Here is a 72,089-nt window from a genome sequence, read left to right on the forward strand (position 1 = left end):
TCTTCCTTAATGTTGGAGTTTATATTATGCAAACATTAGGACAAGATAGCATGTAAATTCCAAAGAGTAATTATTACTCATGATGCCCTAATTAATTCCTGAGGAACTTTCAGTCTCATTAATGATCTCTCATTAGGGCTTATATTTCCAATTTTGAAAGAAAACTGCACATGTAAAATTGATATGCAGCAGCTTCCAATGGATTTCTTGACAGTAAACTGTGATAATTATTCAGTTCTGTGCAGTATAACATTTCAAACAGAACAGGGGAGCCTTATTTTTTAAGCGAGTGCTGAGAAATACCTTCATCCCTTCTCCCCCTATGCAGTCTGATCTCTTGAAACCTGGGCTGAATGTGGTGAATCAAAGTGTATAGAGCAAAGCATGCTGGGTAAAGAGCCCGAGAGCACATAGCAGCTATGACAAATGCAGCTTTGGTGGATACAAATTGAATTATTCAGGCTCAGAGGCTTTGGGCTGGATGGGAAAAAGATCATTGGTTTGTGTTCTCATGTCCATCCTTCAAGCTGTGGGACAATGACAACAGCAAAGGCGAAACAGAGGTCACAGTCTATCATCCACTACAATGTGCAATTAATCAGCATTTTTGTTTACTTGTGTGTATGTGTGTGCGAACATGAGCATGGGGGTGAAAGTTAAAGAGTGATGGGGGTGGGAGAGGGAGTTTTGATTTCCATCCTGACTTGATCAATGCACCACATTAAATTTGTCAGAGTCGGTATGAGTAGTGAAAATCGAAGACGCAGCAGCAAGGTCAAAAGAGCTTTATACAGTATAAACTACTGTACAAACAACACTACACAAACACACAAAGGCAGACACACACTGCTGTAATCAAACAGTAGGTTGTACATGTGCTGATATAATACACACTCTGACCTTACATTAGACACATGTCCTGGACTATTTCAGCTGGAATACAACAGAAAGTGGACACGTTAGCGCTGCAGATATTCAGATTTTCAGTAGAAAAGTCCTAAATATTTAACCCTTTAACACCTGAAACGTTATTTCAGGTAAATGTGCTGCCGTGAGTTTGCATCTGTTTCAGTGTCATAAAACCCGTTTGTGTTCCTTTTCTTCAGTGGTTTTGTTTTTCTGTGTGTTTTAGGTCAAAACAGGGTGGAATAACAGAAAAAGACAAAGAAAGGAATTAAAGTTTGACAGGTTTTTACTAAATAAGGCACTCAGAATGTACATCAGTAAGAGATTTAGGATGTTGAACATGAACTGTAAAAGTATTTGAATTTTGGTCCAGTTGTTTTTGTTTCGGGGCTAATTTTTCTAAATCAGTCCAGCTGCTTTTTGGCACCTGGTTGAATTTCAAAAAGCATTTACATGGTCAAAAAACACAGTAAAAAATAAAGGAAAATCACCACATCACAGCAAACAACAGTAAAATAAAAAAAAAAACAGACCCTCTTTGACCACAGCAATGGCTGGATATTATAGAAGAAATATATACCACGGAAAAATTTACTTTTCATCTGAGGATTAAGGTGGGAGCTTTTAATCGAAGATGGGAGAAATGGACCATATTCAAGGACACTTCTTTTTGTTACCAGATCTGATGAGGAAAAGCAGATGAGTGCATATGGAACAGCAACCCCCCCCCTTGTTTTGTGCTCTGTTATTGTTGTTACTGTGCTGTAAAAGTGTTTTGAAAAAGTTAAAATTAAAAGTAAAAAAAAAAAAAAAGCCCAAAACATCTATTTTTATAGCAAACTGGTCTCCCTCATTATAAAGGCAGCAGGGGGTTTACTGAGCATGCTCAGATGTCTACAGAAAGTGTAAAGTATATTCTATCAGTACGTTATGAATTTTTTCCTATTGAGCCAATGATTGAATTTTTATGAATATTTAAAATAAATCATACATTCAGAACAGTCACCACAGACACATCAGGGGTTACAATTACATCAGTGCAGAATATTCTTGTTAATAGACCTAAATAATTATCCTTATGTTCAAGTTAATGCATGATACTTTTGCAGACTAAAACAGACCATAATATATTTGCCTCTTCTACCTTGTGGTGAATTTAATTATATAATTGTTGCTCTACTAAATGACGCGTATAGGATCAGATGTCTATCTAATATTTAAAGAAACATAGTGTAAATTCATCCAAGAAGCATTAGGCAGATTGAAATCGGAGATCATAGAAATGTATAAAAGTATTTGTGACACTGAGATGCATATTTAATCATTACTCACCTGTAACTATAACCCAGTATCACATGATACATTTTTGGGAAATATGATTCAATGTCATCCATCTATTAAGTCTAGTATTCACTTTAATTAATGATAATGGGGTTTATTTACCTTCAACAGTTGGCAATAGGGATTTCTGTACATTTGGTGCTTCTTAGGTTTTTTTTTTTAAAGTTTAGGTAAGTCAGGAAATTAGTGCTCAGGTGCTCAAAGTTACAATTCAATAGCAATGACTTGAATGCATTTGCATGATTGCTGCTTCAGTGGCTTCTCTGTTCAGTTTCCCAAACACAATGTTCTCTCTCTTGCTAAATTGATTAAACCAGCCTATGGAAACTTTAAAGTAGTTCTCTCCAAGGCTCACTGCCAACTCCTCTGCCTTTCTGTTGTCCTTCCACCACTATCAGCCACGACTGTGTCTCCTTGAATAAGCTGAACATAAGGACAACAGGAACAGGAAGTTTTACTGTTGAAACTCAAAGGACTGTTTTTGGCAATTTGTCATTAGGTTTAACCCATAAAGACCCCAACATCCACCACCGACCGGGACTAGATGCATATATATATATATATATATATATATATATATATATATATATATATATATATATATATATAATAGTGTTATATAACAGAGTTATGAAACACCTCCACAGTCAATTATTGAGAAAAATATGTCATTAAATAATAGTTGGAATCTAAATATTTGGAATTATGAATGTGTAGTGTTTGGATGTAAAAGGTTTATGTGTAGAATATAAGAGCCAATCAGAACAAGTCACTGAATACCACATGCATTATTGTAAAGTATTGGTTTAGACATCCAACATACACCAATCAAGAAGAGCCAAATGTCTGTCGTTGACCAAAACCATCTACTGATCTCAACTGTTTAATACCTGTTGATCCACTAATCCTATCAATCCATATAAATAATTGGTGTAAGATACAGTTTGTCATCTTTTCATGATCATCAGATATGACCCACTTGGACATTCAGAGGCTCCATAGTTGCCGTGGAAACACCGTCATCTTCCACAACATTGATTCACTAGTAAATCCCATGGAGCTGGATCAATGACAGTGCATGGACACACTGGGTTTATGTTCAGTTTATGATATCTTTGCTGAAAAAGTCAGTTTTTCTTCAGTTTTTTCTGTTTTGATATAATAACCTTTGAATTAATTATAAGTTTTCATCAACATCTAGGAATTAAATATAGGAAAATACATGATTTACAGCGAAAAATGCAAAATACAGAGGATAGTATTATAATAAATGGTGATAAATCACTCAAGAAAGGTTAAATAGAGAGAAAAATTCATCTGGCAGCTGCCACAAAAGTAGCACTGGGTCTTTATGGGTTAAGGGATCTAGAATTTTCATAAAGAAAAAATGTGAGTCTGTTTGTAACCTTTCTAATGATTTCATATTTTCTCATGTGTACCAGAAGACAGAAAATGCACATTCTAAGTATGTTGAACAGGTCGGTGTAACTCTCATCTCTACATGTACAGTCCACAGTGGTGGGCTGTGTATTTCACACCTAAGCCTTCAGTGTTGTTCTACCTGACATAATCCACCTTGAAATATCAATACAGTACAAAACCCACAATATAACAGGGCATTGCATCACATAGTGAGAGTGAATGTTATTACCAAGGCAAGAACCAGTGAAAACAACTCAGCAGGTCTCCTTCCACTACAGCCACAGCTGCACTATATATACCGTCTCAAGCACAATCATCAGTATTTACTAAATAAAATGACAAAAACATAAAAATGTTCAATAAATTATAATCAAAAAGTTACTTATTTTTAGTCTGTCTGTGACTAAATCCATCTCTTTTCCGCTGTCAGACTCTGTGGGTTGAAAACAGCTGTTAAATCTAAACTGATATATTGTAGTTTATTTAAGTCACTACAGATGTGGTTTTGTAGCTGAATTTATTCTAACCGCTCTGACTGTCCAATCAAATGACGTGAAAATGTAGATTGTATGCCCTCTAGGACCACCCCCCATCCCCCCATGTGGCTAACATTAAATCTAATTGGGTAAAGAAACAGGTTCATTATCATTTATTTAAAGCCCCAAAGTCTGCACTGTTGATTCTGAAGGCCTCGGGTCAGATCTATTTTACCCGGCAACACATGATGGCTGAAATATGATTGGATAAACACTTTAAAATACACAAACACAAGTGGAAATAGTGAAACCAATAGAAAAGCTACAAAGCAAAGAGAATAGACTATTGGGAGTGATTTAATACATCTTCATGGAACAAATATATGAATATAGGTTGTAAATGTAGGTCAGGGAAGTTCTTGCTGGCCCTGATGGACCATCACTGGTTAAACCGTCTCTTGAGGTGGAAGCATCGGGTGCTTGAAACATGCTTGTATTTTTTTTTTTGCAGTGTAAACATATAATATTTACAGCACTCCACTCAAGTAGTGTAACTGCAAGCTCAGTGGCAAAAACACTGACAGAATGTGTTATCTGTGATACTGAGAGGTTTAGACTGATATTATATTAAAGAGAAAATGCAATACCTGCAGTTATTTTTGTTTCATTAAAAAAAAGTACACGCTTTCATCTGATTCTTAATATTTGTGCAATTATTTACTCGTGTAGGTGATGGAAGGGTTTGTATTTGTCTTCATCGTCATATCTTTTGTGGATTCAATCAAATTCTTTATCCTGCTAATTTTACAACATATTAAAATCCACTTGCTGAAGACCAAAACTATCCAGACCTTTCTCTTTTTTGTAATTTTTGCAGACACTGAAGGGACTTTCTTTTGTAATTTATTTTCTCCACTACACTGTCAACTGTCTACTGCAGTGAAAAGCATGTCTTCTTTTGATTTTAAAAATTAATGTTTGACGGATACAGCCCTTGCCTGAATCTGTATCAGTCCAATCTGTAGCCTTGTACAGTTTTCTTTTTATTTAATATGCATTCTAAAATATTTTGTTTTGATATGAATTGATTCATATGTTCCTTTGTTGGATGCTTATTTATGTTAGTTTCCCCCTGGTTGTTGCTTTCCATTAAAGCACAATTTGCTACAACAACCACCTTTGTTTCAGAAATACTCTACCCAATTATTAATCACATCATATCTTATCCTCCCCAGGACACAGACTAAATGCTGTTGGGAAAATAAACAGAAAGCTGGTATCTGTTGTCAGAAGCTTCTCTCTGTAGCACACAGGCGATCATTGTGCCTTTGGTGCACGAGGTTACACATTTCTCCAGGGGCCAAAATATATGAAAGTATCCATTTGTATTCTGTTGGCCGCCCAGTCAGCAATACGCCCAGTGTCTGTCTGTCTTTTTTTTTTTTTTCTTTCTTTCTTTGGTTGCCTCTGTAGAGTCCATATCACTACGGAGGTGGAAATCAAACCACCATTTGAAAGGCTCCTCATATCCCAGAATCATTTGCTAGATTGGTTCGGCATTGTGAAGTCCGAAAGCTTTTGTATGGATTTTGCCTGTGAGAAGCCGGTGCCGTTTCAGGGAGATCAAAGCAGCCGAGGACCAGATGATCTGTGCAGTGTTTAAGACAGCTCTGAGGGCCTGCAGACGTGACTGGACTGCCTAGACCAGGTCAGAGGCCTCCGAAGAGGTGATGGATTCCATCAGCCCCGAGGTGAGATGGATGAAATGCGAAGAAATAGAAGCCTTTTTGCCTGCCAAGGTGTTCAGACGTGAAAGAGCTCTGAATCGTGTTGGGAGAAGTGGAATTTTACTTGGGAATAAAGATTATAGGTGGAAGACTACCTTTCCATGCTCTAACACTGTCCACCGCTGCATACAAGCTTTAAGGAATGACTATTTATACTGTGTGTGCTGCACCTGTCTGCTTCAGATCCAACGTCTAGAATACTCACTTATTTATATCACATTTAACCCATAAAGACCCAGTGCTACTTTTGTGGCAGTTCCCAAATAAGTTTTTCCTCTGCGTTTCACCTTTTTTAAGTGATTTATCACTGTTTATTGTAAGATTATCTTCTTTATTTTGCATTTTTTTCAGCAAAAATCATGTATTTTCCTATATTTAATTCACTAATCATGTAGATGTTCATAAAAATTCAGATTAAAGTTGAGGGTTGTTATATCAGAAACAGAGGAAACTGAAGAAAAAATGGCTTTTTCATGAAACTATATCATTATCTGAACAAAGGCAATAGTCCAAGTATGGCCTTGTAAATAAAGGTGTACCCATGTCCCAGCCTCCTAGTGGACAGGGCAGGCCAACGCACTCGGGAATACAACTCACAATGATGTGTCGTGGCTTTAGAATTAGTAATAAACCTCAGAAGAATGATAAACTGTGTCAACCATCTGAAGACATTTGGATGATGCATTCATATAAAGTGTTATCCTATGTATTTTGTGAATTTTCGGTGAAAATCAAGTATTTTCTTAGATTTAATTTATTGATCATGTAGATGTTCATGAAAGCTCAGATTAAAGTTGGGGGTTATTTATATCAAAAATAGAGAAAACTGATGGAAAACTGACTTTTTCAGCAAATCTGTCTTTAACTGAATATAAACCAAGTATCCCCTTTCACTGTCATTGATTAAACTCCATGGGTTTTACTGGTCAATCAATGTTGTAGAAGATGACAGTGTTTCCATGGTAACTACAGAGCATCTGAATGTCTAAATGGGTCATATCTGTTGACCATGAAAGGTTGTCAATTATTTACATGTATTGGTAGGATTAGTGGATCAATAGGTATTAAACAGTTTACTTCAGTAGATGGTTTAGGTTGATGGTGGATGTTTGGGTCTTTATGGGTTAATGTTAGTCTTATAAAAGGCCAGAGAACAGCTAATGACCCATGGTTCATTTGCAAAAAAATATCATAAAAATGTGAATATAGACCCCTCATGCCCACTACCATCACAGTCTACAACACCTCAGTCTGATGACTCATAGATAACTTGGTCATTAACCCATATAGACCCAAACATCCACTGGTGACCAAAATCATTTACTGATATAAAAAGTTAAACAACTGTTGATCCATTAATCCTATACATATGACTTTTTCAGTAAAGTATATCATTAACTGAACATAAACCAAGTATCTCCATCCACTGCCATTGATCCAACTCCATGGGTTTTACTGGTGAATCAATGTTGTAGAAGATGACGGCGGTTCTACGTTCACTACAAAGCCTCTGAACATCCAAATGGGTCATATCTGATGATCATGAAAAGATGACAAACTGTATTTTACACCAATTATTTACATGTATTGATGGGATTAATGGATCAACAATTATTAAACAGTTTAAATCGGTCACTTGTGACTGTTTGGGTCTTTATGGGTTAATACGCTCATCCGCATTCATCTTACAAAAATGGTTCTGTACTAATATAATTCCCTTTGTAGGACGAATATTACATTGTTACTATTACTGTCAAAGAGGATATGTTCATTCAGTACTGTGTGCAAAGACCTTCAGACTCACTGCTGCTCAAAAAAATATATTAAAACGCCATACACTAGCATTATTTACAGCATACCTGTTATTGATTAGCAATCCAATTGAGTCCTGAAGAAGGCAACAGGGTCAAATAAATACAGCCTTGTGCTAATGTTTTCCATCTAAAGTGGCTCCAGTGAAGATTTTCCCAAATGAGACTTAGGACTAATACAGTCATATTGGTCCAATCAACCTGTTGCTACCAGCAGCTGTGTTGTAGCACATTATGGGACTCCGGGAAAACAGTTAATTAATTACTATGTATTCAATTAAAGCACATTCATCTCCCATTGAAAGGCAAACACCACCTGAACGGAGCTTAAACCTCATCTCAAATGTATTAACTATTTCCACAAATGTTTTCCAGCGTAATAGATCTGGCATGTGCACCAGTGGCCTGTTTTCAGCTGGAACGAACAGCCGCCATGTTTGAGTCCAGTTCAATTCACTTCAATTCAACTTTATTCTGGACAGAGAAACACAATAAAAACAGGGAAAAAAGAAAAAAGAACCAATTAAAGAGTCACTTTAACAAGACAGCTATACCAGTGCCTCCACATCCTGGACTGGTAACAAACAGCACTATATCTGATATCAACCAGTAACACAACTACTTCAACAACTACTACTAGTTCAAGTCATACATCTACACTACCAGGCAAAAGTTTGGACTCACCTTCTTATTTAAATGACATGATATGGACCACAGATGGCCAACAAGTGCTCAGCATCATTTGGAACTCCTTCTAGACTTTTGGGAAACATTTCAGGTGATTACCTCATGAAGCTCATCGAGAGAATGCCAAGAATGCACAAACCAGTAATAAAAGCAAAATGTGGCTATTTTGAAGAATCTAAAATATAAAACATGCTTTGAGTTTTGTCACATCTTTTTAAACTACATAATTCCATATGTGTTTATTCATAGTTTTGATGCCTTCAGTGAGAATCTACAATGGAAATAGCCATAAAAATAAAGAAAAACCAGGTGAGTCCAAACTTTTGCCTGGTAGTGTATATGTGGCACCAATTTACAAATACATTTCTGAAAAATGATTAAATCCATGAAACCATAAGCTCAGAATTCAACTGCAACAATAGGATTCTGTAAGCTTTAAATGGAGAGAAAACAAAGAGAAAAATGTAAATTAATTCATTGGGTAGATTTTCACGTCCTAAGACACTTGATGTAATTTTAGCAAATGGATACACTTTTAGGTCACTATTACAAGTAAGCTTTAGTTCTGGGATTTTACTGGTCCAGTGAGTAGAGTTTAAACGTTAACCCACTTTATTACCCCACAGAGAAATGTTATCACTGTGTCTATTAGCATTAGCACTTGGCTACCGTTGAACACACATAGGGACCAGCTCCAGATCTACATCAGCACCTTGGTCAAGGGCACTGACAGGGTGGGGGAAACAGAAAGACCCAATGGAAACCTGAGAAGAGGCAAACTGAAAAAAGAAAGCCCCAGTCCGATATGGGATTGAACACAGAACCTAGCAGAAGTGCTAACCAGTATACCACAGTGCTGCACATATATTTTATATACTTAGTGCCATTAAAAACACACGGGTCAGAATAATATGTATATTTGGAGATATATTAAATTAATTGGTTTAGGGTTACCTTCATATTAAAGAGGGAAGCATTGGTCATCAGAGAATGAATTGTGGACAAATTGTGATCAACTTAACACGTTAATTTAGTCACTGAATACAGGTACTCAGAAATTGAAAGTGTCATCATTCAATATCAGGTGTGTTCACCTCTGGCTTCCAAACAAGCAGTGCAGCAACGACGCATGGAACTGACAAGTATTATGATCCTGTCCTGAGGGATCTGATCACTCAGACTACTGATTGTACTGTGATGACAGCGCAGTGAGTGACTTCACCACGGCTCAGAGCTGCTTGTAACATGCCAATGGCACGTTCTCTATGTTGTATCGTAAGTCATGGCATTTTGAGCTGGCAACAAAATTTTGGCGTTTCTTTTGCTGCCTTTATATCAGCTATTGATCACACCTAAAGTTACCAGTCAACCATAACTCTGTACAAGAGATTCGACTCAATGTCTGACATTAAGGGATTAGTCCATACGCCGACTTCACATGCCGGGAATGAAAAAAATACAGCTCCTTAACTGCGTTAGTCATGTCATGAGCAACATACACAAAATAGGCACCTAAGCAAATCATTTTCTGGAAATTACACCACATGTTTGGCCCGTGTGTTTTCAGTGGCATATATATATATATTCATAACCTGGCTCTAGTTGTGACAAAAGAACGCTGACAACAAAGTATGTATCAAAGAATAAGGTGATTTATTTACAATAAAATAAAGAAAAATGTGCAAAACAACAATAACAGTATAGGATGTGGTAGTCTGTGATATCAGTAATGGGGTGAGTGTTGAGGTGAGTGAATAAAATGAGTTTGGGTGTTGTTTGGTGTAAAACAAAAGACAAAGGTAATGAAAAGTTACGGGTGGTCTGGCGCTGGTGTCGGCCTGAGCCTAAGGGAGAGACAGAGACCAGCACCTTGCCACAGGTATAAATAGGTGTGGCGCGTCGGGCCCAGACATGCCACGCATGTACGCTGGTCTGCCCCCAACTCCACCTGCACACAAACGTAAGGGACAGACAAGCAGCCCACATGACCAAGAGGGAGGGGTCATGACAATATTCTTATGGATGGAAAGAAAGTGAAATATGACATAGATAATAATGATAATAATGATTATCCCCATACTAAAATGTAAAAATATAGATCATGTTTTCATTAGCTAACAATAGGATGTTTTCATCTCCAGACAGTGGCCACAGTTACTGTCATTTGTGGTGGTATATACCATTATAAACTGGTGTCTTCTTCTCCCTCTTTTTCTGTTTTATAGCAGCTAGTGTCCAGTATAAAGGTGCATCACTGTCACCTTTGTGGAAATATTACCCCCTTAACTAAAAACACTTCACCTCTAGATGTCACTAAATACCTCACATTGAAACTTCAACAGGCCGGCATTAGCAATAAGCTCAAGGCCCAGCTGCTGTTAGTGCTGGTAATAAAAATAAACCCACCAGTAAAAACTAGCTGCTGTGAAGTCTGTTGCTAGTGTGAATCATGGCATTAGTTACATCATGGCACCTTTACCTTTAAGTTTTACAATAACTGCATGTACAGAAAATATGCCATTATGTTTTGTTTTGTTTTTTTCTTCTGTGGATTGGGAGCTGAGAGGATATTGCGTTAGCTGGTTTATTCATGAAACCAGAGCAGCTCAGTCAAAGGTTCATGTAGGCAGATTAACCTGAAGAAGACCTGAACCAGAGTCAGGACGGCAGCTCAGCATGTAAATGGGACCCACTTGAAAAAAATTCAAAGCTTAGTTGAGCTGCAAAAAACATTATGAGATGCTTGTATGCATCAACAGCACGAGCACTAACAACAGCAATCACCAAGCTGTGGTTATTACCATTTACAACCATTACTGGTGATTATTCCTTGATGTGTTTCATGTTCACTGTATCCCAGCATGCCTCTGAGCAACCAGACAAATCAGATCTATAACACTGTCTCTCTTTTTACATTGACTGCATCAGCTTAAAAATAGATTTTCTGTCGTCTGTCAGACACGTCAAATGCACATCATTTTTACACGATCTGGAAGAATAACAGAGCAGAGTCCTGCATGCCTGACAAAAGACAGACAAGTTTATTCTAAAAATGAGCAGGAATGTGAAGAATGTCTTCCCAGGGGCAGAAATGTGTATTTACAGAGAGTGAAATGGCTCGATATAATTAACATTCCAATTCGCTGGTAGTGATCACACTTTACACTCAACTGAATATCTAACTAAATCTGATTTTGGCAGAAAATGCGATCTTAATGATGCTCATGTGGAATTATTTGGCATCATAATCACATTGCAAGTGCATGATAATTATCAAATCAGCCTCATATAATAAGCAGAGTTTCAAAGTGGAAAACAACACAAACCTCTGGCATTGCGAACAGTGACATTCTATATTTCATTAACTCTTACAAGGTAATATATGCAAGAAATATTTGAGATTAAATTGATACTGGCAGTATTCTCTCAATCATTACACCTATACTGTGCATTAGATTAGACCAGCGTGTTTTTTTCCCTTTTGCTCTGAGCAAAATAGCAGAATATTCCAACATATGATATTAGAAAATGTCAATTTAAACAACACTAAAAGATGAAGAAGTAGGGACATTGTGTGAGCAGTGTGGAATCATGGGAGTTAGTTAAATCATGCAGAAGACATGTTTACAAATGAGATCATGTTTTATTCACATTATATTTAGTTTCAATTATTAACACAGTAAAATTTAATTATAATATGAAACCAAAAGGAATGAATGTTTGAAATAGCTGCAACTACAGGTATACATTTATAATGGTAAAGGGAGTATGACACCAACACTAAGGGCCAAAGAAAATTATAGATTTTCCTGAAATCAAAGAAGGAATCAATCCATTGCATTGGTCTAAAAGCAAAATGATTGTTGAATAAAAGCAGTGAAATTTTACTAAATTTTTGTCACTTATAAAGAAATTAATAAATCCAAAGTGCTCATTGGCTGCAGTTTTCAAAATACAGTACTGGTTACAGTTAAATAATCAGTGATAGAATGGGTCCATCCATCCATCCATCCATCCAGTATGCAATACTATATTCACGTTTTTCTGATCATTTTTTGCAAATGAAGCATATGTCATTAGCTGTTCTCTGGCGTTTTATAAGACTAACATTAACCCATAAAGACCCAAACACCCACCATCGACCAAAACCATCTACTGATCTAAACTGTTTAATACCTATTGATCCACTAATCCTATCAGTACATGTAAATAATAGTCATCTTGTCATGGTTGTTAGATATGACCCATTTGGATGTTCAGAGGCTCCGTAGTTACCGTGGAAACACCATAATCTTCTACAACATTGATTCACCAGTGACACCCATGGAGTTGGATCAATGACAGTGAATGGAGTCTTTTGTTTTTATGTTTAGTTAAAGATATTTTTGCTTAAAAGGCCACTTTTTCCCCATTTTTTTCCCTATTTGTTCTAACAACCTTTGAATTTACACTAAACTTTGATAAATATATGTGATCAGTGAATAAAATGTAGGAAAATACATGATTTCCACTGAAAGAATGTAAAAATGAAGAAGATAATATTTCAATAAATGGTGTCTCTATGGGTCAAATCAGTTAAATTAATTGATAGATGAGTCAGTAATCATGAGTTGCATTAACTACAGTTCTAGTAGACATGAGTGAACTGAGTAAATGTCCACCATCGTGCACTGAGGCAGGAGTGAAGCTAGTCTTCATTCAGTTCCGTGTCATGCTGTGAGCCTGGCGTTTGACAGCAGAGTGGATGCACAAACTTTACAGGCCCGAATAACTGACAAGGGCGTGACCCCGCCCACTGTGTCCCGACAGGAAGAAGACGGAGGCAAGGCGAGCAGGAAGGAGAAGCTCGAGGAGGACAGGGTGGAGTACAGAGCTGTGTCCTTGCTTTGAACCACTTTCACTTTTTCCTAACTTCCCAGAAATAACCTCTGGAATTCTGCACATGTGGGGCACAAATAAACCTGACTGACAGTTGGTTACCAAGGCGATGGTCACTGATAGAGCTGATCAGTACCCGAGCTTGTCTTCACAGAGAAGATTTTAGAATAGAATAGAATAGAATAGAATAGAATAGAATTAGAGTAGAGTAGAGAAGAATACAATACAATAGAACAAAATAGAATAGAACAGACTAGAGTAGAGTAGAATACAATACAATAGAACAAAATAGAATAGAATAGACTACAACAGAGAAGAATAGAATAGAATAGAATAGAATAGAATAGAATAGAATAGAATAGAATAGAATAGAATAGAAAAGAATAGAATAGAATAGGAGTAGAGAAGAAAAGAATACAATACAATACAATAGAACAAAATAGAATAGAACAGATTAGAATAGAATAGAATAGAAAAGAAAAGAACAGAATAGAGTAGAATACAATAGAATAGAACAAAATAGAGTAGAATAGACTAGAACAGAGTAGAGCAGAATAGAATAGGAGTAGAGTAGAGAAGAAAAGAATACAATACAATACAATAGAACAAATAGAATAGAACAGATTAGAATACAATAGAATAGACGGAACAGAGTAGAATAGACTAGAACAGAGTAGAGTAGAATAGAATGGAATAGAATAGAATAGAAAAGAACAGAATAGAGTAGAATACAATAGAATAGAACAAAATAGAGTAGAATAGACTAGAACAGAGTAGAGTAGAATAGAATAGAATAGAATAGAATAGAATAGGAGTAGAGTAGAGTAGAGTAGAGAAGAATACAATACAATACAATACAATAGAACAAAATAGAATAGAACAGATTAAAACAGAATAGAATAGAATGGAATGGAACAGAGTAGAGTAGAGTAGAGTAGAGAAGAATACAATACAATACAATACAATAGAACAAAATAGAATAGACTACAACAGAGAAGAGTAGAACAGAATAGAATAGAATAGGAGTAGAGTAGAGAAGAATACAATACAATACAATAGAACAAAATAGAATAGAACAGATTAGAACAGAATAGAATAGAACGGAACGGAACGGAACAGAGTAGAATAGAAAAGAACAGAATAGAGTACTATACAACAGAATAGAACAAAATAGAATAGAATAGAATAGAATAGAATAGAATAGAATAGAATAGAATAGAATAGAACGGAACGGAGTAGAATAGAAAAGAACGGAATAGAGTAGAATACAATAGAATATAACAAAATAGAGTAGAATAGACTAGAACAGAGTGGAGTAGAGTAGAACAGAACAGAATAGAATAGGAGTAGAGTAGAGAAGAAAAGAAAAGAATACAATACAATAGAACAAAATAGAATAGAACAGATTAGAGTAGAATAGAATAGAATAGAATAGAATAGAATAGAATAGAATAGAATAGAATAGAATAGAAAAGAACGGAATAGAGTAGAATACAATAGAATAGAACAAAATAGAGTAGAATAGACTAGAACAGAGTAGAGTAGAATAGAATAGGAGTAGAGTAGAGAAGAATACAATACAATACAATAGAACAAAATAGAATAGAATAGACTACAACAGAGAAGAGTAGAATAGAATAGAATAGAATAGAATAGAGAAGAAAAGAATACAATACAATACAATAGAACAAAATAGAATAGAACAGATTAGAACAGAATAGAATAGAATAGAATAGAATAGAATAGAATAGAATAGAATAGAATAGAATAGAATGGAATGGAACAGAGTAGAATAGAAAAGAACAGAACAGAGTAGAATACAATAGAATAGAACAAAATAGAATAGAATAGAATGGAACGGAGTAGAATAGAAAAGAACGGAATAGAGTAGAATACAATAGAATAGAACAAAATAGAGTAGAATAGACTAGAACAGAGTAGAGTAGAATAGAATAGGAGTAGAGTAGGAGTAGAGTAGAGAAGAATACAATACAATACAATAGAACAAAATAGAATAGAATAGACTACAACAGAGAAGAATAGAATAGAATAGAATAGAATAGAATAGAATAGAATAGAATAGAATAGAATAGAATAGAATAGAATAGAATAGAATAGAATAGGAGTAGAGTAGAGAAGAAAAGAATACAATACAATACAATAGAACAAAATAGAATAGAACAGATTAGAACAGATTAGAACAGAATAGAATAGAATAGAATGGAATGGAATGGAATGGAATGGAATGGAATGGAACAGAGTAGAATAGAAAAGAACAGAATAGAGTAGAATACAATAGAACAGAACAAAATACAAAAGAATAGAATGGAACAGAGTAGAATAGAAAAGAACGGAATAGAGTAGAATACAATAGAATAGAACAAAATAGAGTAGAATAGACTAGAACAGAGTAGAGTAGAACAGAACAGAATAGGAGTAGGGTAGAGAAGAAAAGAATACAATACAATACAATACAATACAATACAATACAATAGAACAAAATAGAATAGAATAGACTAGAACAGAGAAGAGTAGAATAGAATAGAATAGAATAGAATAGAATAGAATAGAATAGAATAGAATAGAATAGAATAGAATAGAATGGTACGGAACGGAACAGAATAGAATAGAAAAGAACAAAATAGAGCAGAATAGACTAGAACAGAGTAGAATAGAATAGAATAGAATAGAATAGAATAGAATAGAATAGAATAGAATAGAATAGAATAGAATAGAATAGAATAGACCTTTATTGTCACTGTTACAGGATCACTGAAAATCAGTTCAGGAGCAAAAATGCTTAGTGCAAAAAAGACTGTATAAAAAAAATCTCACAAAATCCTGAAAATGTAGGCATGTGCAAAAAGCTACAGGATAAAATATTAAATATACATACACTACTGAAGTACTACTAAAACTATTGAAGTATATAACAGCTAACTCTATACTACAGATGGGAAATATGTACAACAAATAAGGATATATACAGACAATATATGATATATACAAGGTTTAAAATACAGGTGCATGGGTTGTGACTATTGCACTGGATTTTGAAGAGCATATAGAAGATATAGTGGATTTTCACTCTTCAGCCTCACCCTTCCTTCCCCTCCCGTCATCATCATCATCATCGTCGTCGTATTTGATGAGTGGGAGTGGGGAGTTGGGGAGGGGCCACATGCCAGGGAGAACCCTCCTCACCAGACACAGCAGAGGGGTACAAACGCTTGGCAGAGCGTGACAGAGAATTTGCCAACAGCCACTCTGGCAACCATCTCCTCCGAAGGTTCAGTGAGAGGTGAATCATCGCTCAGTAGCAGCAAACACAAAACCACGCTGCGTACAGTAGAGTACGAACCGCCACAAGCTCCCACTCCTGATATCATCATCTGGAGATTAAAGGCCAAAATACAGGAATTTACATTAAGTACTACAAGCTAATAATCTGATTTGTAAGTATCTGCGCGTCGATGCTGCCAAAACGTAGCATGAATCCAAGCCATCTCATATTTTGTAAGTGTTATCTGATTTTCAAATAAGCATGTGTTTTCTTACAGGAAACACATGCTGGTATTAGTACTGGATCCCATTAATCACAGAATGTTCAGTCATTTATTTGTTTTCAGGACACACGGATACAAGATCTCCCAAAACATAGCAACAAAACATAGCAACATACAGAACACACTAAATACACTGTGGCCCATAAAGTTGGAATAATGTTGTTTTCAGGCCTGTTTTCTTATTAATTTCCTATTTATACACATCAGTAATCACCTTTGATTGACAGTTACACTTTATCAAGAATAAATCCCATTGTCACAATATTTTCATGAGAAGAGGTCATACAAATGATATATTTTATTTCAACTTTATGGGTAACAGTGTATATAAAAGCAACATAGAAAGATGGTATAAAGAAGAATGAATAGAAGCAAAGGAAATAATGAAAAAACAAATAGATTATACCAGCTATATACATAAGAGCAGAGGTTCATACAAAGCTGATGACAGTGGGTATAATTTATTTAGCAATATTTAAATGGAGTGTTTCAAGTGAAATTATGCTAAATTAACCCTTATTTGTATTTATTTATTTTTCTTACTTACATTAAAGAACTGACTATTTCTACTAGGCCTACCATTCACAAAAAAAATGCCTATTTCTTATTTGGAGTGGCGGTATACTGCATAGGAATAATATGCTATGCAAATTAATTTTCCTAATTAAAACAGAAGACAAGTGTTCTTCATATGACTTTGTAAATGTTGACCTCAGTAAAGCAGTATGAAAGGCAAATGACAGGCTCCACTTGCACAGACAGATGATGGGGGAAAAAAGACTTACAATGACATAAAAAGGAGACTTTTAGAGACAGTTTTTTGACACTGGAAGAGTCCATATATGGTGTATATTTTATAAGTTTGCATTCCAAGGAGACACCAGACCTGTCTTTTGGGTCTTGAGTTGAGAAAGACACAGCTTTACAGTGTTAAATCTAAACTTTCTGGCAAAAAAAAACTCTTCTAGAGGTTAAACCACACTAAGAAATAAGACGCCTGATGGAGGAGTATCTCCTTATCACCAACAATATGGTCAGGTTTTGGAAATTATATGTTATAAATACATTCATGACAAGTAGTGACGTTTCGGACCACAGCCCTTCATCAGACATGAGACAGATCATGACACACAGCTGTTTACGAAGGGTAGTAATTGCAAAATCATATGACAGGGGGTGCAAATCATGTTATCAGTAACTTTTAAATTAGGATAAATGTCTTTAAATACATAACTCATACAAGCATACAAGCATTAATTTAAAGAAATTTGATTATCACGCTTGTATGAATTATGTATTTAAAGACATTTATCCTCATTTAAAAGTTACTGATAACATGATTTGCATTACTTTGATTGATTGATTGATGTATTTATTTCGAATATGAATGTCAAAACAGAAGAAAATAAATAAACAAAACACTTGAACAAAAGACATATAATATTTATTTGAAAAGGAGTGAAAATAAGTATAACTTATAAACTGCCACCCCTTCTCCTTATGTAATTAATAACAATATAACAGCATATAACATTATAACAGCACCTGGACCTACCTTTTCTACTACAGTCTACTCTCGTTAAACCGCCCGCTGTTATACCACCATTTCCGCCTATCGCCATCCGCCAGCCCAGTTCCATGCACAAACAACACTTATACCATTGATTTCCCGCCAGCGTGATTGCCATCGAGTACACATAAATTTTAACAATGCACTGAAATAAACACGCCAGACGCTGATCGCGACAAGCTACGAGTAGGTCTACGGAACGGCCACCGTTCATTTATCGCAGAACACTCAGTAGGTCAGGATGTCGAGAAGAGGACGTGGGATTAAGCCAAAGCCTCAAGATGATGGGGTGTCATTTCCCGACACGGTATAATAATGCTTAAAATGTTTCCCCACTTTAAATGATCCCTTACAACATAACAGAATCAAGATTTATTTAGAAACGCAATTAGAACGGGTTAACGGAGGCAGCATAGACATCATATAGTAAAGACATGCACATTATGGGCACAACCCGTTGTAACGCCATTTTCGCTATACCGCCAATTTGGCCGTGAACGGAAGTTAGCAGTATAACGAGAGTAGACTGTGGAACCAGTGCTCTGAAACTGGCTGAGGCTGACTGGAGGAAGGTGCCAACATTATGCCTTGATTGGTGCTGAATATAGAGACTTTATTTAGCATTAAATGTGCACTTTCTACAGCTAATATGTTTAATTTGTATATCTAGTCATAAATATGTATAAAAATGTATACATTTTTACCAAGTGGTTGAATAAACTATTGAAACTGTATACCTGTCTTTTCTTTCCCTACATAACCGAAATTCCTAATTCCCTACATAACCATTCCATTCTTCAAAACTCTTGCTATAAGTCATAGTTATATTTAAAAAATAAAAAATGCATTCATGGTTTATCAAAATAGACACCTTAAAGAACATCTCAGCAAATTTTCATAGTTAGGAGACACTTGCAACCACACATTTAAAACGTTTAGAAAAAAAGGAAAATTTAGATGTTAATTTTTGTTCACTACATAACCATGCAGTTTTTCTAATTTTTGTGGCAAAAGATGGCACTATATCTTTTGTTTCTTTTTATGAGCTTCAAGTACTAGTCAATACCTTTAAAATGATGTATTATTCATGTCTCTATATTAAATATTTTTTGAATTACAGTATAAAATGTAGTCGGGTACTCCCTACATAATCGCGTGACTTGACCCAATAATAACCTTCCTAGTCTAAGCATATCTACACTATATACAATAATATGACTGATACTTATTATTAAATAATTTGGTTTCTGGCTTTATATTATTTTGAACAAATATAATATGATTTACATAAACACATAATTCAATAACATGTATGGAAATACATATTCATACACAGATCTATACACACACATATACACATGCATACACATATACCTACATATATATACATACACACCTATACATACATACACATACATCACTTGTCACGTGATTTTGCAGTTAGTACCCTATATAAACAGCTGTGTGTCATGTCATTGTGGTGAATACAATTTTTTGGGAGCTGACAGGTTGTATGGACCTTGTTTGATTCTTTCATCCACTGTTTCTTTCACCATTTAGTGACTGGATGTGCATGTCTTCACCACTTTTCATAAATATACAGGGTGGGGAAGCAAAATGTACAATGAGCATTTAGTTGTTTTTTCTCAGCAGGCACTACGTCAATTGTTTTGAAACCAAACATATATTGATGTCATAATCATACCTAACACTATTATCCATACCTTTTCAGAAACTTTTGCCCATATGAGTAATCAGGAAAGCAAACGTCAAAGAGTGTGTGATTTGCTGAATGCACTCGTCACACCAAAGGAGATTTCAAAAATAGTTGGAGTGTCCATAAAGACTGTTTATAATGGAAAGAAGAGAATGACTATGAGCAAAACTATTACGAGAAAGTCTGGAAGATACTATTAAAGAAGAATGGGAGAAGTTGTCACCCGAATATTTCAGGAACACTTGTGCAAGTTTCAGGAAGCGTGTGAAGGCAGTTATTGAAAAAGAAGGAGGACACATAGAATAAAAACATTTTCTATTATGTCAATTTTCTTGTGGCAAATAAATTCTCATGACTTTCAATAAACTAATTGGTCATACACTGTCTTTCAATCCCTGCCTCAAAATATTGTAAATTTTGCTTCCCCACCCTGTATTCATGGGAAAGGGTCATCAAAATCAAAAGCTTGATTTTAACCTTTTGACCAGGTCTGGACATTAATTTTACAAGAAAAAAAAAAAAAAAGAAAATTCACAAATACTTTCAATATTGGTCAGTAAAAGTTCAGTTCAGTTGTCGACCTCTCTACCTCTACAAACCATGAAATTCAAAGCACTTTCTCTAAAACTACCGGAAAACATTACAACCACATAATTCATCAGTCATAGACATTTTCAGCTGTTCATGTCAAAGTGCTTTTATTATTGTGCGATAATTGCGAGGAACACACTTAAAGAAAAAAACATTTGTTTGTACTCTGACACAGCCATGACTACAGCTTGTCCATGTGATGCTTTTTGCACATAGGTATGAATTACTGTGCAGATCTAAATAAAGCTGCACATATTTCTGTGTATTCAGACTTCTGCCTATTTGTGCTCATGGTCTGTGCTGTTATTACTTCCTTTCTGTTACTGGATGCAGGTTGAAGTGCAGCCCTCATCATTTAGACGACTGTAAACAAGGCCATAAGAACTGACGTTAGTGTATTCATCTGTTAACATGTAAAGATATAACAAGGTATGTACTCGGACTACTTTAACTTTAGTTTCTGCATGTCGTATTCGGACACGACTTTCCTACGAAGTCGCTTTAATTAGCCTCAGAAAAACTTAAAATAAGAGGGGAGAAAATGTAGAGAAGTAGAAAGGGGAGATGAGGGTGAGAAAAGCTTCTGCCGTTATTATATTCACCATTACAAGTACTGCAATGCTCATCCCAACCATTATGTCAAATATAAATCCACATTTCAAGCAGCCTGACAGCAATTTTGCTTCTATGGAGAAAGAACCTCCACCTGCAATCTTCCATGTGGAGACAGCGAGAGAAAGTTCACAGCCGATGAGATGATCCAACATACAGAAATGCAAAAAGTTTACAGCGGATTGTCTCAAATGACAGTTATAATATAGTGAATGAGCTAATAACAAGGTGAAATAAGGGTCTGGAGGTCACCAGTGTGCATCAGGAACACATCAAGACAATTACAACAGTGAAACTACACATGGTACAATGTGTTGTTGTAGTTTTCTAACAACAGGGTGTTCTCACCTCTGAGTGGCAATGCAATGAAGCAAAAACCTGTATCTGTTTTTACCATTTTGTTTGGTATTTGCTGTGACTTTACTTTTTACAACAAAGAAATAGCCCTAATCAGAGCCGTCGTATATCAAAATAGCGACCCTTCCATAGACTCTTTCTTTGTTTGTTTGTAGTGCTGTCAAATGATTAAAATGTTTAATCAGATTAATCACAGGGTTGCTGTAGATTAATTTTGATTATTCATTCATTCATTCATTTTCTGAACCCCCTATGTTGTCCATAGGTTTGAATGTGAGAGGGATGGTTCTTCCTTTGCCCATAAGCCGGGATAGGCTCCAAGCGACCCCCGTGACCCTAGTGAGGATAAAGCGGGTAATTTTGATTAATCACGATTAAATATCATTCATGTTTAATCTATATTAATCGCGTTTCATTTTGCATGAACAAACAGACTCAAGTACGACGGGAATATATATGAATGTAATGTGTTTGTCACAAGCTGGGCAATAGGTTAGCCTAAGTGCTAGCAGAATCCTGTATTCTTCATGTTAATGTGGTATTTGAAGCTGGAAGTGCTTCGGTGAAAAGAAAACTCCTTCCTTCAGCGTGTGCATAATACTTTATGTCGGTCGACTGTTCCGTCTTGGTTTTTTTGTCCTCATATTTCCATCCAGAGGGTCAACGTGCTGTTTACCATCTTCCATCTTTACAGGTTGGTTCTGCTGCCTGTCACTACCAGATCAACTGTCCATTTGTTCATGCGTGACGCTAACTCTACTTGGACAAACTGACCTAAATGTGTTAGCAGAGACGTTCAGAGTCATTCTGTGCTACAGATGGGTTACTTGTGTTAAAATTTTTAATCAGATTAATCATAATAATGGATTAAACTGTATTAATGTGTTAATTTTGACAGCCCTAGTTGTTTGTTAACACTTTAGCAGCAAAACTGTTGGTTCAGTTCATACCAAACTGGGTTTACAGATTACCAGTGACCCAGAATAGATGTGGTTACATTTTGGGAAACGCAGGTCGAAGTTCAAATTTTTTATGATTCTTAAAAAAATCTTCCCATTTCCTTATAATGGGAAAAATGCATGCGAGGGGTGGGGTTTGTGGTGCCTCACACCACTTGTTTATTCTGCACATATGCATATTTTTGTACATATTGTAGATTTTATTCTGTGTGTATTTTGTTCTGTTTTTATTGTTGCGTGCTTTCTCTTTTGCACTGTACAGGGCAGTGCTCCAATTTCATCTTATCTTATCTTATCTCATCTTATCTTACGTTATTTATTGTTATTATTATTATATTATTATTTTTATTTTATTTTTTTATCTTATGTTATTTTATTTTATCTGATCTTATTTCATCTTATTTTATCTTTTTTTTTTATCTTATCTTATTTTATCTTTTTTATCTTATCTTATTTTATCTTTTTTATCTTATCTTATCTTATCTTATCTTATCTTACCTTACCTTACCTTACCTTGTGTATGGCTCTGGAAATAAAATGCCCATTTGTTTTCCAAAAATCAGTTTTATGAAAGTTAAAGTTGTGTGGGTTCTGTGTCTAGAATCACCACGAAACTGTCAGTGTTGAGTCAACAACCCCAATATAAACCTGCATCACAAAATGACTGGTTCCTAGACAGAATGTTGACTGTGCAAACCCACATAAAGACTTAAGGGAGGGTAAAAACAAAGTGCTTTTCAGCAAGATACATCCATCGAGGGAGCTTAAAATTCAGTTATATGTATATAAACAGTGGGCAGAAGTTTTACATGATGACGCAGAGAAAAGTGGAAACACACACTGCAGTTTACGTCGATTCACTTTGAAATTCTGGGTTAGTTTGAGATGACTTTGGAAACTAGGGCAAGGTTTTCTCAACAACAAAGCATCTTAAATTTGTTGCCTCACACCTCCTCTCCATGGCAACAACAACAGATCCTCATGTAGTTATGCATTCTGACCGGTCCACAACACTGAGATGATGGAAACACACAACTTTGCAGAACATTAGAAGATTATCTGATCCCTCTTAGCTTCCACCGACCAAAAGCATCTACTGATGTAAACTGTTTAATACCTGTTGATCCACTAATCCTATCAATACATGACAATAATTGTTTTCATGGTCATCAGATATGACCCATTTGGACGTTCAGAGGCTCCGTAGTGAACGTGGAAACACCGTCACCTTCTACAACATTGACTCACCAGTAAAACCCATGGAGTTGGATCAACGGCGGATGGAGACACTCGGTTTATGTTCAGTTAATGATAGATTTGCTAAAAAAAGTCATTTTTCCATCAGTTTTCTTTATTTTTAATCTGAGCTTTCGTGAACATCTACATGATCAGAGAATGAAATTTACAAAAAATACTTGGTTTTCACTGAAAATTCATAAAATACATAGGATAACACTTTACATGAATGCATCATCCAAATGTCTTCAGATGGTTGACACAGTTTATCATGCTTCTCTGAGGTTTATTACTAATTCTAAAGCCATGACACATTATTGTGAGTTGTATTCCCAAGTGGGTTGGCCTGCCCTTTCCACTGGGAGGCTGGGACACTGGTACACCTTTATTTACAAGGCCATACTTGGAATATTGCCTTCCTATATCTGTAGTTTAATAACAAGAAGAAGTGTTGATTCTTACTGTCTGCGATCAGATGATCATTTGTTCCTGTTTGTGCCATTCCCCCTTACAGAACTGGGTAAAAGGACATTTGTCTACTCTGCTCCTTGCACATGGAATATGTTGTTAAAAGACTAGAAACTGAATTGATCTCCTTGAATGCTTTTAAATCCAAACTCAAAGTGCTAGAGACTAACTCAATGACTTGCACTTGTTTTTCATAGTTTGGCTTGTCCTGTAAATTACTGTATGTTGTAACTGTGTGTTGTATTTCATGCTGCCTCTTAGCCGGGACTCCTTTGGAAAAGAGGTCCTTAATCTCAATGGGATCTTTTTTCCTGGTTAAATGAAAGTCAAATAAAAAAACAATAGTAATGATAACTAGAAAAGCACTCAGAGAGCACAGACCTCCACCAAGGCAGATCAGCCCCCCCCCCCCCCCCCCCCCCCCCCATACACACACACACACACACACGATCACCACCAAAATGTATTCATTTGTTCCTTGTGCCAGTATCAACATTTCATCCAAATCAGTCCATAACTTTTTGACTTATCTTGCTAACAGACAAACCCTGATGAAAACATAACCTCTGCCATTCCTTGGCAGAGGTAATAATATTACTCTAAATGGTGATAAATCACTTAAGAAAGGTTAAATAGAGAGAAAACTTCATTTTAGAACTACCACTACAGTCACACTGGGTCTTTATGGGTTAAAATCCATAACAGTCCAGCAGAGTTTACAATGACACCATCAGCGACACTTGGAAACCCAACACAGAACTGTGACAAGGTGTAAAACATCAAATTAAAAAAAATACAGCCTGACCTTTGAGCTCAGGCTGCACTGAACGAGCAACAAAAACACACAACAGCGAACCTCCGACACACACATTACAGAGCATAACGATGCCAGAGTATTAGGTAACCAAGAGGATTATTCAGATGAGAATGGGAGACATTTGCATTGCAAATTCAAACAGTATTTAAAGCAGAGTAACATGCCCTTCAAATAACTTCTGCTGCGGAGGAATCCCACTTCTCCTCCCTGTTAAAATATATGTTAAAAGTGCAGCACTTGAAAGAGTCGGCACTTCCACAAAGAACATCACCATCACACTGAATTATCGTTAGCTCAGCCTACTCTCTCAGATACGCCAGACTGTGTCATCATCATTTCATGGATAGTTTTGCAAGGGAATTGAACATGTGATTAATTCATTAAAATCGCTGTGTTCCTCCCGTAGGTTAAACGGCTTAAAAAATCAATAAGATCCTGGAAGGAACCATGCAGCGATGGAACTGTTTGGGGAAGTAGCGTGGAGAAGCACGGTGATACGGTGTCTGTGCTGAGCATGTGCAGAGTGGGTTTTACAGTGTTTGTGATGGTGGGGGTGTCAGAGTAGATGATGAGGTGATGAAGGAAGGATGACGGATCGGGGGGGTTAGTGGATTCAGTTCAGACCACAGCGCCCTGTGGACCGCCTTCAAATGTTTAGGGTCAACTTCAACTGTCTTCACCCAGTGATGCAGACAGAAAAAGTGAAAAAGGACCAAAAGGATCTAACAGCACTGAAAGCACATATAAACCATCAACCTTGACTAAATGTTAAACATCTTCAACTCTTCAGGATATTTTAGCATCATCACCACCTTCTATTTTTTAGTTCACAGTGAACTAAAAACATAAATAAATAAATAAATACATACATACATACATAAATAAATAAAAGGATCAAATACTAAAGCGCAAACATAGAATTTGTTCTGCTTACTTGTACTTAGAGATGGAGGTCATGGGCAAAAAATGTAATGTTCATTTTTTTCAGTGTGTTTATAATAATGATGATGATGATAATAATATTCCTGTATTACTTTTGAGTTAAAGACTCTTGTCAAAAATGGCACGTGCGCTGTAGAATACCCCCCCTCCCCTCCAGTACAAGAGGCAGTAGAGCCTTAGGACGCATAAATTTGTGCCCTGAAGTACATGTGGACAGATAGCTCAGTAAGTAACGCTACGGTTTACGATGTGCGAATCCCAGCAGGAGCACTTGCATTTTTTTCAACATTTTACATGTTCAAACAAGGGGAGTGGCTCCGAGGACGCCGGTAGTCATAGAAACATTAGCTTATTTGTCATTGCAGATCACAGGGATCATGCTAACTAGCTTCTTAAAGCAGGGTTAGGATTAATAATGAGCATATGCCCATGTGGACAATGGACTGTATTCTGCCGTCTTCACCCATTGGCTGAACACCAACAGGAAATAGAACTGTCCTGTGCATTTTTGATTCCTGAAGATCTCATCGTGTTGCTGGTTTTTGTTTTCTTTTTTTTTTTCATTTGAGCGATTAAATTATGGGTGAAAAGTGTGTTATAACATAAACGCTATTGAACCTGCACCAAGTACAACATTACTGAAAATGAACTAGTAATGCCTTACATTAATGTGTTAATGCAAAAAGTAATCTGTTACTGTAATGCATTACTTTTGTAACATGTTATTCCCAGCAGTAACTGTTCCAAGTCATCATGCCAGTTCTCCAGCTTGGCTTCACTAATTTATGGGAAAGAAACATACAGTAGCCATAATCAGCAGAAACCACTGCACCATCTGCCAGCCACCCATTGGCTGAACACCAACAGGAAATAGAACTTTCCTGCTGCATTTTTAATTCCTTAAGGTCTCTCGGTCTTGCTGTTTTTTTGTAACTGAGTGAATTAAATGCTACTGAACATGTACTGAATAAAATATTACTGAAAATTCGTTAATAATGCCTGACATGCAAGCTTAAGTGACAGTATGTATGGGCCACATATACCCCCCCCCACCCAGCTCCGACTGATCGACAAGATATAGCATTTTATGAAGGGTCCACAACCTTTACTTTTCATGGGGTCCACAATTGGTAGCGGCACCCCTGCTACTGCATAACAGCAAAAAGTAATCCATTACTGTAATGCATTACTTTTGTCACACGTTACTCCCAACACTGGTCATATGTGTGCAATTTAAAGGCAGTCTTGTACAGTGTGTTCTACACTCCAACAGTGCTGCTGCGGCAGAGTACAACACCTGTTTCATTTTAATTCCAGTGCCGTCCCAGACTATAAAAAACACTTTCCAGTGAAATATGCCCAACATATATCATGGACAATGTCATAATGCCTTCTCTGCCTTGGAGAGAAATCCAGTCAGAAACAATTCAAAACAAATTCCCAGACAGACAGACTTTTGGATAATAAGATGCACAAACTCTTCCATTTTCCTGTGGGTTATTGTTGCCGACACCCCCCCACCAATCCCCCCTCCCCGTTGTCATCGGTGACAGGTCCTTATCTGGCTAATGAAGCATAGCAAACACCCTGATGCAATTTTTACATAAGGTTCATGGTAACAAATCAGTATGCCAGTTAAGTTCAGTCTTCCACTGAACAAGATATCTTTCATTCATTATTGATGTTGTGTGAGAGGAGCTTTCCCCTGAAGGCACACTAGGATTCCCATAGCCAGACTTGGCATCAAAGGCTTCTCTATAATCTTGTCTTCTCTGTTTCTCACCCCTCACACTCTGACTCTCCACATTACATGGTCCATCTTACTCATTTACTGCTTTCGTTTGCCATACGTGTTTAATTATGCCATCACTTGTTGTAGATAATGCGATCACGGGATGAGCAGTCGAACGGCTGCTATTTGTGATATCCTTATTAGCAGCTAAATTTACAGGCAGAAGAGTATTGATAATATGCATGGATTCTACTGTATGTGTTAAATTACTTAACCTCCCCACCAGGGTACTAATACTACTACTGCGAGCATTATTTTAACATATGCTTTAACTGCTATAGCGGCTAGTCTCAGGTATGCTTGGGAATTACAGTTTTCTGAATCGCTAAAACACTAAACCTCATTCTCTGACTCAATTATTCAGTAGCACAAACTCATTCATCAAACCAATCACACTTTTGGCACAACCTTAACCCTTTATCGAGCAAGTGACTATTTTTGGTAATTTCTGAATACAATACAAGACAGTGGCAGCAACAGTTATAGTGAGTCAGTGAGCTCAGGTCCAATGTGGTCTACAGGGTCTGTAAGGTCCACCTCTGCATGAACAGTGAGTGTACCTGCTTTGTTAGGTACCATGAAGTAATGGTACTAATGTAAGGAATGATGTTCAAAGGGAGAATGTGGATGTGGACAGGGGTCTGGATCAGCACTTATGTTGGTCTAATGTTCTAAAAAGTGATGTTCTTTTCACCTTACATGTGTTTTTCTTGTATTCTTAATACTTCCTGGATTTTTATTTAAAAAAATTTGCCACTTGCCAGTAAGGAACCAAATATGGTAACTTCACTGACCTTGATTTTCTACATAAAAATACAAATTTTAGAAAAATTTTAGAAAAGTAATTCATTCTTATTATGTCCGCCAATAACATATCAAGGTTGAAATTTTGAACTTCAGAGTATGAAGGGTTAAGCTCATTCTCATACTTAGACACAATTTGCACATTCGTAGCACACTTTTTGCACAACTCTACACACATTGTCATTCACTAAAACACATTTTTCACTGTGATGCACATGAGCTGTAAAATGGTGAAGACAGGAAGCAAACGTTAAACACAAATACAGCACAGTTGCCATCAGTTACACACAACAACTCAAAATTGAACACACTTGTTTCAAATGATGTGACCAAACCAACTGCACTTGATTTAAGTCAGTTCAGAATGCACCAACACTGACAGTATTGGCTGTGATGTGGATGAAATCCTCTGGCCAGATGCTGCACAGAGACATGATACTGAGGCAGCATGAACCTGTCATCAGTTTGAATTCAACATTCAAAGTGTTTCGTTGTCATGTGTACTGTAAAGAAACAGGTTTCTCTGTACAATGAAAATCTTTCTGTGCCGTCCACACTGAATACCAAGAGAATTTTGGATGTATAAAGATAGAAATAGAATAATTTAAGCAGGAAATGAAAAAAAAAAAACAAAAAAAAAGAAAAAAACAAAGTGGCATTTAAGATTAATATAAAAAATAAAAACTACTATTACAGTTTTTCTGAATCACTAAAACACTAAATCTCATTATCTGACTCAACTCAGGAGCACAAACTCATTTTTCAAATCAATCACTCTTTTGGCTCAACCTTAAGCTGATTCTCATACTTATACACAACTTGTACATCTGTAACACACTTTTTGCACAACTCTACACACATTCTCAATCTCTACAACAAATTTCTCACTGTGATGCACATGAGCTGTAGAATGATGAAAACAGGAGGCAAACATTAAACCCAAATACAGCACAGGTGTCAACAGTTAGACACAACAAATCAAACCAACTGCACTTGATTTAAACCAGTTCAGAATGAACCGACACTGACAATAATGGCTGTGAAGTGGATGAAGTCCTCTGGCCAGATGCTGCACGATGACATGATACTGAGGCAGAATGAACCTGTCATCAGTGTGAATTGAAGATTCAAGACTCAAACTGTTTTATCGCCATGTGTACAGTAAAGAAACAGGTTTCACTGTACAATGAAAATATTACTTTGCTGTCCACACTGAATACCAAGAGAATGAATGAATGTTTTCTTTTCTATCAATCCCACCTTTTGTGCTATGCGAGCTAAGCTGACAGTTTAGCTATCTGAATAATTTGTCCAGTGCTCTTAAAATGATGAAAACTGAGAATGCCATACAGGTTAATCTTCCAATGTTGCATCAAGTGTCTAAAGTTACAGATACAGATGAACTTTACTGATCCCCGAGAGGAAATCCACTTCTTTACTCAGCTCATTAAAAGAAATAAATTAGGAAAACCAAAAAAGAATCAGAATTAACCCAGTGCTATGATTTTTACTCTATTTTTTAACTTGTCTTAAGTGATTTATCACCATTTATTATAATATTGTGCTTAACATCTTGCATTCTTAAGTGAAAATCAGGTATTTTCCTACATTTGATTTACTTGATGTTTATATAAGCTCAGATTAAAGTTAAGGGTTATTATATCAAAAACAGAGAAAATGGAGGAAAAAGTGAGTGGGTTTTCCGTGGGTTTTACTGGTGAATCAATGTTGTAGAAGATGACGGTGTTTCCACAGTAACTATGGAGCCTCTGAACGTCTAAATGGGTCATATCTGATGACCATGAAAAGATGACAAACTGTATTTTACACCAATTATTTACATGTATGGATAGGATGAGTGAATCAACAGTTATTTAACTTTTTATATCAGTAAATGATTGTGGTCAGTAGAGTGGATGTTTGGGTCTTTATGGATTAATGACAAAGCTACATATGTGTCATCAGACTGAGGTGTTGTGGATTGTGATGGCAGTGGGCATGAGGGATCTTCTATACCTCTCAGTCGCCCACTGCAGCTGCTTCTCTGGCTTCTCAGAATGGGATGAAATAAGCCAGCATTGTTTTGGCAGAATCTGATGCATGTTTTGCAGCTGTCAGTATCTCAAAATCCACCAGGGCTCCACCAGCTACCTTCAAGACTTTAATGGCACTGACCAAATTGCTTAGATTTGCACTGAAAAATGTCTTATATCATTTTTGCTTTGTGCATTTGATTCATGCATATATGTGCTAACACGTGCTCTGGTCTGTGCCAGAAGCCCATTGTTTGTTGACATTAGCTATTCCATGTCTAAGCTAGTGATGGTGTCAAGGGATGATTTGAGTCTCGGGATGATGTGAGTCACACATGTGTAGAAGCCTTTATCTCTGTCGACATATTTTATGAGTCACTATGGCAACCTCACTAATACAACTCATACCCTCCACCGCTCAGTTTCCCCTAGATTTAGCACACAAACCAAAAGTAGGCATATACTGTAAATTGACTCTTGAAATCACTGATCATTAGATAGATACTCCTTGAAGCTAAAGTCTCTGTACTTGTACATAATTTGACTCATACAACAGTGATTTGTCCTAGCAAGGTTGCCATTGCAAGTCATAAAAGATGGCCGACAGAGATAAATGCTTCTACGCATGTGCGACTCACATTGTCCTGAGACCCAAATCGTCCCTTGGCAGACGGTCTTATTGACAGCCATGATAACACCCCATACACTGATTTTTTAGAAAATGTTTCCAGTCAGAGTCGTTCCCTTTCAATTTCTTCACTGCTCCTCTTCAGCTCCTCTACAGTAGCAACATTAGCGACTGTTAGCTTAGAAATGCAGTGAACTATTTTGGAAGGATAGACACAAAAATATAGAATATATACTTAATGTTACCTTACCTTTTGAATTTGCTACCTTTATTATGGGAAAAACTGACATTTTAGTGAACAATGCCTACTTGTATAGAATTTTAATAACTGCTAGCAAAAAGGCTGTGACCAGGCACTGGCTCCAACCTGTACCACCTAATCTGGAAAAATGGGTAGATATTGTGAATGAAATTTACCAGATGGAAAGACTAACCTTCTCCCTTCAATTACAAATGAACACATTTTCAAATCTGGGGTCAAAGTGGATATTTTTTGTTTACACTTACCAAACACAATCTGTTGGAACCCTAAATGTAAAAGAAATGACAATATAATGACAGTGTATATGGAATTGTCTTGTTTTTTTGTGTAATTAATTATTTCTACTTTTCATATTTTATTTATTAATTTTTCTTTTTTTCTTTAGAGAGAGGAGGTCAAAGTCTCTTGGTCTTTCGTATGTGTTTTCTTTATGTAACAATGCATCCATTGTTCACTGTTCAATTGTTTTGTTTATTAACAAAATTTAAAAAACTGAAATGTTGAGAATGGAAAGATTGGTCATTGGTCACATACTTGTTATGTGACCACAATGTAATTTAAATGTATGTTGAATTTTTCTCAATATTTCTAAATAAAAATCTGAAAAAAAAAAAAAAAAAAAGAAATGTAGTGAACTAATGTAAACGGGTGTTTCATCAGAGCACAGACTCCCACACAAACTTTACAAAAGCTCATGGACGTGCACAAACCCTGCAAAGAAAACATTCAGTAAATTAGTAATATGAAAAAGTATTGGTTAGGAAATATTATTAAAACTTAGCCTCACATAGCCAAACCTATATCTGGACTTCCTTGGATATTGCAGGTCTGGCAACCTCCACTAATTTTCTAGAATAATGGTAAAAGTAATTTGGGGCTAGATTTTGTGTAGCACTGAGTGCAAAATGCTATGACAGTGCATTTGCAAAATAGTCTCACGAGAAATGTGCACATGAAGAAGTGCACCATGATATTAATATGATCCACCGCAATATAATATGACACATACAATGAAGTGTGTCCTTGTCAAAACTTACTATTTTCAGGGTGTAGTTGGAGCTCAGAGGTTCTTCACATTGTGAGGGGAACTACTTAGAAAATGCTAACACAGAGATAGTGAAAAGAAGAGAAATGGTAAAATCCTGACCCTACTGCTAGAGTACGAAGGAAATATTCACTTTTATTCCGGCTGAGAAGCTCAAGCAATACCAGACTAACTGTAACCCAAGGTATCGGTACCAGTATGGCAATGTTTTCAGAAATACTCAGCTTTAACCCATAAAAACCCAAACAACCACCACCAACCAAAACCATCCACTGATCTAAACTGTTTAATACCTGCTGATCCACTAATCTTATCCATACATGTAAATAATTGGTGTAAAATACAGTTTGTCATCTTTTCATGGTCATCAGATATGACCCATTTGGATGTTCAGAGGCTCTGTAGATACCGTGGAAACACTGTCATCTTCTACAACATTGATTCTCCAGTAAAACCCATGGAGTTGGATCAATGACAGTGGATGGAGACACTTATTGTATGTTCAGTTAATAATATATTTAGCTAAAAAGTCACTTTTTCTTCAGTTTTCTCTGTTTTGACACAATAACCTATTTATTTACTCTGAGCTTTTATGAACATCTACATGATCAGTAAATTAATAATAGAAAAATATATGATTTATACTGAAAAAACTCAAAATAAAGAGGATAATATTACAACAAATGGCAATAAATCACTTAAGAAAGGTTAAATATGAAAAAAGAATAATCTGGGAACTGACACAAAAGTATGTCTGGGTCTTTATTGATTAAAATCTGTCTTGTTGACTTTTGTTGACTTTTTTTTTTTAATTAACTGGAAAATTTCTGAAACGACTGCAATAGGAATAACTTATTATGACTTCATTTAAACCCAACCAATAGGAGTCAGTTTCCACTGACTTCCTCTTATCTAAATCCCCCTTTACTTATATTAGCTGTTTATCTTCTGTGTGTTACTGTACATACTGAGCCATACTTGGCGCCCTGCTCAAGAAAAAAAACTGGATCTTGCATTTGACAGCTTCTTCATGACTAACATGATTGTTCTCGCACCGCCACAGTTTGAGCTTCTATTCCCCAGAGCGAGGCATCCACATAGCTGTGGCTTCCACCCTGGTATGCAGAGAATAGGAATGTCTCCAGATCATTCCGCCGTACAGCAGTAAATAACCCCCTACATCTATATTCATCATTACAAGCAATTGCAGTCAGTCTATTTTTGATCTAATATTGAGCTCGCTGACATCTCTGCGCCAACCTTCATCTTCACACATGTTAAGCGCTCTGAGGTATTTATTAAGCACAAGTGGAAGCTCTCTGCAGGGCAGGCTGGGGCTGTCACCCACTCAGACACCGCCAGCGTATAGTGCATATATGAGTATCTGCATATAGACACCACTTTACAGAAATGACAGAAGGGAAGAGGGAAGGCTTGTGAGCGTATACTGAGGTTAATGATACATCCCTGTAGAGACTGTTTGGCTTATGTAGGAGGCGAAGGCTAATTTTGGTCATTTAGATCATGATCAGTCAGTCACTGTGTCACCCAGGTTGTAACAAAAAGATTTATCAGAGCCTGTCACCCCCTCTATAGAAGGAAAGTCAGTAGTTGGTGTTGAATTTGGAGCTTTTAGAGCTGAAACTATGAGCCTGTTTGTATGACCATCAAAATCTGATAATTGAAAAGAAGAGAAATGGTAAAATCCTGACCCTAATGCTGGAATGTGAGGGAAATATTGACTTTTATTCCAGCTGAGAAGCTCAAGCAATCTAGACTAACTGTAACTCAAGGTATTGGCACCATCCATCCATCCATTTTCTACCGCTTATCCGGGGCTTCCAATTATTGGGAGTAATCCGATAATTGCAGATATGACGCGTTTACATGCACTTCAGAAATGCGATAATCGAAAAACCCTGGTTTACATGTTTCAGTCCATTATTTGATTTCTATCAGCATACGTACATTCGTTATGATGCGAGACATATACTTCATGTCATTTTCAAAACATCCAGTCTTGTCTTGTTCACCATGGCAATGCCTACGGCGTCACTGTGTCAGTGTTAGCTGTCCTAATGTGGGAGCTAATAAGACTACAAAATAGGTCACATGTTGCTGCTATCCATTTCATTGTTTACCTTTTTCCTTAGGCTCATGTTGCCGCTGTATAACTTCTGTTTATATATTTGGGGTTTTTTTTGCACAAATGTAAAAAAAAAGAAAAAAGAAACAACCTAAAGAAATCAGAATAACCTGTATGTGTGAAGACATTGGAGTATCGGGGGGAAATCTAGGTCTGTTAATCCAATTTCTCATAATCAGATAACTGCCATTATCGAATAAAGCCTATCCTGTTTACATGATCACTTGAATAATCTGATAATTCCAGAAATTAGATAATGATCGAAGTATTGGTGAACATGTAAACTGGCTCAATGCAAGTAAGTAAATGAGCACTTTCAGTCCCTGACCAAGCCATGCATTTTAATCCCCTTTTATAACAATGTAACAGACATAATATAAGAAGTCTGAAGGTATAAGAACACAACTTGTTAGAATCTAGTATATATATATATATATATATATATATATATATATATATATATATATATATATATATATATATATATATATATATATATATATATATAGGGTGGGGAAGCAAAATTTACAATGAGCATTTAGTTGTTTTTTCTCAGCAGGCACTATGTCAGTTGTTTTGAAACCAAACATATATTGATGTCATAATCATACCTAACACTATTATCCATACCTTTTCAGAAACTTTTGCCCATATGAGTAATCAGGAAAGCAAACATCAAAGAGTGTGTGATTTGCTGAATGCACTCGTCACACCAAAGGAGATTTCAAAAATAGTTGGAGTGTCCATAAAGACTCTACACTATATACAATAATATGACTGATACTTTTTATTAAATAATTTGGTTTCTGGCTTTATATTATTTTGAACAAATGTAATATGATTTACATAAACACATAATTCAATAACATATATGGAAATACATATTCATACACAGATCTATACACACATATACACATGCATACACATATACCTACATATATATACATACACACCTATACATACATACACATACATCACTTGTCACGTGATTTTGCAGTTAGTACCCTATATAAACAGCTGTGTGTCATGTCATTGTGGTGAATACAATTTTTTGGGAGCTGACAGGTTGTATGGACCTTGTTTGATTCTTTCATCCACTGTTTCTTTCACCATTTAGTGACTGGATGTGTGTGTCTTCACCACTTTTCATAAATATACAGGGTGGGGAAGCAAAATTTACAATGAACATTTAGTTGTTTTTTCTCAGCAGGCACTACGTCAATTGTTTTGAAACCAAACATATATGGATGTCATAATCATACCTAACACTATTATCCATACCTTTTCAGAAACTTTTGCCCATATGAGTAATCAGGAAAGCAAACGTCAAAGAGTGTGTGATTTGCTGAATGCACTCGTCACACCAAAGGAGATTTCAAAAATAGTTGGAGCGTCCATAAAGACTGTTTATAATGGAAGGAAGAGAATGACTATGAGCAAAACTATTACGAGAAAGTCTGGAAGATACTATTAAAGAAGAATGGGAGAAGTTGTCACCCGAATATTTGAGGAACACTTGTGCAAGTTTCAGGAAGCGTGTGAAGGCAGTTATTGAGAAAGAAGGAGGACACATAGAATAAAAACATTTTCTATTATGTACATTTTCTTGTGGCAAATAAATTCTCATGACTTTCAATAAACTAATTGGTCATACACTGTCTTTCAATCCCTGTCTTAAAATATTGTAAATTTAGCTTCCCCACCCTGTATACATATATATATATATATATATATATATATATATATATATATATATATATATATATATATATACATATATATATATATATACAGTATATATATATATATATATATATATATATATATATATATATATATATATATATATATATACACACATATGATTCTATGAGCCACTGAAACCATACTGGAGACTGTTAAACGGAATTGCCCACTGTGGGATAATTAAATCTGTCTCTCTGTCTGTCTGTGTATGTGTGTCTGTCTGCCTGTCTGTCTGTCTGAAGGAAAACTGACAATAGTGCTAAAAAATAAGTAAACGGCACAGAGAAAAAGTGCTATATCAAACATTAACTCAGACTCAAACTCTTTTGGATGCATCCTCTGAGTATGAGGAATGTAAACTAGCATCATAACTACACATCAAAGTAACACAGGCAGCCCATAATCCATAAATTATGTCCAATTGCTCGTTGTGCTCATTTATTACACAGCATTTCAGGGGGAAATATTGTACTTTTTATTCCGATACCTACATGCTGCACAAGTGGTTAGTTTTTAAGATATGCACGGCAGAATTTATCACCTTGAATCCAATCTAGGGGCATCATTTTGTTGATAATCTTAACATTTAATAAAAAATAATCTAAATGCATCCTCCGATACTGTTCATTACTCCAAATGAATGATTAATTAGATGTTTTTATTATTCATAGGTTCATCTAGAAACATCCACCACATACAGGAAACTTGTCTGAACCCATAAAGACCCAAACAGTCAAAGGTAATCAAAATCATCTACTGAAAGTGTTTAGTAACTTCTCAGCCAGTAATCCTATCAATACATGTAAATAATTAGTGTAAAACACAGTTTGTCATCTTTTCATGATGATCAGATATGACCCATTTGGATGTTCAGAGGCTCCGTAGTTACCGTGGAAACACCGTCATCTTCTACAACATTGATTCACCAGTAAAACCCATGGAGTTGGATCAGTGACAATGGATGGAGACACTTGTTTTTATTTCAGTTATTGATATCTTTGCTGGAAGAAGTCCCTTTTTCTTCAGTTTTCTCTGTTTCTGATGTGATAACCCTCAACTTTAATCTGAGCTTGTATGAAAATCTATTGGATCAGTAAATAAATTCAGGAAAATACATGATTTTTACTGAAAAAAAAACAAACAATACAAAGGATAATACACTGAGTAACTTTAAAAATACACAATGAAATTCATTAATGTTTTACTTTTAATTCATGGACTATATTTCCAGTTATAGTTATTGTTCTAATTGCACACATTCTGGGAGACATGCACACAAGATTTTGAATCAAGGAAACAGTTTATTAAATCAGGCTGTACAAATTTGACAATACTATTCTTTTTTACTACAGACATTTTCCCCATTTTTTATTTCAGGGCTTTTATAGGGAGGGTCACATGTGTACAAAGCAAAGCCTACACATTTTTTGGTAAACTATTTATCCCATCCCAGTATTTCCCTCCCCTACCCAACTTGTACACTTGAGTACAACTTTCATAAATTGGTCTGTGGTTGAGAATCATTCAGGCAGAACAACAGCATATTTTGTGTCTGAGAAGCTGTTTGGAGCGTCTGAGGACATCTCATAACAATTCTAGCAAATTTCTAAATCTGTGTTTTTAAAGTTGCTCAGTATATTATTGTAAATGGTGATAAATTGCTTGAAAAAGGTTAAATCTAGTGGAAAAGTTAAACTTTTATGAACATCTACATGATCAGTAAATTAAATAAAGGAAAGTATAGGGTTTATACTAGAAAAAAAGAACTCAAAATAAAGAGGAAAATATGACAATAAATGGTGATAAATCGCACGAGAAAAGTTCAATCTAGTGGAAAAATTGAACTTTTATGAACATCTACATGATCAGTTAATTAAATGTAGGAAAATACATGGTTTATACTGGAAAAAACTCAAAATAAAGAGGAAAATATTACAATAAATGGTGATTAATCACTTGAGAAAAGTTAAATCTAGAAGAAAAATTTAATTCCTATAAACATCTACATGATCAGTAAATTAAACATAGGAAAATACATGGTTTACACTGGAAAAAACTCTCAAAATTAATAAGAAAATATTACAATAAACGGTGATAAATCGTGTGAGAAAGGTTAAATCTAGTTGAAAAATTTAACATTTATGAACATCTACATGATCAGTAAATTAAATAAAGGAAAATACATGGTTTATACTGGAAAAAACTCAAAAGAAAGAGAATAATATTCTAATAAATGGTGATAAATCACATGAGAAAGGTTAAATCTAGAGGAAAAATTTAACTTTTATGAACATCTACATGATCAGTAAATGAAACATAGGAAAATACATGGTTTATCCTGAAAAAAACACAAAATTAAGAGGATAACATTACAATAAATGGTGATACATCACTTGAGAAAGATTAAATCTAATGGGAAAACTGAACTTTTATGAACATCTACATGATCAGTAAATTAAATATAGGAAAATACATGGTTTATACTGGAAAAAACACAAAATAAAGAGGATAATATAATATTACAATAAATGGTGATAAATCACTTGAGAAAGGTTAAATCTAGTGGAAAAATTGAACTTCTATGAACATCTACATGATCAGTAAATGAAATATTGGAAAATACATGTTTTATACTGGAAAAAACACAAAAAAGGAGGAAAATATTACAATAAATGCTGATTAATCGCTTGAGAAAGGTTAAATCTAGGGGAAAATTTGAACTTTTATGAACACCTACTGTTAAATATAGAAAAATACACAGTTTTGACTGGAAAAAAATCCAAAATAAAGAGTATATTACAATAAATGGTGATAAATCACTTAAGAAACATTAAATATACAGAAAAATTCATGTGGAAACTGAGTCTTTCTGGGTTAAAAACCAGGGACCCAGAATTATGAATGTAGCCTGGTCTGTAAAGTGACAGAGTGTTGAGGAAAACTCTGGTTCCATAATGACACTGAAGTGCTTAATCTGTTTTTAAAAGAGGCCTTAGTTTCACCGTCACCAGCCTTAAATGGGCTGAGACAGAGCAGCACCAGCACCGCCTTGGAGCATCTGTGACTCCATCCAACCGCCCTTCATGAATGTCACTCATGTGATAGATCTCTTTTTATCCCTGAGATCATTTTGCCACCTACTGACTGTTAGAGGGAATCACATGACTAATCATATTGCTCATGCACCTTCCTTTATATGTACATGTGTAAGGTGGAGGAGAGATCACATTTAAAAAAAAAAAAAAAAAAGCCTGGGATGACAGATGATTTCTATACAGCTATCTTACATACTGAGTTAAAAAATAAATAAATAAATAAAATAAAAAATCCTGGAAAAGCTGGTGACTGAGCCCCTATATCTGAATAATGTAAACCCTGAGAAGATGAAAATGTATGGAATAATTAAAAAGCTTTGATTTGGGCACAAGGCTCAACATGAAAGCGCTGAAGAAACACTCAAATCGCTGATGGAATTAAGCACATTATTAATGTAGGCTTACTTCAGGCTATTGCATCTCTGTGGTTCATCCTTTGATATCTTCCAGAGTCATTAATATTGCATAGTGTAGCTGAAGTCTTAATCACCAGATCCACCAGCATGCGCTAGTTTTTCTCTCTTTTTTTTTGTATCTGAGGAGGCGAGGATTTTTCTCACAAGTTGCAGACAATATCAAACCAGCAATCATTTAACCACAAACTGCCATTGACTTTGAAATTCCCATTGACAGCATGTCATTCTGTCACTGGCTGCGTTTCCCTGATGGCATTTCAGTGAGGACAATGCTGCGGTGCGCATACAAGTGGGTTAATTAAAAGATTCATAAGTCAATCAGAGAACATTAACATACTCGAGAGCGGTTTCAATGCACAGGGTTCAGCGTGGGAAACATCAAAGGGTTTAAACTGCAGGCATGAAAAGCATGGGAAATGAGCTCTGAAAAGGAGAAGCACTGCCAAAGCCTGCAGGAGGAGAAGAGCCTCTCTCTGACTCTCAGGTACTGAGACTCACTCCAATGAAGCCCTTATACCCCCACTGGCGTCAGGATGAGGAGGAGGAAAGGGGTGGATGCAGGGCTGGGGGGCACCTCACATTTAAATAAAAAAAAAAAAAAATCCAATTCATGTTTTGGTTTTTTTTTTATCATGCATGTCTGCTTTTCATGTCTACACTCTTCTTAAGTATCTGCTCAGGCATTTCCTGCATGTGCATTATATAAGTAGTCAGAGTGGCTGCTTATTAAAAAGAAAAGCACAGAAATCAGCACTTGCACAGAACTTACTGACAAATAAAAATAAAGAAAAGCACGTGCAAACTAGCATGCTTTTCTGTTCGAATCTTATGTTTGCTTTTAAAACTATTGCCTCATGTGCAGCCAAATTTTGCAACAGGTTCATATCCTTAAATTAAGTAGCATCATCATCTTCATCATCATCATCATCATCATCATGTAAACTATCTCATCCTGATGATGGCAGAAAAAAAAAAAACATCAGCTCCACCACAGGTATGCCGGGACTCAAAAGCTGACAGGGTTTCATTAAGGGTCCACGATCCGGAGCCAGACAACCCGCGCCACAACAACCCGGCAGGTGCGTGGATGGAAGCAGCCACGCGTCACCCCCCCCCCCCATCCGCTGACCCACTTCACCCACTCCGCAGATGACAGCTCTGATCAGCGGAAAGCTCATTTCAACACAACTTTTATTTGTTTTTTGTTTTTTTTAACAGTCCCGGACATTAAACACACACGTTCAGCTCAATCCACCGCAGGAGGGAAGCCCAAATGTGCGTAAATCAGACTGAACTTACCTGCATACCGCAGCTGCGCTTGACATCTTTATCTCAAACGTGTATCCTTGGTTTTTTTTTGTGTGTGTGTGTGTTCCTGCTCCTCGCCCTCAGAAGATTAACCTTTTGCCTGAATGCAGCCGAGCAGAGAAGAAAAGGAAAGCAGAGCAGAGCAGAGGAGAGCCGCCGTTATTTCCTCTTGGGGAGGTGAGGTGAAGTCCTTTTGGCACAGGGTACCCGACCCGACGGCGCGCAACCGCTGCTCACAAACGGAGCGCTTTATTATTTCTAACGGGCGCGCCACCGCAACATTGGCAACACGGGGTCTAACCCAGCGTGAGAGGAGCGCTTGTTAAACTGACACTGTTAACCACATGACACGAGCATTTAGGTGGCGCTTCCCCACACCACAGGGTTCATCTACAGCCAGGACTGAACACAGATCTGTGCATGGATGAATTCCGCCCCAAAAGTGTTGGATTATGGGAACCTGCTTATTGAGCAAAAAGCACAGTCCTTAAAAAAAAAAAAAAGTGTTAAGACTTTCTGAAGGCTCTTTTGAAAGGATATTTTAATTCATTAACCCTCAAAGACCCACATAAGCAGCAACTGGCAACCAAAAGTATCTACTGATCTAAAATGTTTAATAACTGAACCACTAAAACTATCGGTATATTGAAATAATAGATAAAATACAAAACCCATGTAGTTGTTTTTTTCCTTCAGTTGTTATTATCTTTGCTGAAAAAGTCCCTTTTTCATCAGTTTTGTCCATTTCTGATATAATAACCCTCTAACTTTCATCTGAGCTTTTATAAACATCTACATGATCAGCAAATTAACCCTTCCATGCATGAATTATAAGAACCTTATCAATTTTTGTTCAAAAGTGTTGGATTATGGGAACCTGCTTATTGAACAAAAAGCACAGACCTTCCACAAAAAAAAAAAATTGAAAAGACTTTCTGAAACAGATTGAGGCTCCTTTGAAAGGATATTTTAATTCATTAACCCCCAAAGACCCAAATAAGCAGCAACTGGAAACCAAAATCATCTACTGATCTAAAATGTTTAATAACTGAACCACTAAAACTATCAGTATATTGAAATAATAGATAAAATACAAAACCCATGTAGTTGTTTTTTTCCTTCAGTTGTTGATATCTTCGCTGAAAAAGTCCCTTTTTCATCAGTTTTCTCCATTTCTGATATAACAACCCTGAACCTTCATCTGAGCTTTTATAAACATCTGCATGATCAGCAAATTAACCCTTCAATGCATGAATTATAAAGAACCATAATCTAAAAATTTTTTCAAAAATGTTGGATTATGGGAACCTGCTTATTGAACAAAAAGCACAGAGCTTCAAAAAAAAAAAAAAAAAAAGTGTTAAGACTTTCTGAAGGCTCCTTTGAAAGGATATTTTAATGCATTAACCCTCAAAGACCCAAATAAGCAGCAACTGGCAACCAAAAGTATCTACTGATCTAAAATGTTTAATAACTGAACCACAACAAGTATCTATATGTTGAAATAATACAGATAAATATTTCTAAAACCCAGTTTGATAAATGCCAGTGAATGGAGACACTTGTTTTTTCCTTCAGTTAGTGATATCTTTGCTGAAAAAGTCCCTTTTCCATCAGCTTTTATAAACATCTGCATGATCAGCAAATTAACCCTTTCATGCATGAATTATGACAACCTTAATCAACATTTTTCAAAAGTGTTGGATTATGGGATTATTGAACAAAAAGCACAGACCTTCCCAAAAAACGTGAAACGACTTTCTGAAACAGATTAAGGCTCCTTTGAAAGTATATTTTAATGCATTAACCCCCAAAGACACACATAAAAAGCAACTGGCAACCAAAATCATCTACTGATCTAAAATATTTAATAACTGAACCACTAAAACTATTGATATGAAAATACTGTCATTTTCTACAACAATGACTCACCAGAAAACCCTTGGAGTTGGATCAATAACAGCAGTTATAGATGCTTGTCTTATGTTCAGTTAATGATATATTTTACTGAAAAAGTCACTTTTTCTTTAGTTTTGTCTGTTTTTGGTATAATAACCCTCAAGTTTAATCGGAGCTTATATGAACATCTACATGATCAGTGAATTATGTATTGGAAAATACTGAAATTTCACTGGAAAACTGCAAAATACAGAGGATTATTTCATAATAAATGGCAACAAATCACTTAAAAAATGTTAAATATAAAGTAAAAAATAATTTGGGAACTAACACAAAAGTCGCACTGGGTCTCTGTGGGTTAATGCTGCTAGTCTGATGTTTACTCACATTTTAACATATTCTAATGCTAATTATTACTCACTTCATGGAGATTATATGGGAAAAAATAAAAATAAAATAAAACAAATAAATAAATAAATAAATGTAATTGACAGTTGTTGTTTTTATACACAGTCTAATAACAATTAGCAATTAATTTACACTTAAACATGTTACTGCAGATCAGGTTTATCAAGAAGAGTAAAGTTACAGTAATGGTATGGATTGCAGTGTATGGGATGATGCATGTGTGTCCACTGTGTTAGCTGATATGGAAATAAAACTAAATAAAACTAAATAAACTAAATAAAACCAAACCCATGAATATACAAGAGAACAGCTGTAGAATAGCTGTCTACTGTAGTGACCACTATGCATGAAAGGGTTAAATACAGGAAAATACCTGATTTTCACTGATAAAATGCAAAATATGGAGAATAATGTCATAATAAATAATGGTAAGTCACTCAAGAAAGGTTAAATAGAGGGGGAAATTAATTTGGGAACTGCCATAAATGCAGCACTAGGTCAACCTTGAGAAACTATTGTCAGATATTTCTACTCTTTATAGTGACAGTTAAATAATCACGTGTCGGCTTTGAGTCCACATCGTAAATAATGATCTGGCTGTGAATTATTATTATTATTATTATTATTATTATTATTATTATTATTATTATTATTATTATTATTATTATTATTATTTTTATCTGAATAAGACAGATTTGTAAGAATTTCTATGGCATGTTAAATTAAATATCTACATCTCAACCTTGATTTATTTCTGTTCCACATTCAACAAAATATTAAACTAAATCCCAAATATTTAACTAAATCCTCATATCACTGTATAACCTCACTATCATTATCACATTTGTGAATGAATGCATCTTTTATCTCCATTAAAAGCACAGAAAACACAAAGAGTCTAACACAAAAAAAGGGCGGGGGGTAGATACGTCAACATCATATTTATACACTGACCTAGTTACTCAAACACCACAGAGATTGCTCACTTTCATTTTTCCATCACTTCCTCTTAAAGCCTGAAGGAAATGTATTAGATTCAATTATTTTTAAAATGCACATGTCATGATCAGAGGTCAAACTGCATCTTCTCCTTATATTAACCCATAAAGACCCTTTCTGTGCCCTTTCATAGGTGATTTATCACCATTTATTGTAATATTAACCTCTTTATTTTCCATTTCTTGAGTAAAAATCTGGTATTTTTCTATATTTAATTCACTGATCATGTAGATGTTCATAAAATCTCAGAGTAAATTCAAAGGTTATTATATCAGAAACAGAGAAAACAAAAGCTTAAGTGACTTTTTCAGCAAAATATATCATTAACTGAACAAAAACTAAGTCTCTCCATCCACTGTCATTGATCCAACTCCATGGGTTTTACTGGTGAATCAATGTTGTAGAAGATGATGGTGTTTCCACGGTAACTATGGAGCCTCTGAATGTCCAAATGGGTCATATCTGATGACCATGAAAAGATGAATAACTGTATTTTAAACCAATTATTGTCATGTATTGATAGGATCCCTGGGTCAAAAAGGTAATAAACATTTTAGATGAGTATGTAGTTCCAGACAATCATGGATGTTTAAGTCTTTATGGGTTAAAGCCTCTTGGAGCTGTGATATTTTGTACCTAATAGTACAACACCTAATTCTGCCCTTGTCTTAACCCATAAAGACCCAATGCTACTTTTATGTCACTGCCCAAATGAATTTTTCTCTCTTTTTAACCTTTTTTAAGTGATTTATCACCATTTATTATAATATTATCCTCTGTGTTTTGCATTATTTCCCTGAAAATCAGGCATTTTGCTGTATTTAATTTGCTGATAATGTGGATTTTCATAAAAGCTCAGATTAAACTTGAGGGTTATTATATCAGAAACAGAGAAAACTGAAGAAAAAATGACTTTTTCAGCAAACATATCAACAACTGAATGTAAAATCAAGTGTGTTCATCCACTGTCATTGATTAAACTCCATGGGTTTTACTGATGAATCAATGTTGTAGAAGATGACAGTGTTTCCACGTTCACTGCGGAGGCTCTGGACGTCCAAACTGGTCATATCTGATCATCATGACAAGATGATAAACAGCATTTTACACTAATTATTTACATGTATTGATAGGATTAGTGGATCAGAAGTTATTAAACAGTTTACATCAGTAGATGGTTTTGATTGCCAGCTGCTGTTTGGGTCTTTACGGGTTAAACCAAATAATAATCCAGTGTTTACCCTACAGATTTACACTTGGTTTTAGGCCCATAGATATGACATCCAAACCAATCACTTTGATGTGGCGCATATGCTGCTGATGTATGCACATATGTGTCAGCAGATGTGCATATTCTCATGAGGGGACATCTCCCAACATTTGAAGAACAATCAACAAGAAACAACAATGCCATTCACTCTAAAAGATACAAACACACAATCATCACATTAGATCCACACAGGCTAAAACATGACATTTTTTTATAGTATCAATGTGTGCTCCTAAGAGTGTAAAATCATGCGCAAATATGTAACATTTTATAAAGCACCAATGACAAAAAAAATTATTAGTTATAAGAAGAAAAGGCGTTAAAGACACCAACTAACAATTCACATGATGTAAACAAAGGCTGTATAGTGTCGCTGTCCGTGGTGCTTAAGGCGAAGGGCGACAGGAGTACTGTGTGTCAACAAGTCATTTTTCCACTGTGACGGATATGAATGGTGGGTTTATTTATTTATTTATTTTTAACCCTTGAATAACATGAGCGGTGTTTTCTATCATGTCATTCTGAACCTGCAGTGGTAGAACTACAAAAATGTACATCTTCCAAAGGTAACAGTACATGTAAATTAATTCAACAAAAAAATCTACTTTTACCCTTCAAAGACCTAAATATCTGCCCCTGACCAAAATCATTAATAGCTTTAGAACCACTAATCATATCAATAAATACAAATAAAATGCAGTTTGTCACTTTTGCTTCAGTTTTTTCTGTTTTGAGCCTCTATGATGGTAATATTAGTCCCTCTGTGATGGCTCTGATACTGGCTTACGACGTCTTTTCTTTTCACCATATTAATGCTGCCCATTTTGTGGTTGAGAACAATGGAGGCTGTGCTGGTGATGATGAGGAAAGTTTTCGAGTGGCTTAGGTGGAAATTCAACAGTATCATGTCATAATACGACACAGATATTCACTGAAAAAGAAAACTCAGATCCTTCACAAAAGTGACACCTCAAAAGATGTTGAAGTGGGTGATATGATGGACCTGGCAGCTATAGTAATCAACATTTTTCTGTCTTTCAACATGTATCTGAAAGTGGTAAGCCTGCCCTTGACATTAGAAGTGGAATAATATCAATAAATGTAAATGTAGACTTCATTCATCCTTTGTGAATGCGCTACATATGCAGGGTAATACTGAGGTCCCTGTGTAAATGGGCTTTTTTTGTATGTATTGGAGTAGAAGAATAAAACACTTTTAAAGTCACTCGCATTGAGACGCCTGTGGAAATTGTCACTTTATTTTTACAAGTAGAGCTTTAAGAGCAGCAGTCATGGAGGCAGCTGAGGGGAGAAGACTACTGTTTACCTGTAAAAACAGTAGTCAGGTGGTTCAGCACAAAGACGCCTGCACTAGCTCCCTGGTTGGACATTTGTAGGTTGATGGACAAAGGCCTTCTCCTGGGATCCAAACTATGAAACAGCACTTGTTTGTTATTTCTACCATTACTCTCTTTATCCCTATTCATCCAAAAAGTTGTTGTTTGAGTTCACACAGAATATGACTTGAACATATTGAACACCTTTTTGTGGTTCAGGTTTGGCTAATGTTGTTGGGCTCTGTGACTTGTTCAAAAAGCAAAAAAATTAAGCAAATTTATAGGAAAAGACAGATTAGTTTCAAAGATCCCCATTGGTATGTAGGTTAGTTTTTGCATTGCACTATATGACCACATATCACCACTAGGATACACCAAAACATGTGCACCACGATTTTAAAATACTGATTTAAAGGGGTCATATTTTGCTAAACCCACTTTTATTAGTCTTTAGTTCATTTATTTGTGTATTTGGACCGTAACAGTTCAAAAAGTTTGAATTTGAACCCTCCAGATGCTGCAAAGCTATCTTGATATTCATTTTGGCAAAAATCGAGTGGATTTCTACAACACGTTTAAATTCCTGCTTAATTTGTTACGTCTATAAGTAGTTACATGACGACATTTGCACATATAAGGTCAAGACTTCCATCAAACATTTCTCAGAGTACCACGTAATTGTTTATCAGCAGCAGCGGTTGTAGTCCATACTGAAAATATGTCCAAACTTCAGGCTGATCACCTAAAATGTTCAGTTGTTGGCTGAACGTGACAGAGCAGCACAGCCAATAACCTGGAGGGGGTGGGGCGTGAAGTGGCTCATTTGCATTTAAAGGGCCAGCGCTCAAAACAACCTTTCTGGTGTCATTACTCAGAAATAGTGGAGTTGAATTAATGAAGAATTCAGACCCAAGCATAGCATTTACAGTTTATGTAAACCACAGGGAAATGTTTCAAAATGCGTAATTCGATTTAAAAAAGCAAAATATCACTCCTTTAAACTAAAGTAGAGGTTAGACTATGGGTAAAATGACAAAGCTGTTGTCACTTCCACTAGGATTCAAACCCCAGTCTCCCACATTCAAGTAAGCAGTATGACCTACTGAGCTATCCACTTATGTATGTATTAATATACCCTATGTCCCAAAAAAATTACTAATCGAACTTTTGGCAATGATAACTTTAAAAATAGAGAATCAATCAAAATGTAATTTCAGGGCATGAAACTATAACTTATTACCTACATCTTGCTGAAAACCTGATTCAATTTGCTTCAGTGGTCACGGAGAAATGGGATCTTTGTAAAGCATGTCAGAAGTCCCTTTTCTCCAAGTTTTGGAGACATGTTGTCCATTGTGTTCAAGCCTTACAAATACAAAGTTGTTCACTGTGTTCTCACACAAAAATATCTCATTTAAAAGTGACTGCTTGTTTCTTTTCATTTTCAACTGATGAAATGAATAATAAATTACACCAAAAAAGAAGCAGATTTCTGAGTTTTGCAAATGTTGGTGAGGCGTGAAAATGAAAGATTAAATAAAGATATTAAATTATTATTAACACAATGAATTCTCTCTGAGCAGGAGTTAGTTGCTGACCAACCACACCAAATTTGCAGTTTGAGAATTGGATAGATAGGAATCAAAGTGAAATGCTTGTCTATAGATGTTAGCTTCTTAGGGAACAAATGCAAAATGGTAATTGAAAGATCTTTCAGCAGCAAAACCTCACGAGTACACACCATTGATATAATGTTATGCACAGAGTTTGAATTCATTTGTTAGTTGCCCTGTCAGTTGTGAGTAAAATATTTTCATTCACTGGAAGAGCATCCAAGTGCCATACTTATAAGAAATAAACCCATGACATGCTTTACAAAGATCCACATTTCTCCATGACCACTGAACCAAATTAAATGGGGTTTTCTGCAAGTTGTAGGTAACAAGTTATAGTTTCATACCCTGAAAGAGGAATTAGATTGCTTAATTATTTTAAAAGTCAGTGTGGAAAGTCAGATTGTAATTTTTTTTGGGACATACAGTATAGTGGATGTACATCATTTTGTCTTGGTCATTTTAAAAGTAGCTCACAAGCTTTAGACGATGCTCTGACATTCCATTTCTGAGGAAGTTTACTCCTATGGGTGGTTCCTGGGTGCAATTTTTTGTGCCCCAAGACTCTCCTATCTTTTGTATTGGAGGGGTCTACTGCCCATGTGCCATTTATAATGACAGTCTGTCATGTAAAGGGAGAGCATCGGGTGCAGATTTTTGCACCCCAGACAGGAAACACATCACATGACTGCTCACAAAACGACCAAAAAGATTTTTACTCTTCACTTGAATGCAGATTATATATCGTACTCACAGGCTGTATCATATATAGCTCATTTATTTAAATATTCACATTTTAGTCAAGTTATTTTATATAATTCTTATCGTCTTCTCCATGTGAGAAAGGTGGAGTGGCGTCCTCTACTGACGAACCACCACTGTACATCCCATAAATTCAGGTCAACATCCCCTTTATTCCCACCACAAAAGACTTCTATTTTCCACTTCAGTTTCAAGGTCCTGTTTGATATTTAGTGCCTATTTTTGGGAGTAAGTCAAGGTTTGTTTCATTATGTTTCATGGGTTGTAGGAAACACTAACATTCATGAGGAAAGAGAATAAACAAACGGTGAAAGCCCTCAAAGAGCTTAACATCTACTGGTGACCAAAAATATCTGCCATTTTAAAATGCTACATAATTTTTTATCCTCTAATCCTATCTAGACATTGAAATAATTCTGATAAATTGCAGTTTCTCTGCTTTTCTGTGCCATCAGCTGTCTTATTTGATTTTCAGAGGCTCCATAGTAAACGTGGAAACACCCATTAATCCACTAATAAAACCCAATGTAGTTTGACAAATGACAGTAGGTATAGACACTCATATTAAATTTACAATATAATTTGTTGAAAAAGTCGATTTTCTTCCATTTTCACTGTTTTAATGTAATAACTTTTGAATTTACTCTGAGCTCACATGAGCCTCTACATAATCACCAAATTAAATATAGCGTACCTGATTTTTGCTGTAAAATGAAAAGCATAGAGGATAAGATTAAATAACTGAAATACCTCACCTGTATGACAGATTCATCACGTTTTACTGCATTGAATGGATACAGATATATTTTTAGTACAGGAGGCCATCTTAGAGAACATAGGTACGTGGTCATGTGTCCTTCTGAGTTTTGAGAAGGGTAAAAAAAAACACATCAGTGGAATGGAATGTCATACATCTACATGCACACTTCAATATCCACTTGTGAACATGTGATGTTTTCCAAGGACTACTGTGCCCAATAAATACAGCTTTGAATAGTACTTTAGAAATATGTTTACGCTTGGTGAGGATGTGTTGGAGCTTCATCTTTTTGTTGCTTCATGCTCTGTTATCAGAACCAGGAGGCCGTTCACGTCACCAATTCACTCCTGGTCAGCGCTTTGAACACACAAATTAGACTTAATGAATGAATAATGGATCCAATGTGCACGCTTTGAGTATGCCTTAATAGACAAGCTCTATATAGATCTAATCCATTATTATTATTATTATTATTATTATTATTATTATTATTATTATTATTATTACTCCACCCCCCAAAGGGGAGGCAAGGAATATTGTTTTTGGTTTGGTTTGGTTTGTTTGTTAACACTCTAGCAGCAAAACTATTGGTTGAATTCATACCAGATTGGGTTTATAGATCACCAGTGACCCAGAATAGATGTGATTACATTTTGAGAAAAGGAGGTCAAAGTTCAAATTTTTTATGAATTTATTTATTTTTTATAATGGAAGAAATTTCACGTCTATAAAAACATCAATTGTGTTTCAATTTACGTCAAACTTGGCACATATACAAAGGCAATTGATATGCTGACATCCGCACATGCTCAGACATGATGACATCAGCTGAATCGATGCCAAAATAACCTATAATACGTGCAAAGGTCGGGGTTTGTTGTGCCTGGCACCACTTGTTAAGTGGAGTTATGGAAGTGGGGATTAGGGAAAACTTAAACCAGTTGTTTTCAGTGGAAAACAAAAATCTAAATCTTAACAAGTATTTTTCTCATTTCTAGTCAAAATATCTCGTCACACTTAAAATAAGATAAAATCAACTAAAGAGTAACTTTCCAGTGAGATATAAGAACTTATTTTTAGACAACAGATCTTGAAAATCTTATTTCAAGAAATCTTACCCAGATTATTTTCACCTGTTCCACTGGCAGATTTTTTTTGCTTGAAGTAAGCAAAAAAAATCTGTTAATCCAGGCAGTGGGAGCAGAACATGTTAAAAGCTTTCTTTCCCAATTCTGTTATTAAGTAGACAGTAGTGAACTTCATGTTCACTACAGAGCCTCTGAACATCCAAACAGGTCATATGTGATGACTATGAAAAGATGACAAACTGCATTTTTACACCAATTGTTTACATGGATTAGTATTAGTGGATCAACAGGTATTAAACAGTTTAGATCAGTAGATGGTTTTGGTCAGTGGTGGATGTTTGGGTCTTTATGGGTTTTAAACACTTTGTCATGACATGGTTTAATGTAGGTATCAACGCAGTCATTTAACAGTTCCAGACATTTATTAAAGCTGATCAAAACCAGCAGCCACTTCAATATTAAAGACAGAGTCTGCAGTTAGAAATATAAATGTACACCACGCCACAGAGGTCCCGGGCCACATGTTGTTCCTCCAGCTGTGAAGAACACCTCAGATATCATAGTGTTTGCCATTGACTTCTTAATGTACTCCATGCGCCCCTCCTTTACAGCCCATTCAGTGGCAAAAGATGATGTTGTTATCAGCACTAAGGGCTGAGTGTGCATTCCTCTTCCTGAAGATATTATCTCTCCCCTCCTCCGCAGACAGCCAGAGAAAGGAAAGAGCGATAGCAGCAGAGGGGTGGGAAACTCCTCTTTTTGACACCATATCAACTCAGCGCTCCTTATCGCTCCCATTTGCTGCTGAGCCAGACGATTACCAGAGTGGCTTTATTCACACAGCCTCGACACTCAATTAGTCTCCCACACCCACTCACTCTGTTAGCGCTGGAGACCCACAGCAGCAGACACAAGAGCAGGGAAATGCAGATGAGCTGACCCGTGGCAACAGATCGAAGCTTGCTGTGTTTAATGAAAATCCACTTCTGACTTTATGTCTTTCAGAACGATTTTTGTGCAGAATGAAAGAAAAGAAAAATTTCCCCCTAAATGCTTCAGTGTGTTTTTTTTACGTCATTGTTTTTTTAACTAAATTAGAACTCTAGTTCAATAGAACTAAAACCACTAAAATAAGAAAAGGGAAATAAAAAAATCAGTTAGTAAAATAAAACTTGAAAATAATGAATCAGTTCCCACTTTTAGATGAATGTAGTTATTATGCAGTTTAAAAAAAAAACCTCCATGCGTACTGTAAAATGCATATGTAAATATATGTAGATAGAAGTTACAAATGCAAGTTGTGGTTTTGTGTCAATTCCATTTCTCACTGTAACTGCTGTAAAAACTGTGTGAAATCTTCGCATGGTTTAAGTATGTGGGATGTTTACATGTACATGCCAGTTTATTTATGGGAAAATACATGGTTTGTGGATGGCTGTTGTGCTCCATATCAACACTAGATATAGGATTTTAAAAGAAGTACTGTGGCTAGACAAGAAAAGAATAAGGAAAAGACAAATATCGCTAGCTCATAGTCTAGATAATTTTATGTATAATTATATAAATATGTTGTGATATAGCATATGTATAGAATTAGACTGAATATGGTGACATATATAACATTTGTCTTTAATGGGTCCCTACCTCAGGATAGGTTCTCCAAACAGCCCTGAAAAACTCCTGGGTGGGCCTTGAGGTTTACTCTGTGCTGACTGGATAAGAAATGACATCATCAGAAAGTGCCAAAAGAAGCAGCTTGAGAGGACATTCCTGTAAAGGAGAAGACACACCATCCCGATTTTCAGCGCTCGGATGTCATCGGGCAGTCTGGCGAGGTCGGTGTGTTCTGAGCAATCGGCCATCGTTAATGCCATTGCTAGTCTTTTCAGCTGATTAGTAATGCCTTACACTACTGCGTTACAGCAAAGAGTAATCTTTTACTGTAATGCATTACTTTTGCAACGTATTACTCCCACACTATAAGACCGAATAAGTTGAGTTTACTTAAAGAATTTGAGGAAACCTGTTGCCTTAAAAATTTTAAGTAATGCGTAATGAAAAGTTGAGTATTAAACTTAAAATGGCAGTTCCATTCAAATCAAGCGTTTAAGTACAACACACTACATGCCAAGTTAATTTAACTTAAAATTTGTTGCAATGTCAGTTGCTTTGTATAATCATCAACTTAGTATCATCAGTTTATTGTACCCATTTCGAAGTTAATTTAACTTCAAATCTTTTGCAATAGAAAATAGTTTATATAATAATAATAAGGCTATATATATTAAGTGTGGATGGAAATTAGGCAGGAAGTGTGCTCACTATAATTAGCCAGCACACAAAGTACTTTTAATTTGTGAAGTCATGTATTTTCTTTGAACAACCACAGTCTCTGATGAACAGGAAAGCTACTGTTTGACCTATGGCCCTCACTCATGGTGCAGCTCTACAAAATTACAAAAAACTAACACAAAAAGGCCAATAAACATTGCCATACACACATTAAGTCAAAATTAACACCAACATCAAAACCCCACTCAACCCTTGCACATAACATTTTCAACAACATGCCCAATACCCACAATGCAATGCTAAGATAAAAAGGTGTGGTTGTCAATAGGGATGGGAATCGAGAACCGGTTCTTTTTGAGAACTGGATCCTAGTAGCTTGATTCCTTGGAATCGTTTGCCTGCCTGCTTAACAATTCTGCTTATCAATTCCGCCTTGGTTGCGCATGCGCAAAGACGTCACGCGTACGCTGCATTGTTTTGGTCAGAACATAGCCAACATGGCGTTGAGGCAGAAACAGTCTATAAAGATGACACCAGGTCCACTTCTAACACTTGCAAAACTTCCATTTCTTCAAAAGGGTGAAATCCCTCCTATATGCTCAAACATTTGTCAAACAGTATGCGATTCGTTTCCAGGAATGTCATGTATTTGATGTGCTACTTAGTGACGCCAGGCCCAGTTCCGGTTCGGGTAACAAACATCGTATTCCCTCAAATACAAGTTTCTGAAGGTAGGGGAAAGGAAATGAGGTGCACAACGGGAGACGAGCTGAGCCGAGTTGAACTGGTTCCACGTAGTGGACATACGGCAATACGGAATACGGAATTAGTAAAGCATCTCAAGTCCCCCCCCCCCCCCCCCCCCCCAACCACGCCCAGCGTCATCTGTTATTATTTGTACATACTGTATATGTTATATTTTCCTGCGCAGAGATGGAAATATAAAAGACAGTTAATGCAAACCCACCCGTTTGTACTTTTATTCCCTCACCCAATGAGAATCGATAAGGACTCAGATCGATAATGGAATCGGAATCGTTAAATTCTTATCAATTCCCATCCCTGGTCATTACTTAAACTTAGTGATTTAAATCCATTCAACTTAAACTGTTTTTGTACTTTCAACTATGTCTACAAAGTAGTAGAATATACTTAACATTTTATAGTAATGTAATGAAACTTAAATCATTTAAGTACATTGTAATTAAAGCATTTAAGTAAATGCAAAGTCCAGGCTTACAGTGCAACACTGGTCCTTAGACGTCAAAAAGTGATGACATGGGACCAGTAAAGTGGTTGAGTCAACCTTGCAGGAGGTGATTGGGTTGAAATAGTGGAACATCAGAGTTTGAGAACTTCTGGGAATCGTGTTCCATTGTCATTCCTACCTCAGCCCTTCCAAGTTTTTTCCCCTAACTCCAACATGTTACTTTCACAGTAATCACCTCAGGAGTCAGTCTTTAACACGAAGAAACTGTAAAAGAACTGATGCTTTCAAGCTCATGTTCCCTACCATTCCTGGCTGACAGCCTTATTTCAGTTTCTTTCAAAACCTCTTGAAATTTACACCTGTATCAGGTCTGAATCTGCCACAAAAACCCACAGCGGACTTGAGTGGACAGACAATTAAGATCTCTATCCTTCCTGGTGTGACGGGTCATCAGTGATCCCAGGCTCAGTTCAGCTTTTACTATAAGAAATGTGTTCATGTAGTTCTTTTTTTCCAGGCTTACAGACACGAGGCTGCTGTTAATGTGAAGCCTTTGACAGAAAATGTTGTCATTTGTCTGTCTATTGACTCGCTCTCCAAGTGGGGAAGACAACTTCGGTGAGTTTACCAAGAGCTCAGAGGATAGATGTTCCTTCCTTACATGCTGTGCTGCTCCAATCACCAATATAATTACACAAGTCTATTTGCTGGGGGGGGGGGTTTGCTACTTCTCTGCTATTGATCAATGCATGTGCATGGACACCCAGCACCCACACCCACCCTCACATTTACCAGTTTGAGACACATACCAATCAGCGTCAGCTCGTCTGTTTACCAGACTTAAATTCTTCTGTCCTGTTTTTTTTCTGCACACAGCACATATTTACAGGATTGCATCTTTTTTTTTTTAAAGGATGTGAAGTCAGCGCGCCAGGCCTAATGTCTTTCATATTTCAGTGTGATGGGCGTCAGTGGCACGCTATGCTCTCCTCAAAGAGTTTCGGATTATTGCAGTCAGCTCAGTTCATGCAGACACAGCGACGCTAACGGGACTTTTCATCGTAAGGAAATGGATCCTCAAGACATCCTCATTCTGTTTCATATGTGTGGTTATTCATGGTCCTTAACATCCTTCAGTCAGTGGGTATAGGGTGGGTTTACAGTTTTTTTTCCATTAGTATCTCATTGTAGACTTTTTATTCTAAACTTAGACTTCTTATCAGTATTTTCTAAGCCGTTTTACCTCATTGCATGGTCTGAATACAGAATTTGCTGAGGAGTCATTACAGCTCCTAAGTAACAAAATTAATTAACTTCTGGTCATGTCATCAACTAGTAGGAAGTTGGAGTTAATACATGACCTAAAAACATGTCTTTCATGCAACTACTCTCACACTACACCATACCATTTTACACAATACTATAGTACACTACACTGTTCTGCACAATACTCTACACTACAGTGTACTATACAATATTATACTACACTGTACTGCACCATGTAGCATGTATTTAAATTAATATATGTTAATTACTATGTTATTAAAGAAAATTATAGTGGCTAGTATGGATGTCAGAAGGTTAGGTACAGCTACTGGAGGGCAGGGACAGTAAATAACAGACAAACAGTAATTCAAGTTTCAGTGATAATATATTAAAGTAATTTAAAGTGTACAAAAAAAAAAAAAATCACAACATCAGTACCAAATAATTCACTATCCACAAATCAAAGTCAAGGATAGTTCCACAATTTCAAATTGTCAAAGTTAGTTCATCAAACTGTCACAAAACAAAACTCAACAGTCCAGTTCTTCAGTCCTTGCTTGATAGATAAATTGACAGATGGGCCAGGTAATTGAGTATAAGGGTTATTAATTTGGGATGCAAGGTTTGGGAAGCGCAAAATGTTCAGAAAAGGGATATAGAATGTGGCACTCTGTCAGAGAAGGTGGGAGAATATATATAAGGACAGGTTGTGGGGCCTCCTACCAGACCATAGGCAATCAAAGTGAAACAGTGGGCATCCTCAGGCTCCTGGCCTTAATTCTTACCTCATCATCAAAGTACTGGATCCAAAGACAGAACACTTGGCCTATATGGACCAAACAATAAATTCAAAGCCATTTTAGCAGTAATGCTAATGCTAAGCTAACATTAGCATGTAAGTTAATTTATGAAAACTGTTCAAGTACATGTAAACCTCTTTTACAGATTAAGAAAAAAAGTAAGCTAACATTAGCAATGCTAGGCTAACATTGGCATATCAAGTTATATTAGGCATAACTAGTTAGATTTGAAAATCAGTAGTGATGGGTCTGGCAACACCGATGCGTCGGCGCATTTGTTGAGCTCATAGAGCAAAACCCCGTGTCGGTGCGCGTATCGCTTCAAGAAAGTCACGTGACCGAAACAGGAAGTGTTTGGAACTGAGGCACCAAACTGTGTTTATAAGGAAGTGCATCTGTCAACAGGATGCATCTGCCAAAACAATCTCTGATCTTTTGCGGTTCATCCTCAAATTCATCAAGAATTCTGGAGCAGCCTCAAACCAAAAGAAAGGTTTGAGCCGTGTGGGACCATTTGGATCTCATTTTGGAAAATAAGGGATTTGTTTGAATTTCCTTGTTGTTTCATCCTGTTCCTCTCAGAGTTTCCACTTGATCTATCTGAATTCAAATTCATTTCAAAGTGTCTCTTAGTTTACTATTCATATTATCTTCTGCAGGTTAAATGTTGCATTTTTTGGACCGAACTTTCCTATTTTAAACTAAAGCACCTCCTCGATGCTGAGGCATTCTAGGGCCAGGCATGAGAATGAAGTCCAGATCCACCAGGATAAACTCAGGTATACAGCCATTCTACAACTGACTCACAGTAGCTTTATTGATAATTAATTACTATACTATACTATACTATACTATACTATACTATACTATACTATACTGTGCTGCACTACACTGTACTCTACTCTACTATACTCTACTACACTGTACTGCACTACACTGTACTATATTATACTATACTACACTGTGCTGCACTACACTGCACTGCACTATACTATAACACACTACACTACATTATACTATGCAACTATACTCCCAAATATGCTGTTTCACCTCCAGCTTTGATCACAGGATGCATTCATATGCCACACAATGCTTATGCAATGTTGCACCATTTATTTCCATCCAGATTTGCATTATTTTTGCCAAGATCTTGTACTAATGATGCAGACCCCAATGTAAAGTCTTCGCCTTCACATCCCATAGATTCTCAAAGAGGTTCAGGTCTGGACTCTGGGTGTCCAATCCATGTGTGAAAATGATGTCTCATGCTCCTGAATGACTCATTCACAATTTTATCCTGATGAATCCTGACAGTGTCATCTTAGAATAAGTCTGTGTCATAACCTGGTCGTTCAGTATATTCAGGTTCAACTGACCTCATTTATGGATAACGTTGCAGAACCTGACCAACTGAATCAACTCCAGATCATAACGCTGCCCCCATAGGCTTGTACTGAAGGCACTAGGCATGATGGGTAATCTCTTCATCCACCTCTCTCCTCATCCTAATGCACTCATCACTCTGGAACAGGGTCAATCTGGACTCATCAGACCACATGATCTTTGTCCATTGAAACTGAGTTTTTTCTTCAGCAGTGAGAAGCTACTCACTGCATCAGTTCAAAAAAAACCCCAAAAAAATTCTGTCACAGTGGAAACATATTGAGCCTGTTTACATGCACACCAATACTGCTCATTAGCCAATTTCTGGAGTTATCAGACTATTCAATGATCATGTAAACAGGCTAATCTGATGTGTTTTATAAGATAACAACAGTAATCTGATTATGAGAAATCAGATTAAGACACCTGGATTTCTCCCCAGTACATCGATGTCTTCCTGCATGTATACGGCTTTATCTGGTTTGTTTTGCTGTGTTACATCTGTGCATGTGTAAACACAAAATCGTAGAAAACCAAAATTACAGCATCAAATGTGAGCGGAAGACAACTGAAATGGAGTGTCTAAACCAGGGTTGTCATTTATTGGATTTCTCAACATCTGCAACGTGATATCATGAATTGCGTACTTTTAATTGTACGCATTATAAGCTTTCTGTGTGTATGTACATGCCACGTCAAATACCACACATTTAAGTGGTTAGAGTTAGGGTACGGGTTAGCGGTTACGGATATGTAAACCGGATATCTTGGCATACATTGACACACAATCAAATGGCGTTGAATAACACACGAAAGGATGAAAATGCGTATGTATAGCATGTAAAATGCCGTAAGAACTGGCATGACATACAACGCAATTTCATGAGATCAGTCTGCATTTCTGAAGTACATGTAAATGCATCAGATCTGATATTACAATTATCTGATTACTCCCAGTTATGGTCATGTAAACAGGCTCATTGATCAATGCAGTATTTATCCAATGGAAGGATCTTAAGTATTTTCTTAGTTAAATCTAAGTGGCAGCATGATATTATGTATATTGAGACTGCTGAATTTTGGACTTTATTTAATAAATAAAGAAATTTCCATCTTAAACTAATGTTTTTAATGCTTAAAACTGCCATCATTGTGGTCCTCCGCAATGTTTAGTTTAGGTGGTTGTTCAGAAAACAGGTAGACGATCATGTTTTTATACAGTTATTTTGTTGATAGCTGGTGTCCATCATCTTCCTTTTCCTTCTCAGTGATGAATGTAAATGATGCTCAAGGACTCAGTGCTTCCCCTTCTTCTTCTTCTTCTTGAGAGAGACTTATGTGTTGTTAACATGTTTGCCTCACACACTCCACACAGATCGATGCCCTCTTTGTCCCAATCCTCTCAGGCCCCTTCGTTGCCATTGATTGACGGAAGGAGATGGGTTGCCAGCCCTGTGGCGGAGATTGAAATAATTATTGAACTGATGTGAGACGATAAACTGTTGCTCATCCTGGCTTAGTGAACATCTATACAGTAGAAAAGAGATGCCGCTGATAAACTGCCCTGCTCACGCTGAGGGTCGCAGTGGACGGGAACCGGGGTCCTGAGGGGGACTGGATCTGGTCTAATTTTCCTGCTTTGATTTTGAGTCCAGATGTGGAACCGCATACAGAGCACAGAACAGGAAAACAGCAGCTATTTGATAGAATTATACAAGAGAAATGTGATACTGTGATTTTTTTCAATTTGGAAGTACAAGGGGTTTCCAAAATGCAACGGAATCCAATTGTGGAAATGTTTAACTGACATAACTAATACACTATATTGCCAAAAGTATTTGCTCACCCATCCAAATAATCAGAATCAGGTGTTCCAGTCACTTCCATGGCCACAGGTGTATAAAATCAAGCACCTAGGCATGCAGACTGCTTCTACAAACATTTGTGACAGAATGGGTCGCTCTAAGGAGCTCAGTGAATTCCAGCGTGGAACTGTGATAGGATGCCACCTGTGCAACAAATCCAGTCGTGAAATTTCCTGGCTCCTAAATATTCCACAGTCAACTGTCAGCTGTATTATAAGAAAGTGGAAGTGTTTGGGAACGACAGCAACTCAGCCACGAAGTGGTAGGCCACGTAAACTGACGGAGCGGGGTCAGCGGATGCTGAGGCGCATAGTGCGAAGAGGTCACCAACTTTCTGCAGAGTCAATCGCTACAGACCTCCAAACTTCATCTGGCCTTCAGATTAGCTCCAGAACAGTGTGCAGAGAGCTTCATGGAATGGGTTTCCATGGCCGAGCAGCTGCATCCAAGCCATACATCACCAAGTGCAATGCAAAGCGCCGGATGCAGAGGTGTAAAGCACGCCGCCACTGGACTGTAGAGCAGTGGAGGTGCCTTCTCTGGAGTGACCAATCGCGCTTCTCCATCTGGCAATCTGATGGATGGATCTGGGTTTGGCGGTCGCCAGGAGAACGATACTTGTCAGACCGCATTATGCCAAGTGTAAAGTTTGGTGGAGGGGGGATTATGGTGTGGGGTTGTTTTTCAGGAGCTGGGCTTGGCCCCTTAGTTCCAGTCAAAGGAACTGGGAATGCTTCAGCAGACCAAGACGTTTTGGACAATTCCATGCTCCCAACTTTGTGGGAAAAGTTTGGAGCTGGCCCCTTCCTCTTCCAACATGACTGTGCACCAGTGCACAAAGCAAGGTCCATAAAGACTTGGATGACAGAGTCTGGTGTGGATGAACTGGACTGGCCTGCACAGAGTCCTGACCTCAACCCCATAGAACACCTTTGGGATGAATTAGAGCGGAGACTGAGAGCCAGGCCTTCTGTCCAACATCAGCGTGTGACCTCACAAATGCGCTTCTGGAAGAATGGTCCAAAATCCCCATGAACACACTCCTAAACCTTGTGGACAGCCTTCCCAGAAGAGTTGAAGCTGTTATAGCTGCAAAGGGTGGACCCACGTCATATTGAACCCCATAGACTAGGAATGGGATGGCACTGAAATTCATATGCGAGTCAAGGCAGGTGAGCAAATACTTTTAGCAATATAGTGTACATCTACACTATATGGACAAAAGTATTGGGACATGTTGAATTCAGGTGTCTCTTTTCTAACAGGGGTCTGGGATACAAAATAATAATGACAAATATCATAATATAGTTTTATATTGTAATAAATATCATCGCACTGCAGTGCGTAGTTTTGTTTACATTCTTATCCTTGCTTCCAAACTGCCTCAGAGATATTTTTTTTACCTAATCCATGACTTAATCCATAACTATGATTTTAAATGTTCTACCTCTAAATGTCTAAAATATTTTTCATGCTCTGACTGTAAGCAGTTTTCTATCACAACTAACCATCTACTTTCTTCACATTTCCCATTTAATGTTAAGGAAATATTAATGTTTATATCTCAAATCACCATGAACAGGACATCTTACCCCTGTAGCCATGATGTGTCTCAATATTTTTGTCCATAAATTTTATAAAATCGGAGGCCTTTTGGAAGCAAAGATAACAATTTAAACAAAGCAAAACCAATGCAATGATATTTATCACAATATAAAACTATATTATGACATTTGTCATTATTGTTTTGTATCCCAGACCCCTGTTAGAAAAGAAACACCTGAATTCAATGTGTCCACATACTTTTGTCCATATTGTGTATATTTGAATATTTGAATATTTGACCTCCTTGTTTCTAGCGTCATCAGTCATCTCTAAGAATTATCACCTGATCTCCTCTCACCTTGTTTTTAACACTTAGACCATCATGAGGTCATTTTGACCTCTCTCATATAAAATGCATGTAATTGTTTGAATACAAACCCTTTGTCTCCCAGTCTGATGACTTTTCCTAAAAAGATGTTTATATGGCCAGTGTCCTGGCCAGGACACTCTTGAAAAAGAGACTTTTAATCTCAGTGAGGTTTTCCTGGTTAAATAAAGGTAAAATAAAATAAAAAACAAAACAAAACAAAAAACATTATCTTATGTATTTTGGAGATTCTGGAACAAAACAGAGAGTTAGAGAAAGAATGATTTTACCTAGAACCACTATGAGGTCATTTTGACCCTGTTACTCCTAATGCAAAAATGTTAAATAGATTTCTTTTACAGAAAAATTATTAATAATTTATAACAATAACATTGATAATTTATAGATAAGGTGTATATACTGCATTGCTGGTTGTTCTAATAAAGACCCAGTGCTACTTTTGTTGGACTCCTCAAATTAATTTTTCTCTCTATTTCTCTCTGTATTTTGCATTTTTAAGTGTAATCATGTATTTTCCTATATTAAATTCACTAATTGTGCACATAAAAGTTCCGATTAAATTCAAAGTTTTTTTTTTATCAAAAACAGAGAAAACTGAAGAAAAAGTGTCTTTTTCAGTGAAATATATCATTAACTGAACATAAAACAAATGTGTCCAGTCACCGTCACTGATCCAACTCCATGGGTTTTACTGGTGAATTAATGTTGTAGAAGATGATGGTGTTTCCACAGTAACTACGGAGCCTCTGAACGTCCAAATGGGTCATGTCTGATGACCATGAAAAGATGATAAACTGCATTTTACCTGAATTATTTCAAATTATCGCTAAGTTTAGTGGTTCAGAAACTATTAAACATTTTAGATCAGTAGATGCTTTTGGTCGGCAGTGGATGTTTGGGTTTTTATGGGTCAACATTGTACATCTTCTATTTTCAAATCATTCTCTTTTATTCTTATTCTACAGACTGACTGCTTTGTGACCTGCTGTGTTCATGAATCTCTTAGAAATCGTCGGTGCTTTCAGTAGTACTTAAGGCTTAATTTGTGATTCGCAGTAACTTCTCCCTCGAGCAGCAGTTAGTTTTCTAGTTAAATTAACTTCCACTCAGTAACATGGGTCGTAAAAGGCAGAAAGATACAGCTCTGCATTCAGCTTTTTCACCTCTGAACGATTCTCAGTATTTGTGATATTTATGTTTCGTGACAGAGAATAAATAGCTTAATGAGACATGTTACTTCACAAATGTGTTTGGATCACCACAAAAAGACAACTTTATGTGTGTTAATGGTGCTTAGGTTTGAGACTGAATGTAGAATCTGTGCTTATGTTTGTAAGTAACACCAACAGTAACAATGATGGTATTAGCAGAACCTAGTTTTAATGTTTCAGGAGTAATGGTTCAGTCTAAGTATATGGAGTCAAATAAATGATGTGAAATAATTATTTGCTGGTAACTTGTTTGCTTCTTATGTGCTTTTCCTTTTATTGTTGTATAGATTTGGATCATTGTTTGTGATTGTTTTTGGTAGATTTTACTTTTTTTCATTTTTGCATCTTTGTATGTATTTGTTCATTCTACTTATGCATTTGTGTGATATGGACATTTTTCATTCATTTATTTTCTATCATGCATTTCAACTTTTTTTAGTTTCATAAGTGCAGCATGTTTTTGCATAACTTGCATTATTCCCTGTTTTTAGTCCAACAGCCCAAAAGGTCCGATGGACTGTTGGTAGCAGTTGTCACCTGCATTGGTATTTATTGATTATTTATTGTTGATTATTTAATGCATTTATGGGTAGTTGCTGACAGACACTGATTCATGTTGGTCACATTACACTTTGAATGTTGACTGATGACTGTGGTAAGCTGCAAATGAATTGCCTGCATGGGATAAATAAAGTTTTCTGAATCTGAATCGTCTGTCTGTCCATCGTCCATAAACAATTTTTCGAGAATCTTCTTCCCCAAAACCGAATGACTTGAATGACAGAATGACTTGATATTTGTTGTGGAACATCTTTGGGGTAAGGTCTACCAAGTTTTTTCAAAGAATTGGGAAATATAGATGTTTTAATTTTTTGTGAACTTTTGAAATTTAAAAAATCCCCACTGGTTTTAAATGGGACACATTTCAAAGTGTTATAACTTGAAAGCAGTTGAAGATATTTATATAATTACTGTTGGCATTAGATAGGAAGTCCAATATGGGCTTGCATTTGGTGCCATGACCTTTGACCTTGAGTGGCTTTGAAAGGTCAAATTTCTGTCAATTCATGTTTTTAACCCTATAACACCAAACGTATCATATTTGATACATGAGTTTTGAAGCCCTCTACATGATCAGTTTGATAATTTTTTTCTTGAAAAACCTGATGTATACAATTAGATACATGCGATACGCAGATAATCCACCAGGAGGGAGGAATTTGTTCACCAGAGGCCTTTCCAGTGACACTACATGATTGTCATTAATGAGGAAGGAGGCAGAACTCTGACAATTTTAAAAAGGAATCACCAATTTGTTAGACACGTTTGTGTTATATGATGTTTCTGTTTGTTCAAAAATAATAATATTTGAGCATTGAGACCTGATGTATCAAATATGATACAAAATTGAAACTCATATATGGAAATTGATGTTTGAAAATAAAATTTGGGTTTTTCAGACGGACCAATAAAGGCTCCAGTTTCAAAGAACTGGAATTTTCTGTCAATGATTTAATGGTTCAGGCTTTACAGGGTTCAACATGCGGTTGGACTACAAAACCCTCAGTCCTATTTTTTTATTCATATTATCAAACATAATTATTAAACATAATTTTGTATGTCAGTATTTTCATGTTTTCCTATAAATTCTTGCTTGAATTTATCCTTGTGCAACATGTGTGTGTGTTTGTTGAACCCTGACATTACATGTATCACAAAAACACTCATCTGTCAGAAGTTTCACCTCCATTTGCGCCCTTTAAAAGCTCTTCTCAAACTCTTTAAATGTGTCATCCCAGGAGCTGCTGTTAACCCTGCAGCTCCTGTTCAGTCTTGATCACACCGATCTAATCGCATCAGATATGATGGAGGAAAATCATGTGAAATTTGCTGGTGTGATGGATGACTCCGTGCCATAGTTTCATCAAGGTCTGGCCGCTGTAATTTGATCGTCTGGGGTCTCTTGGGGAAGGGGGGGAGGGGGCAATCAGGAGGAGTGGCTCAATGTGGCTGCCCATTGCTTAGTGGAAGAGAGCAGATCTTGAATGCATCATCACAGAAACAGAAGAATTTATCACTAAAAGATGAATACACCGACATACGAGGTTCATCAAAACACCCAGCATTTATCATTCAGTTCTAGCTTCAAATACCACAGGAGTGCATCCATCTCCTTCATTCCTGAGCTCCACTTGGATTTCCTGAGCTCCTCGCAGACCTTCCAGTAGAGCGCTGATGTTGTAGTTAAATGATACTGTTCAAAGCTTTTTGCTGAGAACAACACCTCTCATTTCAGATGGATGGTGGTCCGGGTTCACCCTGTGGTGTATGATTTCTTATCTCTGTCAGCAGGCACTGGTGTAAGCTCACCGGGCTTCACAGCACTATCTATCTGAGTTTGCAGCACAGCTCTGGGGAACTATTGAAAGGGTCACAGTGAGGGCAGCACAGGAAACAATAACATAGAGCAGATAATGACACAATACAATGCAGTCGCCTGAAAATGGCTGTCTTATCATCAAGGATATCATATGTAGGAGAGTATTGTGACATATGAGAGACAAGTACTCCCCCTAGTGAGGGAACACAGGTACAGGTGAGTGTTGTTCAGTGTGAACTTCAGACAGATCATTTCTGAAACACATAACCTCCTCCTCTGAGCTGTGTGAGCACCACCCACTGAGATGATTAGAGGTTCCTTTGTTCCCATAATTCCCTGCATCTCTGCTGTTGTCGCTACAGTTGGGCCTCCTCCAGGCGGCTTCAACCCTGATCCACTCCATCTTTATTTGGCCTGGCTCAGACTCAGATACTGGCCAAAGAAGTACATTAGGGTTATAACGGGCCACCATGATGTCCTGTTTTACATGTAGTATTTAATTTTATTAAGCATTTCTTCAAGGACTGTCTTTTTCTCTGCAGCATTTTGAGGGTCCTTTGAATGAAAAGAGCTTCATAAAAGGTATTTATTATTATTATTATTTTTTTTAATTATTATTATTATTATAAGATCTTTATCTCAGTGAAATTAGCAGATCACCAGGTAAAATTTAATTATTCCTGTCAGTTTAATGTAGTGCTGTAGATGTAGAACACATACGAGTACAATACACACCAGTGCTTGTACTGTGAAAATATACTAGATAAATTTAAGTGAATGGAGGAAACTTTTTTTACTTTTTTGCATTTAAATAATTTTGGGTGTTAATTTTATATATTTAATCTTTAGTTCATCTGTTTGAGTTGTCTGTAATTTGGTTATATTAAACATTTAAACTGCATTAAGTACATTTAATGTAGCGCTGTCCTCTCACCTGTATTAAAAGACACCTCCCTGTCCAAATGGTATCACTGTGACCCACCTAGGCAAGGCAAGGCAGGTTTATTTACATAGCACATTTCATGTACAAGACGATTCAAAGTGCTTTACATAAAACATTAAAAGCATTACAGCATGGAAGCAATAAAAAGTATAGGCATGAGAAAAACAAAATCAGATAAATAGATAAAACAGATAAAACATACAAGCAGATAAAACAGATAAAAACTTTTAGCTTAAAAGGAACAGTGTCAGATCTGAACTGCTAAATAAAAACTCTATTCAAACGCAGCTGAAAACAGGTGGGTCTTTAACCTGGATTTAAATAAACTGAGTGTTTCAGCTGATCTGACCTAGTATTTTTTATTTTTTTTTTTCTGTTTATGTACATATTTGTATTTTTAAGTTCTCTCACGTCCTCTTTCTGTTATTGTTTGTCAACACAGAGCACTAATTTATATCGGTTCAGTGTCTTGTCCGCTCTCAGGGCCACGGTGCAGTTTCTGCTTTCATAGCAGAACTATGAAGCATTTTAATAAATATATCAATAATCAAACTTCTCACTTTGGCCACAAGGACACAATACTTTTATTGGCTGCACAAAAACTTATAATTAATGTCTTCGTGTTCTTACAAGAGGTTTTTAGTGCAAATAGTGTCAATCAAACTCTTATTTGATAACCAACATGACATAAGCATTTTTTTCCTTTTTATAGCAGATTACTTTTTGTAAATTGTACTTGGTAAAAATGAGTCAAGGGTGCAAAAACTATTTTCTAAGTATGTCAGACTTCAAAAACAACTTCAAAAACAAATGATGTCCAAAAAAAAGGCTTTTACCTTTTCCAAGATGGATAGTGGAGAGCAAACAAATCTAATGTGGTATAGCATTATTCTAGTGCCTTTCTTAGCTTGATTAGCAGGACTTGAAACAGTTCAAGTCCTACATGTCTTGTGTCCCTCTGCTGCTGGTGTGTCCCAGGACCCAGCGACTCCAAACCAGTTTCAAATTATCATACTAAAGAGGAATTTTAGGAAACACCACTTAATATTGCTGCCCACTCTGTATAAATATTTTTATAAATATTATTCTTTTTTTTTTTTTTTTTTTTACAAAAAATGTCAATTTTTCTTCAATAGCTTCCAAGTCACGTGACCCAGCAACGCAGTCTCTTAAGTTCCTCTTTAGTATAATCATTTCAGACTGGTTAGGAGTCCCTGGGTCACGTGACTTGGAAGCTATTGAAGAAAAATGGACATTTTTTGTACAAGAAAAAACAATTAATATTCATAAATATTAATACAGACTGGACACCAATAACAAGTGGTGTTTCCCAAAATTCCTCTTTAGTATAATAATTTGAGACTGGTTTGGAGTTGCTGGGTCATCTGACTGGGAAGCTATTGAAGAAAAAAAGATATTTTTTGTAAAAAAAAACAAAAAAAAAAACAATATTCATAAAAATATTAATATAGACTTGGACAGCAATATTACATGGTGTTTCCTAAAGGTCCTCTTCAGTATAATAATTTGAGACTTGTTTGGGGTTGCTGGGTCATGTGACTGGGAAAGTATTAAAGAAAAATTTACGTTTTTTGTAAAAAAATATGAATAATATTCATAAAAATTATTAATACAGACTGGACACCAACATTAAGTGGTGTTTCCTAAAGTTCCTCTTTAGTATAATAATTTGAGACTGGTTTGGAGTTGCTGGGTCACCTGACTGGGAAATTATTGAAGAAAAATGTACATTTTTTCATAAAAATATGAAGAATATTCATACAAAATATTAATACAGACTGGACAGCAATATTAAATGCTTCTTCCTAAAGTTATGTCATAAATATTGCAAAACTGCAATTCAGCTTTGACAGTTTACTGGTTCTATGACATTTAAATGAGTGTACTTAGAGCAAAGTTTTCTCCAGCATTTAGAGCAGTAATTTATTGATAGTCTCTAAGGCAGGGGTCACCAATCCTGGTCCTCGAGGGCTGGTATCCTACATGTTTTAGATGTTTCCCTCTTCCAGCACACCTGACGGTCATTATCAGGCTTCTGCAGAGCTTGATGATAGGCTTATCATTTGAATCAGGTGTGTGGGAAGAGGGATACATCTAAAACATGCAGGATTCCGGCCCTTGAGGACCAGGATTGGTGACCCCTGCTCTAAGGCGATGGCTTGAATGTCTGTTGAATATCCATCCCGCTGCTAACTTCACCTCGGTCCTTACACAGGCGTCATGCTATTATCACAAGCTGACATTTACAGTATTCCTTAAAAAGAAGAGCATTATTTACAAATGTTACTGAAATACAACTGGATGTAGAGTATATACTCAGTGACAGAAGTTAATAATACTGAAAAGTTTAGGATTAGTCTATGATTTGTAATAAACAGAAGCATAGTCTATTTGTCATGTTGAAAAAAATGAATTTATTTCAGGATAACAGTAACAGTAGAAGGAAGTCCAGACCGGTCTTGGGTATTTGTGCCCGTCCACTCTTGAGGGAACATACTTGAGGTGCTCTCCAGCAAGTCCATGGACCACATCCTCAGTTCCCTTCTTAAAGCTTTTGAGCACAGCGCCTGAAAAAGTTGGAAGACAAATGTTATCCATCTGTATATTATTTAGATTCAACACTAGCCTATTCAGTCTGTACTGTAGCTATAATAAAAATCAATGCTGTTATGTAGCTTAATAAAATAAACCAAAATATAGAATGACATCAGGTGATTATCAACTATTTATTTTTTCACATTTTAATATCTTGTTAACCTGAGCCACCGAAACAGTTGATCTTCTTCCCAGTACACATGAAGCTTACCTTTACATTCCGACAAACCAATATGGCTGCCACAATTAATCTGAGACCAACATTTGTCCTCTAAAAGAAATGATCTGTTATCTGCTAGGGGCCCAAATATGCTCATTTCAGGGGCTTTTAATATGATATTGGACCACAGTGGGACACTATTGAAAGTTCTGATAAAAAAAAAACTCCATAACTATCACTTATGAGCTGTCTGTGCACTCCTCCATTCTGTGTCTTTCTCCTGCTTGGCTCTAAAACACTGGGCTTCACACATGCCCATATGACACCTATGTCCTGTAGAACAACTACCCACCATTTTAAACATATTTATAAGTCAGAAAAGCATATTAGGTCCCCTTTAAGTTGTGCCCCCCCCACACACACACATACACACACACACACACACTTGTCTTTGTGCCATTGTAAGGACACATGACCAGACCATCACTTGTGGGAACCAGCCTTTCTGAAGGTTACACAGCACTGAAAAAAAACCAGGCAGCATCCTGGAAGTAGGTTACCAGAGAAATCACCTCATATTACCAATTAGACAAAGTAGAGTTCCCTGACCTGACTAAACAGTCACATATGGGGACTTGTCTGCTATTTCACAACATCTGGGGTCAGTATGTTTTCTCTTAGATCATTCACCTTTTTTTTTTTTTTCCTTTAACCGAACTTCAAAAATGTTCAGTATCTGTCCAATCAGAATTTCATAGTAAATTAAATTTAATTGGGATTGTCCACGTCTTTGAAGTCTGCCTCTCATTAATCAGTAAATAAAAATTTTACTTAACTTTGTTGGTTGAAATTCCTGCGTCGTGTCACCGTCAAACGACTTGGTTCGCCATCATCGATTTACAATGGTTGAGATCGAAGATTTTGTACTTCGAGGAGGCCACCCACCGGGTCGCTGATGGTGTACAACGAACAAGGAATCCCACTTCTGACACCAAATTGTCGTGGAGGCGTAAACAACAAAGAAATTTGTGGAGAATGGATTGGTTGGCAGTCAGGCCTTCCTTTATTGTGCACAAGTGAGAAACTGACAAACAAAGCTTCGCCCTCTTTCAGAAGTCAGTTCTGACCTGTCCTGGAAGTCAGTCTAACTTATAGTAGCCTGCGCTAAGCTTAAATGTGATTGGTTAATATGATGTATGACGCTGTCGCTAAGCAGAAGAAAGAAAATAAGATACAAACAGAAAGAATGCAAGACCTTGGAGTTGTCCTGGGAAGTTTTAAGGAGTTGGGTTATGCTGTATCTTGTGGTATCGTTAGAGACAAAGTAGCTTAGAAAACATGCAGAATTGAGAAACTGACTGAGAGTAAACATTCCTGTCTAGGCCTGTGGTTAGAAAGAGAATGAAAACTGAAGAGCTATCATAGGTGTCTTATAAACTAATAGAAGACTTATGGTCAGTATTAAAATCTGTATTAAAGAGTACATACACATGGTCTGGGTTTTCTCTCTTCCTGGGACTACTTTACACAAAACCCAGACCTACATTGTGGAACCACTGAACACTTGTCAGTTGCATTAAAGTGCCATGGAACCAAGATTCAACATCATATTTAGCACCTGAAGCCTGGAAACTTTGGTCCATTTTGTGTCATGCTAAGATTTTGAACAGCATATTTCCTCCAAGTATTACAAGACCATCTTAGGGACAAGGCATTTTAATTATCGCAACATTTGTCTCTTGATTTACTGTCAAACCTGCCCTGGTATACATTTAAAGTTCACAGGAAGCATCTTTCTTACAAGTGCATTTGAATTTTTCTTTGGGGAGAAAGTACTCCCCTTTCTCTTGGATGCCTGAACTTTATTTTTCATTTAACACAGTGCAGTGCTACTGGATTTGGACCATTTTGATAATGATGCTGCTTTGTGTTTTGTGGTACACTGTGCAAATAAATAATAATTGAATGCCTGCTATAGTAGTCAAGAACTATCTCCTTTTTGTAACGTATGTGCTTGCATGAATATAGATAAATAAGATTGGGATTCTAAAAGTCTCCATGAGAATAATGGTATACTGTCACTCAGATAAGGCGCCACATCAAGTCTCTAACATAATGGCATCATGGGTGAAATGCTTCATATTAAAGCTATACCTACCGATGTGGCATTTCCTACAGCACTTAGTAAAAGTTTAAGCATGAACAACCCACCTCCCTCCAAAGCCCCGCTCACTTCCCCCTGCCTGAGCTCTAACGCTTTCCTCCTCTCCCCTGATGCGTGTGGTGGAGGCGGAGGTCCGGTCCGCTTCGGCGTGTCCGCGGACCAAATCAGACTGTGGAAACTTCACACTGGACCTCAAGCCACGTGGATTCTGTTCTGGGACCTTGATTTCCAAACGACATGCAAAATTGACTTTCATCTGAAAAAAGAGGACTTTGGACTTTCCTCAGTCAGTGCTGATTTGGTCTGCCATGG

Source organism: Sphaeramia orbicularis, chromosome 11 (assembly GCF_902148855.1).
Source record: "Sphaeramia orbicularis chromosome 11, fSphaOr1.1, whole genome shotgun sequence".
Taxonomy (NCBI): domain Eukaryota; kingdom Metazoa; phylum Chordata; class Actinopteri; order Kurtiformes; family Apogonidae; genus Sphaeramia; species Sphaeramia orbicularis.